The sequence below is a fragment of the Cotesia glomerata genome, unplaced genomic scaffold (genome assembly GCF_020080835.1).
Source record: "Cotesia glomerata isolate CgM1 unplaced genomic scaffold, MPM_Cglom_v2.3 scaffold_15, whole genome shotgun sequence".
Taxonomy (NCBI): domain Eukaryota; kingdom Metazoa; phylum Arthropoda; class Insecta; order Hymenoptera; family Braconidae; genus Cotesia; species Cotesia glomerata.
In genome coordinates, this window is record NW_025401886.1 from 90,243 (window position 1) to 154,205 (window position 63,963).

Genomic DNA, 63,963 nt, shown 5'->3' on the forward strand with positions numbered 1-63,963 from the left:
TCTAAGTAACACGTGGCCGGCTATGCTAACACCAAAAATTTAAAAAGTGGAAATAATTGAATTATACGGTATTTCGTTCACTACAAAATAAATTTAATTAATTTTATAGCGTCAACAACACGTGGTAATTATGCTGTTAAAATGTAGCTTATATGACACGTTCGTAGATTTACCATAGCAGCGCCATCTATTGGTTACTTACTCAACCCAGTCGAAAGGTATCGACATCTGTAGAATCATTTGGAGTTAACAGATAATTGTGACTGTCAAATAATAACAGACAAATAATTAGCAATAAATTAAAATTGCGACTATAATTTGAGATTTAAACTATCCTATCTCTCAAGTTGGATCGAACTGCACATGGTGTGCAAATTTTATTATAATCGGTTAAGTGGTTTAGGAGTCCATTGAGGACAAACATTGTGACACGAGATTTATATATATTAAGATATACTTATATATAATTATATATGGGACTATATACAATCTTGCATGGCTGTATATTGCTCCATATATAGTCATATATAATTATATATGATTATACAGGGTGTCCCAAAAGTCACGGACGCCATTGTAGCATCTGATGAAAAAAATAATTCTGAGCCGAAAAGTCCTTAGCCATTTTTCAATTAACCGCATAGATAATTAATTAATAATTATTAATTAAAAATAACGTCTCTTTATTTGTTAGAGAGAGAGCGCCGGTGCCCAGTAGAGTATGTGCCAAACAAAGACACAACTAACTGTATGACTAACTAGTTTCTATAGCTAACGTAGTCATACATCAACAGATTCGGTAGAATCTGGCGCCAAGTTCCGTTCAAATCAAATCCGTTGTAATTTACTTACGGGTCATTCCATGTCAAATCGACCAATAGTTGGAATCGACCCCTTTCGATTTGGACGAATTTTGGTCAGAAGTTTTCTCTCATCATATAACGAAGTTCTGCCAAGGGAAAAAAAATAAAAAAATTTTTTTCAAAAGTTATGCAATTTTGAAAATTTCACTAATTTTCCTGTTTCTTAAACTTATTCTTCAAAGATCTCGAAAACTATTACAATTACTCTAATGATCTGAGCTAGGTTTTAAAGAGGATACTTAAAGGTACCGAAAAAAAATTTTTTTGAAAAAATTTTTCAAAAATTTGCTTTTTGGGAAAATTTTGAAATTTCCAAAATTGCAAAAGTCGATGACCGCCATCAAATTTTTCGCTCAAATTTTTTTCTAGAGTACCTCTAATTGATTTCAAAAGATCCTGAAATTTTTGAGTAAGGGTTTTTTTTTGTTCAAAAGATATAAATTGTTGAATTTTAGGAAAAAAAAATTTTTCTTTCTTTGGCATTGACTGAATAAAATAATGATAAATTCATTTGTAATTTTTAATTTTAAGGCTCAAAAATTTATTTTAATGCAAAAGAGTCAATCAAAAGATAGTAAAATTGTCGTTTAAATTTATTTGGTAGTCAATGTACATTTATATCAGTTAAGACGTGACACACTCTGCCATCTACATGTTTGCTACCAATATTTTTCCACTAGATAATTACTATAAAATTTTCAAGAGGTCTCTATTATCTACATAGTGGCTATATTTCTAGGATTCACCAAGTTCGTTGTTTATATTGTATAAAGAAAGAAATAGTTTACTGTGTATTTTTGTGATTAAAATTCTTTATTTATTAAAACTTCTTTATTTTGGATTTATAATATCAATCATGGAAAACAATAAATGTTCGATCGGAATATTTACAAGTAACGAATGCTGTGAGGGACAATTGATTGATTGTAATGATTTTTCAGACGAAGATCGCATAACCTTAAATGCACGAAGTGGTACAGTGGTTAATTTTATTTGTCGTAAGTATGACGAACAATTTCGTAGAGATTACATTTTTAACCAAAAAGTGTGTGCTAATCCTTATAATATTCATGATTCTAATTTACGTAAATCATTGAGAATTATCACGTTTGAATGGTATAATCGATTCAAAACTGTAGTTCCTTCTATTGCACCTGGACGTAAATTATGCATTTCATGTACGAAAAAAATCCGCTCTGAGTTAATAGATCAGGGAGTAATTGAATCAGAAACAACATATCATACTGAGAGCCCTAATGTCAGTGAAGATGAAAATCCCACGGTAGATTTAGCTTGCAATCCATCTGAGCCAATAATAACAACTGATCAAGATGAAACACCGGCATCTTCTCAAATCTCGCTACTGATACAAGACAAAATATCTTCTAATTTATCTGAAAAATTAATGTTATCTAACCTTTCAGCTTCAAGTTCTGAAATCTGCACTTCAACAAGTGAAACTTTTACCCCAAATGAAATACACCTCGATCGTCTCAATACTGTTGCTAAAGTATTTAAATTATCTCCGATTAATAAAAAAGATTTGGATCGATCAAAAACCTACGCCCAGCACAAATATTGTAATATGAAATCTTAAATGCAAAAATGCTTTGAACAAATTATGGACAATACTTTTGATACGATTGAAAGTGACATTTTCATTTCTGATGATAATAACCCAGAATCGACCGGAAAAGAAATAATAGTCCAGTTAAAGAAAAAATTCGAAAATACCAGCAAGTTAAATGAAAAGTTACAAATTTTATCCGTTTTGCTATTAAGTTGGTCAACGGAAAAAATTGTAAATATTTTTGGAGCAACAACGTACATGGTCAAGAAAGTCAAACAACGAGTGAAAGAAGATGGTATTTTGTTTATTCCTGAGCGAAATCAAGGTCATTCATTGTTAAAAACAACGCAGGAAAAAATTCAAGAATTTTATAGAAATCAAGATGTCAGCAGAGAATTACCAGGTAAAAAAGAGTACAAATCCGTACATGAAAATGGTCAGCGTGTTCAAAAACAGAAACGTTTAATATTAGGCAACTTAAACGAAATTTTTCATCTGTTTAAAGAAAAATATCCATTTGAAAGAGTAGGTTTTTCAAAATTTGCGAGTTTGAGACCACCTGAATGTGTTCTTGCCGGTGCATTCGGTACTCACATGGTATGTGTTTGTCAAATTCATGAAAATTTCAAACTCTTGTTTCATGGAGCAAAGCTTGGTAAACTTAAATTCAATGATGAAAATCAGCCATTCTTGTCGCATCGGGATTATATGGACATGGTTATTTGTCAATCACCTACAAATGAGTGTTATTTCAGAGAATGCAATGACTGTCTCGGCTCGGAAAAATTGAAAACTATCTTAGAACACTTATTCATGGATAACTTTGTAGACGAGATTACATACAATCAATGGACTCAAGTGGATCGATGTTCTTTAGAAACAATTATCAAACCAGCTGACGATTTTGTTGATATTTTTGTAGAATATATTCCGAAACTACTTTATCATGACTTGGTAGCTAAAAAACAGGCTGAGTATTTTCAAACTATAAAAGGAAACCTTGAAATCGGGCAAGTACTTGTTGTTGCTGATTTTTCAGAAAATTATTCATTTTTGCTTCAAAATAGTGTTCAAGGAGTATATTGGAATAATGAGCAGGCAACAATCCATCCTTTTGCGTGTTATTATAGAACGACTGAAGAGAATAAAAGTGAAATTGTACCTCTCAATTTAGTAATAATTTCTGATAACTTAACTCACAATATAACTGCAGTTTACACTTTCCAAGAAGTACTGATAAAGTTTCTCAAAAATAAAATTCCCGATATTTGTAAAATAATTTATTTCTCTGATGGCGCTGTATCTCAATACAAGAATCGTTATAATTTAGTCGATTTGGTGTATCATGAAGAAGACTTCCAAATAAAAGCCGAATGGCACTATTTCGCCACTTCCCATGGGAAAGGCCCAAGTGACGGTTTGGGTGGGTTAATCAAACGATTAATTAGCCGAGCTAATCTTCAACATCCTCCTGATAAACAAATCAAGACACCTGAGCAATTATATGAATGGACAAAGGACAATATTCAGGGAATAAATAGTTCTTATGTCTCAGATGAGCAAATTCGTAGAACAGAAAAAAAAACTGAGTAACAGGTTCAAAAACGCTTTACCAGTTAAGGGAATACGTTAATGCCATGCCGCAGTCCCTACTTCAAATGAAGTTCTGAGAGTGAAGCGCTTGTCATCATCTACAGAAGGAGAAAATTTTGTATTGAAAAACGTAGATGTCTATGAGTTTGTCGAGGAGCCCAGCATTCAAACTTGGTAAATTCAGCCATATTTTATTATGTATATTCGATTCATATAAAATTTCCATTCAAAAATAGCTTCCTATAATAATACTATTTACTTTCAGATTGAGAAAAAGAAGTGCGAAATTAACACCACAGCAATGGGCTAAGAAAAAACGATCATTCTAACACAATTATATCCAATTTAAAATCAAAATGTAGCTGAAAAACAAAAATATCACATTAATTAGTTTTTTATTGACTCTTTTGCATTAAAATAAATTTTTGAGCCTTAAAATTAAAAATTACAAGTGAATTTATCATTGTTTTATTCAGTCAATGCCAAAGAAAGAAAAATTTTTTTTTCCTAAAATTCAACAATTTATATCTTTTGAACAAAAAAAAACCCCTACTCAAAAATTTCAGGATCTTTTGAAATCAATTAGAGGTACTCTAGAAAAAAATTTGAGCGAAAAATTTGATGGCGGTCATCGACTTTTGCAATTTTGGAAATTTCAAAATTTTCCCAAAAAGCGAATTTTTGAAAAATTTTTTCAAAAAAATTTTTTTTTGGTACCTTTAAGTATCCTCTTTAAAACATAGCTCAGATCATCAGAGTAATTGTAATAGTTTTCGAGATCTTTGAAGAATAAGTTTAAGAAACAGGAAAATTAGTGAAATTTTCAAAATTGCATAACTTTTGAAAAAAATTTTTTTATTTTTTTTCCCTTGGCAGAACTTCGTTATATGATGAAAGAAAACTTCTGACCAAAATTCGTCCAAATCGAAAGGGGTCGATTCCAACTATTGGTCGATTTGACATGGAATGACCCTTACACATTCACACGTGCAAGCGTCTTCGTTGGAACGCACTTGTCTTGACACTAGCGCTCTCTCTCTAACGCATAAAAGGACGTTATTTTAATTAATAATTAATTATCTATGCGTCTGATTAAAAAATGGCTAAGGACTTTTCGTCTCAGGATTATTTTGTTTATCAGATGCTACAATGGCGTCCGTTACTTCTGGGACACTCTGTATAATTTTTTTGCAATTCTTTATAAAAATTAAAGAAGAAAAATTTTTTTTTACTTTTAAAATCGAAATATCTCATTAACTATAACAGATACGATAAAAGTTACTGAGATATTTGAGCTCAAACAAATTGAGCTCCTAGCTGAGGCTGTAACTTTATAATCTTAGGAATTATGAATAAATGTAAAATAAGAGAAAATTTTTTTCGATTTATTAATCCTATTTTTCTAAAAGCTAAAAATAATCAAGATATAATTTCAAATTTATTTATTTTATCGAATTATAACATTTTTACATCGATAATTATACAATTTTTATATTTTTTCGTTATTACTGGATTTGTTTTTGCACTTTTCTTTTTGCACGTTGCCAGGTATAAAATCTAGGGACCAGATTCTTTGAAATCAGGAGCAGATGTTTCTAGAAAGTGACAAAGACATAATCACCATACAGAGAATATATAATAGTTAAAAAAAAAATAAAAAACAGAAAATAAATTTTAATAAACTTAAATTAATAATAGTGTGAAATATTTTAATAAATATAAATTAATAATAGTGTAAATAAGAAAAAAATTAGGAAAACGGTTGAACCTAAAGGCCATCCCTGCAACTTCCCGCCAATCCTATACCTAAACGCTTGAAATTGCACTCATGACGTTTTTGAGCTGTTTAAAAGTTATTCCTAAAAAACCTCATTTGAAAAAATTTTTTTTTGTAGTTTTTATCATCAACGAGGTGGACAAAGACCTGTGGGGTAGACCGTATAAGGTGGTCATGACTCACCTAAAAGTCAAACAAATTCTGGCACCCACATGCCCACAACTTCTGCAGAGAATCGTTACCGCGCTGTTTCCGCAGCAACGCGAGCTTCATTACCAGTTAGCTCAAGGCGAACTGGAGGACATTCCACCTTAGGGAATAATAAAGCACCAGGATTAGATGGAATCCCTAATATTGCCTTAAAAACAGCTATAAAGGCAGCACCGGCATTATTCCTGGATGTTTACACCACCTGCCTCAAAGAAGGGATTTTTCCTCGAAAGTGGAAACAGCAACGGTTAGTGCTGCTTCCTAAAGGGAAAAAGCCACCGGATGAACCGTCATCTTACCGCCCACTTTGCATGCTAGATACAGCGGGTAAGATATTTGAACGCATAATTCACCAGAGAATTGAAACAGTAGTCGACCCACTCCTGGCAGACAATCAGTATGGATTTCAGAAAGGACGATCAACCCTGGACGCAATCAAACTGGTTGTTAATACGGCCAAGGAAGCAATCGCAGGAACCAGATGGAAGGGTGGAATGAACAAGTATTGCCTGGTGGCGACTCTAGACATCAGAAACGCCTTCAACTCCGCCAATTGGGAATGCATCATGCAGGCCCTCCAAGAGAAGAATGTACCAGAATACCTTCTTAAGATCGTAGCAAGCTACTTTGAAAACAGGGTCCTGAAGTATGACACGAAGAACGGTCTGAGGGAGTATGATATTACTGGAGGTGTACCACAAGGTTCAGTTCTAGGCCCGCTCCTGTGGAATATTATGTATGACGGTCTATTAAGACTAACTCTGCCAGGAAACGTCAAACTCGTAGCATATGCAGATGACGTAGCCGTAGTGATCGTTGCCAAACACCTGGACGAGATAAACCATATGTTCAATCTCACTTTTGAGCGCGTTAACCGGTGGATGGACGCAGTGAACCTGCAACTGGCGCAACACAAGACTGAGGCAGAAAAGTGGTAGAGACCATTAAGCTGAAAGTCGGCGAACAAGAAATCACATCACAACCTTATATCCGATATTTGGGAGTGATGCTTGATGCCCGACTCAACTTCAAGCAGCAAGTGGAACATGTCAGCGCCAAAGCGTCAGTAGTGAGGGCTAGTCTCGCACGACTGATGCCGAACGTCGGAGGCCCAAAGCAGAGCAGGAGGCTATTATTGTCATCAGTAGTCACATCGGTGCTCACTTACGGAATATCCATTTGAGCCGACGCACTAAAGACGCAAGAATCATGGAGAAAGGCTGGACCAGTATATCGACTGAGTGCCCTACGAGTAGCTAGCGCCTTCCGCACAATATCAGAGGAAGCAGTGTGTGTTATTTCCGGTACTCTGCCTCTCAGAGTCCTAGCTGAGGAAAGACGGAACCAATATCAACGAAAAAGGTCAACCACACTGAACCCTGAAGAACTTAGAAGGGAAGAACGGCAACACAGCATCGCAAGATGGCAACAGAGTTTGGAGAGTTACAGAGTTGCGATCCATTGAGAGGAAAAGAGCGAAAGACAGAATCTAGAAGAAAGAAATAACATCTTAGCCACCAGAAGGAAGAGCGGCAGCTAATTCCTCCCCCCGCGAAGAAATGCCTTACGGCGGTACCATGGGGGATCAGAGGATAGAAGAGAAAGGAGTTTAGAGTTTAGTGGGTAGGGGCGTCAGCGTCGAGTTTTAGTATGACGCTGCGTCGAGTCGCCACATATCCAGGCCAAACAGCTGAATCCGTAAAAAGGATTCCCCCCCCCCCTAAGGAAAAAAAAAAAAAACACACACACACACACAGACACCATCGCGGGAATAGTCAGGGAAGCTTCCTAGGATCTCGAAACGTCAAGATTCGATGAAAACTCGATTTTCGTAAAACGGGGTGAAAACAATAACTTCCCGATTTTTGAAAATAGTTATAAATATTTCATTGACAGATATGAGAAGAAGGATTATCATTTCGATTATATCTTAAAAAGCACCCTACGCTTTTTTTAAAATAAAACATTTTTTATTATTTACACTATTATTAATTTATATTTATTAAAATTTTTTACACTATTCTTAATTTAAATTTGTTAAAATTTATTTTCTATTTCTTAGTTTGGTTTTATATAAAAAGCGTGTTTTTTAGTTTTTTAAAACTATTATTTGTTTTGTTGAATTAAAATTCTCTTTGGTATTCGAAAATTTGTTAAAATTAAATAAATCGGTTAAAGATAATGATTGGAAATTAAAATTGACATCAGTTTTTGCCTTATCGACTATAGATAAGAGTTTTATAAATTAACAAATCTTATTTTGCAAATTGAATAATGGAATAATCTTGGAATAATCTATCAAATTAGTGTATTGTCATCGGTCCTCGATAAACGACGGAGTTTGAATGAAATCTGACCGTTTAAAGAAGTTTCACTAAACTTTTGCAAACTTCTTTAGCAAATTTTACAATAGTTGAATTGGAATGTTTCTCAATTAGTGTGCACGGAGAAAAAAATAATGTTAGAATAAAGATACGTATCGTTATTCTGACTATACGCCGTATAGTCATTTTTTTTAGAAATATACGCTGTATAGCCAATTCAGCTATACAGCGTATCATCAAAATGACGATCCATATCATTATTTTAGCGTTACATTTAGTTAATTCAACTATACAGATCCTCACGTTAACGAAACAATTGCCTGTTTTGACGAAACTACATATATTTACAAGAGCTATTCTCTGCATGCTTTTAAGTCAAACAAATGAATCCTTAAATCAGAAATCCGGATTGTTATTTTAAGGAAACGTCGTTTGAGGATACGTTGGATAGTCATTTTAACAATTTTTTTTTTTCCGTGTGAGTGATGGCCGTGCACAGCGCTAGACTCTGAGTTTATGTAAATGTTAAAGGATATGGGTCTTAGTTTACCTCTGATAGCGTAGAGGGAGAGTCTGTGGCTGGGTTATATTTTCCCTCACATGTTTATACACTATGACAGACTAGACTTAATTCAAAACCACAATAACATACCAATTGTATATCATTACACAAGACGTAGCAATGACAAAAGAATTAACTATACGGCCGATTGTTTTACAAATAAAAGACATAACTTTAATTATTCTACTGACATACCATTAAGAGACCAATTAGACTTCACAAGACTGAACGACAAATACTGGTGGTTAGCTGAGGAAACACCACACAGAAAGCATCTTAGAAAAAGATCAAAAACTGGCTCGACAGCCATTTACTAATATGGCCATTTGTACATGCTGTATATTATGTAAAAATTAATTTTAGTAAGTAAGGAATAATTTAAAAAGAGAATAATAGCATAGATGAAGTTTTATATAATTTTACATCACAGCTTTAATTTAGTGAATTTTATTAATTATTATATTTTACTACATATGTTAACAGTGACTATAAGCCTAATTTAAATTTACTTAACTTTCTGTTATTAAAAGTAAAATAATTGCGAGATGCCCGCTTACAGGGACAATCAATTATAAAAATATTAAGATAATTAATGGCTTGTTTTTAAGTTAATTTTGCAGCCAAATACATAACTGTAAGACTTTTGTATTAATTTAATGCAAATAAACTTTATTCAAAAAAAAAAAAAAAAAAAGAGTCTGTGGCTGCCAACACAGATTACTGGGTTCGATTCCCAGATAGCACGAAAAAGTTGGTTTCTTTTTTCGATTACTGTACAGGTACCAATTAGTCCAACCTTCTATCTCTCTCCCTCCCTAATATTTCTTTTAAAAAAACCAACTGTGAATTTTTACAATAGTTGAATTGTAAAGTTCACAAACACATATAATTACTAAATGAGAAGTATAGTCCACCGTTACTATTTTATTTAGTAAAAATTACAATAGAAAAATAGTAAAAACTCCTTCAATTTTCTTTCCGTGTGATTAAATTAATTAAAGAATGAAAAAAAAGTACAGATTGCTTTTATAAAATACTAGCAATCCGCTCCGGCTTCCCCTGATTAAGAAATCTAATTTGAAATGATTTAAAATGATTTGAAATGATTTAAATGCATCGGATTTGAATACTATATAGATATACAATTAACATAAAGGTAATCATTTCAAATCATCTTTCTGAATCAGGGTCGCACGGGTATTTAACAAAAATTTGAAAATATAATATAGCCTATGTCACCAAGGGATGGTGTAGCTTCCCAACAGTGAAAGAGTTTTTCAAATCGGTTCAGTAGTTTCGGAGCCTATTCAATGCAAACAAACAAACAAACAATCAAATCTCAAATCTTTCCTCTTTATAATATTAGTATAGAAGTATAGATAACATAATTAATGAATCGAATTATTGATATGGAATTTTAGTTAAGTATCAATTATTTCTTTAAATTTTCTTATATTTTTATCAATTCACCAGATATTATCAAAAACAATAAAAAAAATATATATAGACATATTTTTCGAAAACGAAGCAATTATAACGTACTTAAATTTTGTTGTAAAAAATTTTTTAATCTGTATAGTGAAATTGAAAAATTATTTAAACAGTTCAAATTTTTCATTTATTTAATCAATAAATGGAATGTCAATTATTTACAATGTCACTTCGATTGATAATTATGTTTTCTTTTACTATCTCATACAGTTTTGTAGAAACGTGTTTTTCATCATACACCTCACACTACCGTACACACAAAACTTATATGGAACGTATTAAATATTTATCAATACTACCGAATTCTAGAAAATTGAATGATCTTGCGCTCATTTGCATGCAAAAATCATTATCCTACATTGCTAACATGGATTGTTTACGTACGCAAGATTTTGACATTGTCCGTCAACTTAAATATGGAATTCGTGTTTTGCACGTTGAAGTTCATCGAAAGTCAAATTGGTTTCAAGATCCAGATTACATTTTTGGATTTGTTTAAAATAATTGACAATTTTCTGAGTAACAATCCTTGGGAATTTGTGTTATTAATTTGCTAGTACCTTCTATATATTTTTATTCATAAATTTTTTAAAGAAGAAATATTCTACAGCTTTAATTGACAAAATGGTTTCACGTTATTTGTTAGAAGGTAGTAGCGATGAAGAAGCTACTCGTGAATCTCAAGAAGGTAGTATTAATGAAGAAGCTACTCGTGAATTTCCAGAAGGTTGTAGTACTGAAGAAGCTACTCTTGAATTTAATGAAGATACTAAATCTCGTGAAGAAAAATCTCATCGTTCTCAAAATGATAATAAAAGTAATGAAGAAGAAATTCAGAACTCAGGAGAAGTGACTTCTAGCGAAGGTAAGCGCGCAATTTATGATATTCTAGAAGAAAAGACTAACGATCATGTAAATATTGTTTCAGAACCTCATCCTGAACATCTATCTCAGAGTGCTAGAATTTTGAATCATCGTGAATTACGTTCTAATAGGCCTGAGAACGTTGCGGGACCCTCCAATCGCAGTGATACTGAAGATTTACCATCAGGGAGTTTTAATCTTTCTGTTGAGAGAAAATTACTTGAAAAATCAATCAAGATTATGATAAGGACCCTGATAGCCAGCGCTTTCTCAGTAAGTGTTGACTTCCAGCATTTACGGTTAATTTATACATCAAGTTGGCGGTAATTCTTCACTCAACAACAGTTGTAAGCAAATTGACGGAAATCTACGGCCGCAACTTGAATACAAGTTAACAATCAAACTTGTAGTTAAATTTCCTTTCAACTTTACTACAATTTGACGGAAATACTTGTACAGCAAGTTTTGACGTCTATTTGCAGAGTAAGTTATAGGTAACTAATAGGTAATCGCTCGCTTTGCCAACTCTTTCCGTCAAGTTTGCTTCAAATTGCGGACGTAGATTGACAGTAAGTTATAGGTAAGGTTGCTATCAGGGGAATACCGGAATCAAAAGGACAACGGATGGAGTTATCGAAAAACTTACTGAATATGTTGCTAATCAACTTAATGAAGAAATTACGGTATATATTAATTTAAAAATTATTAATATTGGCAGCTATCTGCTAAGCTGTATTAAAATGTAATTATAACGAATAAAAATATTTTATTTTTAGCTTGGAAAACTACTTATGCAACGTGGTAATCGAGATGTCTTATTATCCAAAGATCTTAGGCATGCAGAGAAACTGATAATAGATATTGTGAATGGAAGGAAAAAGACTCCTGAGCCCCTAGAGACTCCCAAATCTCCAGTAACTCCAGAGACTCCAATAAATCTTGATATAGTTTCTGATTCTTCTGATCCCATTGATCATAATAATACTAATTTTCAAGAAAGAAAAAATGATATACTCCACACCACTGAAGATGATAATTCCGTTCAAGGAAGTTGGGATGAAAGAGGTACTTCAAGAAAACGTTATAATAATGGAGATCGAGTCAGAGATTTTGTCAGCGATCTTTTTAGAAAATCTGACGACTATGATATTAGTAATCCGATAACTCCTGAGCACGCTCCGACTTCATGTATTGGACCCTCTACTAGCTCTAATTACAACGTTTCTGGTTTCTCCATTCAGAATGATAGTGATTTTATTGATTATCAACTGAGCAATAGAGAGACGATTAATGTCGCTCAAGATGATGATACCAGTCAAAAAAGTTGGGATGAAACAGTTGCTACAAGAAAACGGGATAATGATAGCCAAATCTTGAGGTTCCAGGAACTTCTGAGACTTCAATAACTCCTGAGCTCCCAGAGACTCCTAAGATTTATTCAGAAGCTTCAGTAACTTCTGAACCCTCAGAGGCTCCTGAGACTTCAGAAACTTCAGTAATTTCTAAGCCCCCAGAGACTCCCGAGTCTTTAGTAATTCCAGGGACTCCAAAAACTCCTAATACTGAAGATGATAGTTTCAGTCAAGAGCATTCGGATGAAAAGGTTACAAAAAAAGAACGTGTTGATCATAGTGATCAACTAGAAAATTCTGAGAGCTCTGAAGGTCCTTATCAAGTATTATCACCTCGTAAAACGTAAATTACGCTCTAGATCTGATAAAATTTCTGTTCCCTTTAATTACAGTGATAGTGATAATATTGATACTCAAGAAAGCAGTAATGAGATGACTAATGTCGCTCAAAAAGATGATGATGGAGATCGACCAGGACCTTCTAAGATTTCTAAAGGCTCTTATCTAAAAGATCTAAAGGTTCTTACAACTTCTGAGAGCTCTGACAGTCCTTATCCATTATCACCTCGTAAACGTAGAACACTTGATTATAATGGATTATATTTTACACCTGGCAAAGTTCCTGGTCCCTCTGATCCCAGTGATCGTGATAATATCAATTTTGAAGAAAGTAGGGATGAGATGATTGATGTCGGTCAAGAAAATATGGATAAAGAGCTATTATGACAAAACGTGATACTGATGATAGTGATCGACCAAGAACTGCTGAGGATCTTCAATCTGATGTTTCAGTTTAAAAGACGATTCAACTCATACTTGATCTTCTTCTTCTTCTTCTTAACATATTGCTCCGAAATAAAATAATTATCACGGTAAGAAATAATAGTCATTAAATTTAGTTATTTTTATTAATATTTAATTAATAATTACAAAAAATTTTACAGAAGATACCGGTAATGTGCAGTCTGAAGTCTAGAAGGAGAAACAAACAATTCATTCATCATTTCAACTAAATGGTTTGAGGCAACTAGTTGATTTTTTAAATAGACAAAGTTACTAAACTGATTAGGTATATTTTTGTTTTTCTTCCTTTCCATTTTGAAATTTTAAAGCTAAATTAATTGTTTATAATCGTGAATTACAATTTTAATCTTAAATTATAATACTTTTGAATTTATTAGTTAGATATAATAGATAACTCATGTGTGAATGAGTGAATGACTTTATTGCTGATTGTAGATCCAATTTCAAGAACGATTTTATTTTAACACTAAGTTAATTTTTTTATATTTATGATGAATGATTTTTTGAATTAATGAATTGTAATGTAATACTTTAAATTAGAATTTTTAAATATAATTGTAATTAGGAATATTAAATTGGATTAAATTGTACAAAAGCGATCATTTTTGTATGCATGTTTTGAAATTTAGTAGTTTGGTAAACTTTATGTACAATTTTTGAAATTTAAAAGAAGTTAAATTGACTGATAAATTATTAGTTAAAAATAATAGGCATATCAAGCTAGCAGTGGCAGAGCCCATCTTGGACGGTCATTATTATTGATTTCTTGGAATCTAAACAAGCAACAATATTCTGAATAGAGCAACAAAAAAGCAACAAATTTAGCACCAAAAATAAATTTTGTTGCTTGAATAATAAGTCAATGCCTGATGGACGAGTCCAAGCTAACTTGATAGACCTAAAAATAATCATGTAACAATGGACGAAATAATTAATAAAAGAATTTTTATTTATTGAATAAAAATTTGAGTATGATTTCGAATAATTTTAAAGAAAACTTAAAATTTAGACTGTAGATACTTATAAGGATTAGGATTAGCCTAACACATTTTCAGGAATTTTTATTTTACCTGAGTGTAAATGAGTTCTCGAAAATTATATTCAAGATTTATTCAAGGATAGTTAAGCTTTAATTTGTAATGTAAAATATCCTTTACTATTACTTACTCAAGTAGAATAACTAATATCTTCCTAAAACCTTGAAATTGTTTGTAGTTGATTATCTGTTAATGTTACTTTTTTTTCTTCAAGCTTCTGAAAAAATTCAATTTTCAATTATTTTAAAGCAATATTTGTGAAAAAATTTTTTAGGAGTAATTGATATACACTACCGACAGAAAGTTTCCGGACAAGATGAAAATTTATTAAAACGATCATTAAAAATAAAATAAATCAAGAAGAAAGTCAATGACATGATCGTACACACTTTGTAAAGTTAAATAGCATTTTCTTTATAGATCAAGTTAATTTGTTAATATATCATATTTAAATTAAAAAGTAAACAAGAAGGTTGTCCGGAAATTTTTCGTCGGTACTGTACATTAACTATTCAATTTTTTCTAGCTGATAATTTATTTATAAAGAAAACTTAATGCCATGCAGAAAATTCACATAATTCTATCAACTCAAAATGTTTATTTTAAATGAAATTTTTTATTTTTTTGTCATCATGTTTTTAATTAGAAAAACCTAAGAAATTATGAAATGTCGACTAATTTTACTTTTATCTTTATTTTCGTGGATTTTATTTCATCACACTACCTATTTTTATAATTTAAAATTGTTGATATTTATATTTATATGATAATAGTAATGTAATTCTTAAAATTGATCTTGATTCAACTGCTATCATAAATCACTAGTTGAGCGCAAATTTTAAAACTAAAACAATGATATTTTTTTGTTTTGTTTTTTTTCTTTTTAAACAAATATTGTTATAATATTATTTCAAACACCAAAAATCTTTAAAATCTATGGATGATAATGAATTTAAATAATGCATACATTTTTAATAATAATCAAAATAATACTGAATTCAGCAGACTGGAATGTGAAATTTTTTTCATTATATAATTTTATTATAAAAATCTAAACAATTGTTAGATGATTGTTAATTTAAGTATCATGACTTAAATATGCTAGTTATGTTCAATTTATTATGTATAGATAATAGAATAACGAATTATAATGCTCAAATTTTTAAATTTAATCAACCAAAGACTGAAACAAATTCCTGAGAAGTGAAAAAAATTTATTTTTTTTAGATTTTTATAACAGTTAAATTATTATAAAAAAATTTAGTAAAAATTCCTCGAGTATAAATTAAAAAAAAAAAATAAATGCGAATTTCCAAAAAAATTTTTTTATCACAATTAATTTGTTATAAAATTTGAAAAAATTGTCAGATATTTGCTGATTTTAGTATGATAAAATAAATAATAAAATAAATAGGTACTTATAGTCCTTAAGCTATAGAAAGCTTAGATTCAAATCCACAGAAATTGTAGTTAGAATAGTCATAAATTACAAGTACAATTCTCATATTTTGATGATAAGTCATACGAAATCATTGACTAGTTGACAGTCAAACATTGGATCTATAAGTACAAATCGAAATTGCAAGGTCTTGCCACGAGCTAATTAATTGCTAGTGTCTTCCACATATTTATAAATTTTTTAAAGAAGAAATATACTACAGTTTTAATTGACAAAATGATAACGCTTTTTTGGTTAAAAAGTGGTAGTGACGAGGAAGCTACTCGTGAATCACCAGAAGGTAGTAATAATGAAGAAGCTAGTCGTGAATCTCCAGAAGGTGCAGAAGATACTCGCGATCCTCCAGATGGTGAAGATTATACTCGTGATCCTCCAGAAGGAGAAGAAGACACTCGTGATCCCCCAGAAGGTGAAGATGATACTCGTGATTCTCCAGAAGGTATAGAAGCTACTCGTGACTCACCAGACGGTGGTGATGATGAAGCTGCTTATCAATATCAAAATAATGCATTTCGTGACGAAAATACTGATAATTCTCAAAGTGATAAAAGAAGTGATGAAGAAGCAACTGATGATGATGGTGATGGTTCACCCGAAGATACTTATAGCCAAGAAGAACAAAAAACTATCAGGATCGGTCAAAAAGACATTGTAGATGATGAAGAAGCTACTGATGATAATAAAATGTTTGATGAGTCTGATTTGATTGAACCCTGGTTAAAACGTCTTAATATCGAATCTGGTTCAGAAAATCAAAATAATCAAACGGATTTAGACTCTATAATTGAGAAAAATTTGGACTCTGGATTATAATAGAGAAGGTTATAGCGAAATTTTAGGGGTTGAAAGTCGACCGGTAACTTCTGATATTGTTCCTCAAATTAATGGTCAATTTAGATACAATTCACCAGGCCCTTCATCTTCTTCTTCTTAACATATTACTGCAAATTAGAATATTTATCAAGGTAAGAATTCATAATCATCAAGTTTAGTTGTTTTTATTAATATTTAATTGTTAATTGCAGGAAATTTTAAACAATATACTAGCCAGTATGCAGTTTAAATTCTGGGAAAGGATACAAATTATTTATTCATATTTTATTGATTTGAGGCAGCTAGAAGATGCGGATCAGTTCTACGTATACATTGTTTGGACATGATTTTTCAATTAGACGATGTTATTAAGCTGATCAGGTATATTTTTGTTTATCTTGCATTCCGGGATTTTGAAGATAAAATAATTGACTGTAATCGTAAAATATAATTATAATGTATTCATTTATTTAACGCTAATAATAATAATATTATATAAGTCTATTAATTTGCTCAATTATAATTTGGCTCAGTATATTTAAAATTTTAACACAAAAACTTATCTCTTAAAAGTCACTCAACATTATTACTACTTCTTTATTAAACGTATTATAGCTACTGTTGAAAAAATTTTAATAATTGGAATCTTACATAATACTATAAAATTCATATTAGTTGAGTACGATAGGTAACGCCTGCGTGAATAGAATGTTTTTATAACTGATTAACTGGGTTAATTTTTTTATATTTATAATGAACAGTTTTCTGAATTAATGAATTTTAATACTGTAAATTATGATTTTTAATTGTATTATTGTAATTACGAATATTTATTTGGATTAAATTGTATAGATGCGAACATTTTTATATTCATTTTTTTATCTTTAGTGGTATTGGTAATTATAAGAAGAAATAAAAATAATAACAGTGTTGTGATAATTTTATGTACAATTATTAAGATGTAAAAGACGATAAATTGACTTTTTATGTAAAAATTAGATCTAAATTGAATTATCTACCAGTAATTTGAAAACTTTTTTTGTCAAATTAGTTAAGAATAAAAATTGTTAAAAATTATTATATAATAAGAGAAGAAATAATTAATAAAAGAAATTTTTCTAATCATAAAATTTTGAGTAAGATTTTGAATATTTCTATAGAAAACTTAAAACTTATAATCCGAATACTTATAGTCAAAAATATTTCCAGGAATTTATACTTTACTTGAATGGAAATAAATTCAATGTAAAATTTTATTTCAGTACATTCAATATTTGTACTGAAATATGTGTACTAGTAAATAAAATAATAATGTTGTATTTATAGCATAATTACATACCATAAGTCATAGCCGACAAATATCTTCTCAGAGCAAGATCGCTTGGACGAGACCTAAAACAAACCCCATTGAATTTTATTTGATAAATTTTTACTAAAATAATAATAACTTGCAAGTGAATATTTTGGGTTCAGTTTATTGATAAAAAGTTTGTGAAGTAATGACATCACGACGACGAAGCAGATCTTATTACCATAAAAAGTTGGAGGATTTTCATCTACATTCTTCCTTTTGGTTTTTGTCGTCGTTGTTTGATCCTTCTTCTACACTACCATTTTTCTCTTTAAAAATAACAACTTTATCTCCAGCAGAACTTGGTTTAACATCATCATCTTCTTGTTTCATTTCTTCATGAGAATTCTTGTTACTACTTCCTAGAAGATCACAAATGAGAGCAGAATGTTCATCTGATTTGTGCTTAGCAAACTTTTCTGCAGGGGCAGTATTTTGTTTACCTGTGGAAATGCTAATCCCAGGTAACATGTACTTGAGCAAGATTTACCTGCCAGTGTCTTGAGTAAAAACGCTATAGTTGTTAATGTCTTTTTCTACATATGGGTCTTGCTCAAGTTCATGTAAAAAGAACTGGTTCAAGATTTATATATAACTAGCTCAAGACATCTTGTGCAAGAAATATGTGACAAGTCTAATGCAAGGTACATTGAAAAACTTTCTGGCGCATTTTTTGAATCAGAAACTCACAACAGACAATTAACCATGACTTGCTCAAGATCCGTCATTATCAGTAATTTTTTCATTTCTAAAGCATTTGCGAACTAAAAACTAACAGCAAAGGCTCATTTCAAAATAATTTTGTCTTGATCGATAAAACAGTAGGTCTGTACTCTAAAAGGTTAAGCTGAAAAAGATCCACTGATCCTATAGTAAATATAGGAGGGGTAGAATGATGCGAACGGTCATTCGAAAACATTTGATCTTGAACAAGTCTTGCACAAGTATATTCAGCATGTTTCTGCTGTCAGTCTTTCTCAAGAATTGATAAAATTAATTTATCGATAAGCATCTTCAGACTTTCTTAATTTTCTTACACAATTCTTGAACTATAATCTGGCCCAAAGTTCTTGTACAAGGCTTGTTCAAGACTTGTCAATTGAATTTGCTATATACAAGTATCTGGAGGAAGACCCATAGGTAGAAAAAGACACTAACAACTATCGTAATTGAGACCAGACTTGCTCAAGCCTTGAAAAAGATTGCTATATGGGTATAATCTTTAATGAAAATTATTGCTTAAAAAAAAAAAATTTTCTTTATTGCTTAAAACGCATTTGTGAATTAACAATTTTTTTTACCACTTGTTATGAAAATTAATGAATCCTTAAGGAATCATTTTTTTTTTAATCATTGTTCATCTTGTTCTTCGATGTCGGAAAAAAATTTTTTATTTTTATTCTAATTTAAATTGATTATGCAATAAACAATTTGCTATAAACACTTGAATTTTTTATTTATATTTTTTTGCTCAAAAAAATACAACAAAAACCGCCCAGTATCAGTTTTCGGAAAAAAATTGATTTTTCGATTTGTTATTTAGTTTTAAGTAATTTCGTATACTCTCAAACTTACCTTTCGCGCCTGCTTTTCTTTATTTATTATTAATATTATTTATAAACTATTGCAGATGCAGCAAATTCATCTGAACTTTTTTTTGTCTAAATTAACTATTCAACTAATTAACAAATTTATAACCAAATCAATGCTCTAACTTAATTATTTATACAGGGTGTCCCAAAAGTCACGGACGCCATTGTAGCATCTGATGAAAAAAATAATTCTGAGACGAAAAGTCCTTAGCCATTTTTCAATTAACCGCATAGATAATTAATTAATAATTATTAATTAAAAATAACGTCTCTTTATTTGTTAGAGAGAGAGCGCCAGTGCCCAGTAAAGTATGTGCCAAACAAAGACACAACTAACTGTATGACTAACTAGTTTCTATAGCTAACGTAGTCATACATATTTACTTACATATTCACACGTGCAAGCGTCTTCGTTGGAACGCACTTGACTTGACACTAGCGCTCTCTCTCTAACGCATAAAAGGACGTTATTTTAATTAATAATTAATTATCTATGCGTCTGATTAAAAAATGGCTAAGGACTTTTCGTCTCAGGATTATTTTGTTTATCAGATGCTACAATGGCGTCCGTTACTTCTGGGACACTCTGTATATGACCTCATATACAATTCCATATATAATCATGTATGATTATATATAATTCTATATACTTATATATAATTGTATATGGAACTATATATAATCCTGCATGGCTGTATATTGCTCCATATATAGTCATATATAATTATATATGATTATATATAACCTCATATACAATTCCATATATAATCATGTATAATTATATATAATTCTATATACTTATATATGATTGTATATAGAACTATATATAATCGTGCATGGTTGTATATTGCTCCATATATAGTCATATATAATTATATATGATTATATATAATCTCATATACAATTCCATATATAATCATGTATGATTATATATAATTATGTATGATTATATATAATTGTATATAATTATATATGTGATTCCATATATAATCATATATGATTATATACAATTATATATAATTATATAGAAACATTTTTTCTCGGGAAGCTCTCTCTCTAGCAGGTGAAAATTTTTAAACAAACTCATAAACATATCAGTTAGTGTAACATCCACTTTGTGATCTATACAAAAAAATATCGGGCTCATCGCAACATCGGCGATCAAAGTACGATGCAAGGCTTGAGCATTGTAAATGTGGATAACCTGAAAATCGTATCAATTAAGAAAAAGAAGAGATAATCAATTTTAAATTGTTGTTATTGATTGCAAATTTGTATTTTCTATAGTTATAATTATGACTTTATATGTAATATATCGAATTCACTTATATTCTACCCGATATTCATAAAAGTTTAGAATGAACAGCTCAGAATACTCCTTTAACATCATCAAGTAGTTCACATTATTTTTCTCGACGGTAAACATAAAATAATTCGTGTTTTCGGATGTTCTGAAGCCAATTATATTTGAAATTACTCCAGCAAATCTTGTTCAGGTTTAAAAAAAAATTATGTTTAGTTTTGACAGACAAATATTGATGTTAAGTAACAAATGATATATTTAAAAGTGAGCTGATTTGTTTTTTAAATAAATTATATATTTTGTTTACAAATGAAGATTAGTTATATCTCTTATTTTCTTATTTAAAATAAGTTGTAAAATAACTCACTGAATTTGATGAGAAAACATTTTATTGCCTTCATTGACGCATATAAAATTGTAAATCAGTTGATCGGACATTAGTGCTTAGGGCCACGGAATTAAATGCCTACAGATCCGTATTTAAATGCTTAGAGCCACGGACATGAGATGCTTGCAGACCCAGACTAATGCTTGGAGCCACGGACGATAGATGTTTACAAACCCGGATATTAGTGCTTAGGGCCACGGAATTAAATGCCTACAGATCCAAATTTGAATACTTAGAGCTACGGATATGAGATGCTTGCAGACCCGGACTAATTTTTAGAGTCACGACCATGAGATGCTTTCAGACCCGGACTAATGCTTGGAGCCACGGACGATAGATGTTTACAGACCCGGACTTTAGTGCTTAGGGCCACGGAACTTAAAGCTTGGAATTAAAATACCCGACATGAATTGAAAATTCATTAACTTAATCTATTCCCGGACCCAGTGTTAGAGTCACGGAATTTCCGTCGATGGTATCAATAGACACTTCGATTTTAATAACTTAGAAATTGTTACAACTTCTAAGCTATTGATGACACGGTCTTTGACATTTAGGACGATATTTTAGACAATTTATTAATTTATATAATAAATTTTTTATATCCTCGATATCTATTATGGTTCAATTTTTATACATATTTGTTTATAAAAAAATGCATTACTTAAAACATTAAATGATTATATCTTTTAAACTATTGAAATTACGACTTTTATGATTCATGACAATTTTATAGCGTAATTATTGGACTACTCAAAAACAATTTTTTTATATTTTTAATTTGATTTGCTTATCAGTTTATTTTATTTATTTATTTCAATTATTATACGGTCAAGAATACATTTTTCTGGATTTTACATATAATAATCTGTTGTGCGTGTGAACATAAATTTGACAATAGAATCCAGAAAATGTACCCTTAACCATGTAATTATTTGGATAAATAAAAAAAACTGATGGACAAATGGAATTAAAAAAATAAAAAAATTATTTTTGAGTAGTCCAATAATTACTCTATAAAATTGTCTTGAATCACAAAAGCCGTAACTTCAATAGTTTATAAGATATAGTCATTTAAAGATTCAAGTGATGCATTTTCTTATAAACAAATGTTTATAAAATAAAAATAAAAAAATAATAATAATAATAAAAATAATAATAATCATAGTTCTTCGGATATTTTTTACGGTCAAAACAGAACCAAGTACGTATGTTTTAGCGGTATTTTTCACCTGCGCCGTCTTCTACCATCAAAACAGACACATTCTCAGGCGGCAAATCAGCCTTCAAAGGGCTTGGACGCTTCTACCGCTAAAACAGAACTCGAATTTCTACTTGGGACACTTCTACCGCTAAAACAGAACTTGAATTTCGACTCAGGAGACTCCTCTTTAGAAAATAAAACTTTAACTCCATCTGTTTTGTCGAAAACTATCCACTTAGGATAGTTTCCGTAATTATTTTAAAAATTATGATTAATTTGGGATTAGGATATTAAATAAAATATACGTCGATTTGTTGGGGAATAAAATGAAGATTTATTTATCCCCAGAGGAGGAAAACTCAGTTGGGCTGAGAAAAAACCTCCTCGAATGAAAAAATGTACAAGTAAGAACGCAAAGTGTGTAGTGCGAATGATAAAATATGTGTAAATTGCCGTCGCAAACAACACAAACGAGGTGAGCTCAACCGCTTTAGAAAAGCAAATGGTATTAATTCAGAATTAATGAATTTACGCTAGCTTTTAAGCTAACTAGATTCAATTAATAGTGAAATACTAATTAATTGACGTAAAATGTCAGTGCAGAGACTGATTGATTGATTAGAATTATTAGTGTAGGAACTAATTAGATAATTCGATATCAGAATCGAATAGTTGATAAAATTTGATTTGATATAATGATGATTAAATATTTAGCAATGAATTTAACATAATTTATTACAAATATTGCGTGTTAACTATGGATTGACTAAAGCCGCGTGGCTGATGCAATCCTTTGTTGAAATGGCGCGTAATGACCGCGTGGCGTCACTTATTAATTTTAATTAATTTAATTCACTGAACAGTTACTAATGATTTTTAATGATTTGAGAATTTAATTTGTAATTGAAGTTAATGAAATTAATAGTATTTAACCCTTCGTTGGTCGCGCTATGAGCGATTCCCCGCTTTTTTTTTTCAATTCGTTATAAAAAAAAAACTAATTTTTTCCAGCCTTAAAAAATTTAGCTATTCCTTCTTCAATTCATTTAACATGCACCTAAACAGTTTTTAAAGTTGTAGGTATTTTTATTAATTAGATATTAAATAATAAATGTCGTAAGAACATGGAATCGCGGCGATTCCCCGTAAGCGCGACCAAACCCGACCATGAAATTTTATTCGCAGCATTGCCAATTATATGAAACTTGAATAAATAAAAACAATATGGCCGTCATCAGCTGTTATAGTTGTTATGCGCATGTCCCATAAAGTTATTTATTTAATTTATTTGTGCAATGTTATTGTAAGTAATTTTAATATAAAAATAAAAATATAAATAAATAAATATAAATATAAATATAAATAAATAAATATCATTACGTGGATTGGATCACAAGAATAATAATATTACTACTGTGACTACAAAAGTATTTAATACTTTACTCATCAAAGTATTAAACCGGTACGTATTTTTTCTCTGATAAAATATTTGAATATAACGTTTATGATTAAAATTAAAGTCACGATACTACATTACAATTAAATATTAAATAATTTAATTAAAATTGATTTAGCAGATATTTGATAATTTTAAGAATTCTTTTAATAAATAAATTGAGTCAAAAAATTGACATGTAGAAATTTTTAATAAATAAAAAAAGCAATTTTTTGAAAATAATTTTTCGGAACAAATTTGTTTATTAAATGAAATTAAAAAATTACCAAGTGACCGCTACCCCTAATATCATAATAATTTATAACAAATTTTTCATTAAAAATATTTCAAGTCATTATTCTTAAATAATAATTCTTAATATATATAATTTCTGTTCTTATTATGTGTTCTTATGTATAATTCTTAATTATATGTGAATGTTATAAAATGTAATTTTTCAATAAAAAAAATATTAATTTATGAGGAACTTTCATCATCCATTTGATTTCATTGTTCTATTGCGCTAATTATTAATTTTTATTTCATACCAACTCAAATTTTACCGCGCTTACTTAAAAGTATACTTGGCAACACTGTAAGAAAATTAACAGCCGAGACCAGTGATTGCAGTTTCAATCGGCTTAGCGAAACGAATGGAAATTTTGAAAAAACGTTTTTAGAGATAATAGATAATTTAATAAACTATTTCACCACAAAGCGTTTTTTTCAAAAATTTCATTCGTTTCGTGAAACCAATCGAAACTGCAATTGCTCTGCTGTTGGGAGTGCGACAGAGATAGTTCCGTTGAACTCCGTGAGAGCAAAGCGAGAAAAAGATGGTCTCGCCTGTTAACATTGCGACGATTCCCTAACCACGCGACCAATGATGGCGGGCAGTGAAGCGCGACCAACGAAGGGTTAATGAATATTTTAAGTGTTCAAGTAAATGCGTAGTATAAGTGATAAATCAGAAATCGATTGACACAGAGTAGTCGTACTAGTACAAGCGTCCAAGCACAACTGCTTGCCGCCGACCACGTGAGCCGGCTTCTCTCCCGCTAACCAAGGCGCGCATGAGCGACAGCCATGGTGTGACACGATTTTTCACGAGTTGGAGCGATCAAGCCCGAAGGCGCAACTCCTCTTATAAATTTTTATTAAAATGTCTTTTCTATCGGTTAAACATCATCTAACAGCTTCTGATGCTTCCTCAATTTTTCCGCGAAAAATTGCTGTTCATCAATCAGCTCTTCGTTTAGACGTTTGCTCATAATAAATATTTAAATTTAGACTCAAAAACGAATTAAATAAATTATTTAAACAAAATTAATTAAATACAAAAAAAGTTTGTTTATTCGTGACGTGTCGTTTCTAAGCGCACCAAAAACGTAATGAACAGGTGAGTGTCGACGAAGAGAAGGCTAGATTTATTACTTTGTTTTTTATATAATCTGAAGTTGTTGAAAATTATTGCGTACTGGAACGTTAATAAAATATGAGTTATAATTGCAATAAATCATGAAAAATCGAAATTATTGAGATAAAATAAATTTTTTGGATTCAGATTGAGTATGATTTTTATGTAGAGGAAGGGGGGGGGGATGGGCCCCTAAAATTTTAAAAATCCAAAAATATTTGGGGGCAAAATGGGCCCCCAACATTTTCAACTCTCGAAGTGTTTGGGAGGTACAATGGATTGATTAGACTTTAAAAACCAAAGAATATTTTTCAGTTAAACGCATTCTAGAATTTTTGAATTATAGAAAAAATTATATAGGTAAAGGACGAACTAGGTCGCGAGTTAAATAACAGCATTATTTACTATATTTTTTGTTAAAAAAAATATTTTACGGAAGCTTCCCTGATTATTTTTGCGATGGTGTGTGTGTGTGTGTGTGTGTGTGTGTGTGTGTGTGTGTGTGTGTGTGTGTGTGTGTGTGTGTGTGTGTATGAACGTAAACCTCTCATAACTTTTAAACGGCTTGACCGATTCAAACGGGACACACAGCAATCGAAAGAGTTTCTTTGCCCCTAGATATTTTATAATATTTAAGGTGATTCGGGCCAATAGATTTTGAGTAATCTCGAAAATAAAATTTTCAAAAAATGTTTTTTTTTAAATAAATTTTAATCTGCTGAATCAATGGTTTTCAAAAACTAATCAGCTCTCAAGCTTAAAAAACTGCTAAAATAGGCATTTTTTTAATTTCATTTGTAAAAAGTTCGAAAAAAAGCAATTAAAAAAAAATATTATTTAGTTCTAATTTAACACATTAAGCAAAATAAAAAAATAAAAAATGTCGACTAACTTTATTATTATAAATTAACAGACATCTGTAAATTTTTTCGACTTTTATAACAATAAAATTATTATGAAAAAATTTTAATTAAAAAATTTCACATGTTAAAATTAATAAAAATTATAAGTGAAAATTTTTAGAAGCATTTTTTTATTGTAATTGATTTGTTAATAAAATTTTTAAAATTGACAGCTGACGGCTAACTTCAGTATCATAGTAATCATAGTATTTTTATTAGTATTATGTATAAGTAATAGTAGTATATTTTTTTACAAAAATAAACTAATATTGTTATAAAATATACAAATTTTATATTCAATAACACATTTGAAAATTTTCTGTAAAAAAATTATGGGAGCCAGAAACGTCCTCTTGTGGAATATGGAACGAAAAACGACATAAATAAAATTGAGAAAGAAAGGCGAGGAAATTTACCGTAAAATAGCTATTAGAGTGAATGAAATTAAGAACTTAATATCTTTCGAGACAATCATCCATTAATGACATTAAATATTCGAAAATTACATCACGATTGAAATTTCGATTAAATGACATATTGTTCGAAAAAAATTTTTAAAATTATGTATTACTGATCGAAAATTTAATGACAAAATTGATTGCTGACGACTGTTGATAATGTAAATTTTACGTCAGCTGAATTGGTAAAACAGAAATCTCCAAATGAAACAGAGAGAGTGCGTAGCTTCTGGCTCTAATAATTCAAGTGTTGGAAAATTAATTTATAGAAAACATTACAATAATAACTTATTTTTGCAAATAAAATAATGTTATAAAAATTATATTATATTTATGATCACTAATTAAAAATTATTATTCAATAAAATGATTTATTATTAAAAATAAAATAAAGTTCAGTAGTTATTGTTTTTCTTTATTTAATATTACAAACCGTTAATTATGAGATTATAATAATTATCATTCAATAAAATATAATAAATAAAATAATATAATAAAATATAAATAAATATAGTAAATATTATTTTTCTTTTTATTTAATAATACAAACCGTTTATTAATCATACAAGTGATCGGTTGTTTATTAATCATGTATAAAAATAATATGTTCTGGAACATTGTTTTCAATTTCATCGATGCCAATATATAAATTTTCATTTATTGCAACTGGAAAAATACAAGCTTAATTAGTTTTAGAATTATTAAAATTTTGCATGGATAATTACTTTTCTTAGAGGAATTTTTAAATGTAATTGTGATATATACTCACTGTACATTTGAATTTTAAAATTGATAAAAGTATCAACTTCATCGACAGATAATAAGCCCCGATCATTGTCAAATATTCTTATAAATTTGTTTGTACACTCTAAGAAATGTTTGAAATCTAAAACATTAGTATTGTATAAGTCCCAAGCTCTTATCAAAACTGCTTCTTCAATTAAATAATTCAATCGAGATTGTCTCCTGACAGGGAGACCCATCATCATCGATTCCAGTTCGATTTTACTTCTTTCATACAGCTCCATCAATTTTTCTATAATTTTTAATAGTTAAATTTTAATATTTTTTAAATGTTCCGTAAAATGAAAAATTTCTTTATTGACATTAAAATCTTGTAATAAATAATCTAGACTTTCATAAATAAAAACACAATTCTAAAATAAACCAATGTTAATATAACTTTTTTAGCGCATTATTTAAAAATTAACAAAATTTTTATTTAAAAAATAATTAACAATCAAAATTAACAAATAAAAACATATTACCTGTAAAATTCCAAATACGGGGATGAATACCAAACTCTACATTCAATCGACGATTGTTTGATTCAACGTAATTGTTTGTTTTTTCTAAACACCCAAATACAGAAAAGTTTTCTGGTTTAATAGTCTCTAACCAATATGATTGAAAATACTGAAGAAATTGATAGAATGCTGGTTGAAATGCACTGTACACAGTAAGTAACCAGTTGAAGGCAAGTATAATTTGATGGCTAGGTAATAATGCTAATGTAATTATTTCTCGGAAAAAATCTTTTCCATCATCCCAATCATTTAATACATCCAGTAACCCTTTCTTTTTAGCTTTTTTCATCAACGCCTGAAAAATGATAAAAGTAAATATTAATTTCCAGTTCTTACACTTTGCATGAAAGTCAATTATTAATATAATTATAATTATTTATCTAATGTATTTATTAATCAGATTTGTTTTACTTTGTGGTTATTATGTTTCACTTTCAGTGGCTATTCAATGAGTGGTATTTTAAAATAATTTTTATGGCAATAAAAGCCTTTCAGAAAATTTTAATTGTTTGCAATACATGAAAAAAAACTTTTAATTTACTTTATTACAAAAAAAAAATTAATTGATTTTCTGTCAACTAGGATAGTTCACATTTTATAAAGCAATATTTAAAATAGTTATTTAAGCTTCATTTTTATTGTTTTAAGAATGTAAATATTTGTTAAATAATATATAGAACTATTAGATTGAATAAAATTATAAATATTGATAGTAAGTTTAATACATAATATTATATATCCCTATTTAGTATTTTTTAGTAGCTACTGAAAAAATACAGGCTAGTCTGTTATACAATATACTATTAATTGCAAAATTATTACAATATCAACTAATTTTAGTATTTTGTAAAGTAAATTAAATTAAATTAATGCATTAATATGTTTTTTTGTACAAAATGATTAGAAGACATTACTATTGATTGGTCATTCTACCTAACGTGCTCACCTGGACAAAGTGAAAATAGCAACCCTTCAAAACGGCGTTTGGATACAATGTACGAAATACACTCCTTAAACCGACTTCAAAATCTGTTGTGACAGATAAAACTTGTAGGTGTGGTGCTACTTGCTTAAAATGATTCACTACTGAATAGTAACAGGGTTTACTTTTACGTGACATGAAACTCCAAGCCACTGGAAGAACCTAAAAATTGTCAGTATTAAAGGAAATCAACAAAATTTACTAATTACTATATGTAAGTGATTATACAAAAGAAATTTATATAAATAAATATGTACTCGTTCTATGCACAGGTGCTATACGCACCTCTATAGAATTTTTTGTAACGAGAATGATAAATAAAAATAAAAATAAATTTAGGAAAAAAATACTTACTGTATCATCAAAAGACGCCATTATGGTAAAAAATTGCTAAATTTTTTTGTACGGCTTTCTTGGGCACACTTTATATGTTGCATCGACGTAAAGATTTACTCTAATAAAATTTTGCAGCAAAGTCGCATCTATAAATATTGTAGCTACTGATCCATCGGTTCCATTTATATTAACAGCACTTATATTACTTGAATTAGAAATAAAACAAAATCTCCATCGCGGTGAGTTTAACAGCTGAACGTATTCTTCCATTGTCCTCGGTACTGGAGGACAATTGCTTCTGCGCCATCCTTGCATTGTTCTCGTGATGCTAATATATGGGACTAATGCAGATGCTCGTGAATGTCTGCAAAAATATAATTATTAGTATTAGATATCTGACAATTTTTTTAGATTTTAATAACGATTGAATTTAATGAAATATTCTTTTTCATCATAGTTTATTTATTATACAAATAGTGTAAGCTGTCAGGTGTCTGCTGACTTCAGTATTATTAGTAAAACTGAAATTGACAAGCATAACAATTTCTTACACTTTTATGTCAATTAAATTATTATGAAAAACAATTCAGTACAAAAATTCTACATTTGTAAATTAAAGAAAAAAAAAAGTAAAAGTACAAATTTTTAAAAATATTCTTTTTTCGTAATTAATTTGCTCCGAAAATTTAAACAACTAACAGATGTTAGCTAATTTCAGTATCATTATTATTAATGCTTTTGAAACCTGAAAATTATCTGAACAATTAAAAATTTATTATCTGTGACAAAAAAAATTATACCTAATACTAATTTCGTTGTAAATAATGCGTAAATCATGTGTAGAAGAGGTTACTGAATGATAAAGTTGTAAATTAATTCAGTATCATAATTTTGTCCATGATTATGATCTTTTGTCAGAGAAACAACTGGGGATTCACTATTCTTCACTCCTCGAGCTGAACATCTCTGTCTACTCTTTTCATGGCATTCAAGGTATCTATTAAAACAATTAAATTATTAAAATATTTAATTTAAAAAACTACAATCGATATGTAATTATTACAAAATATAAGAAAATTAATTTTACTTACATATTATTATCTGAAACACCTACTTGTGAATAACAATAACCATTATAAAAAATTGGCGTCGTTTTATTTTTATTTCTACCAAATTGAAACATATTTTTTTTTTTTTTTTCGATAATTAACTGTAACAACACTGTAATAAATATTGTAACACTGAATTGTATAATGTAACACTGTAATAAACACTATATAAATTTAATTAATTGAATTTATTTAAAATTATTTACGAAACCCTTAAGTTCAATATCGTCTATCTTTAATTTTTTCTAGATGTATAAATATGTAAATCAATCCTAAACTTTATTCATGAAAATGACATCTAAATTGTTGGTTCAGAAAATTATATATATATAATATAATAATAAAGTGCGTATTTTTACAACGAACTCACTCTTAATCCACGAGCATCGCTAGGCGGCTAAGTGAAGCTTAACAGAGAAACAAAAACCTACCGGCATTTGTTTCGTTCGCTACATTCTTGCTAACTGCGTTGACTAAGCGTCATGATAATAATTGATTATAATAAAGACTAATTTTATTTTATTTGTGCATAAAATTAAAAAAAAGTTTGAGAAGAAAAAGAAATAATAAAAGTTAAATTCAAAAACATATTGTTTTAATTTTCACCTAAAAAAAATGACCCACGTAATCGAAGAGAATGGTCATTCTTATTTTGTTGAAAGAAATTTGCATGGACGAAGGTAAAAATTAAAAATTTATTTAAATTCTTAAATTTTCTTTCAATTAATATTTCTCAGATTATTACGATATGTTTTACAATTAAAAAAAAAAAGTTTTTTTTCGGTTGTGATTAAATTTATAAAATAATTTTAAAAATTGTTCCACGTCTGCTAATTTCAGTACTTTTAGATGCATTTTTATGATAAAAAATTAAAAATTTGTTACGTAAATAGTAAATTTTTAAATAAAAATTATGAAAGTAAAAATTTTGAAAGTCTGGTTCCAGGATTATGATGTGACAATTGTCATTTTACATATAATTTTTTTCCCTGAACATAATAATACTCAATAAACATCGATAATTAATTATTTTTTTCAATTTTTTATAGATATTTGCATTGCCGCTTACGCTTGAAGGCTCGATGTCCAGCTCGAGGAATAAAACAAGGGAATGACCCTATTATTCTTTCTAAAAACCACTCTCACAGAGTCATGCAGCAAAATCGACTTAGTCAGAGATTTAAAGTCGAGCTAACGGCTTCAGCCCGTCAGTCTTTTTTACCTTTGCTCACAATTTACAATGAGGTGGCTGCTAAGTAAGCTGAATTTTTATTTATATTTTGTTCAATTTTATATCTCGTTAAAGGTGTATAAATATCAGACGCCGTAGAGACCCAGAGCCATGACAGTATTTGAAATAAATTTTTTTTTTAATTTGAATATTTTTATGCTTAGAAAAATATTTTTTTTTATACCTTTATGGCTTCCTGACAATATAGGTCCTTATAGCACCTATAACATGATATTGATAAATTGATTGATTATTCTATTAATTATGTTTTAGTTTTCCGGACCTAGTTGTGGCTAGTGAACCGTTTCAAAGCGTACACAGGCTGATGGCCAATTCTCGTCACAGATTTATTCCAGATGATGTGGAGAGTTACGTTGATTTAATTAATACTCTCAATAATCCACATTATCATCAGTTACGCGAGTACTACCGTGGTTATTCGCTCAACTTTTCAGCCCTGCAGGATGACGCTCTAATTATCGGAGATCCGGAGTTGATTGCAGAGTTTGCGTTTGATACTTTCTTCATTACGACAACTACAAATGTCCTCCCACAAGTGAATAATACGCGTTTAATAAGCAGTATTGTTGCCAAATACAATAATAATGTTAGTAATTTATATTTTCATTTCTTATTGGGTTTAAAGCTTTTAAATGCTATCGATTTCAAATGATCTTCATTAAAATCTTTCTTTCTTATCTCTTCTTCTATTACAGAAATCTATCAACTTTCTTTTTCTTTTCATTTCCTACAATAGCACGACGGTAATTATATACTTTATATAATATATTACTGTTTTTTATTTGATGTGATACATTTCTTAATAATTAATAAATTTGTTTATTGTAAAATTGATATTTTACAGGCTTTTCCGGTGATTACCATTTTTTGGAAAGACATGAATGCAGACGTGGTTTTTGAAGTATTCAATCAACTCCGTCAATCATTTTTAGTAGATGGAAATGTTAGACGTATTTATACGGATTTATGCTTCAAAAATTGTTTGCGAAGCGCTTTTCCACAAGCTGAAGTTATTAGTACATATGACAGTTTTGGCCGTGTAAGTAGATTTTAATTATTTGTTAATACTACTGTTTTAATACAATTAAGTAAACTGTATGAATCAAATAATATATTTAACTATTATTTTTCATAGTATTGACTAGTAGATAATAAAGCTTTAATAATATAATTAATATAATTTTAAATACAAAAAAAAATACTGTTCTCTTATGTTCACTCTATCTTAAATTTTTATTTGTGAATTGTTAATAGCTTTTTGAAATTATCGACGAAGAGTTTAAAATTTTTTATGGACAATTATCACATACTTAAATTTGTCAACATTCTAAAATATCATTTTTTCACGCATGAACATCCTTAAATTAAATAAAAAAAGTTTTACGTTAATATCGATTTTTTTTATAGATGATTTATCAGCAAGCAATTAATCATGGTGTTGATTTTCACGATATTGATCAAAAAGAATTTTTTATGAGAATCATGGCGCTTACGCTACTTCCTGAAGACATGGTAGCCGATGCGTTTAATCAGTCGGTCGCCGCTTTAAGTCCTCCAAATCGTCTGGCGCTGCAAGCTTTTATTAATTACATCGAAAATGGGTGTATTAATCGAACAGAGTTGGTAAATTTTTTTAATTCTCCTGATGCATTTACTAATGCCGGGATTTTGGCAAAACAAGATCTACAAAACCGTGTAGGAGTTAATCCTACCATTTGGGATTTCATGAGTAAGTTAAAAAAAAAAAAAAAAAAAAAAAGAAAAATAAACTTGAGAAAAATAATTGATTTAGTTAGTAGGCTATCTCTGCAATTTTCGAGCGCAAAGAATTCGAAAGTTATTTTGAATTTTTTATTGTTCCAGAGAAATATATTTTGTACATGAATACCATGAAAGTGGATTTGAATAAGCTCCAGCAGAATCCAACAGCAACAATTAATCGATTCCCTCGAGCTAACAATTCATGTATCAAAAAAACATTATTACGCCGATTGTGGACACTGCTGAATCGAAGTAAACTTTCTGCGGATAACTTTTTAGTTAGAATCATGCATCTGCAAGAGGAATACTGCAACGGATTAATTTTCAATGATGAATTAATGCTTGCACAGCAATTAATCATCATCGAAGATGGTAATAATAAACTATTATTCATAAGAGTTAAATTTATTGAGGAGAATCTGTGCGAAGTTGATAATAAATCAACATACTTTTTTTTCTACACTATATATGCTATATTATCGTTGCCACTAGACTCTCCTTAATTAGTGTTAGTTGATCAACAATGACTTTATCTTCATTAATTGCTGATGTTTTATTTACGTTTCTTTTCATTTTTTTTTATAGATCTGAATTTGAACGAAGAGGTTCCCGGAATGCGGTGCGCTGTTTGTGGCTTGAATCCGGTTAAGATTGTTTGTCTTCCCTGTCTACACACTCAAATGTGTGGAGAATGTTCCGTGAACATAAAAAATGCAGCAGGAAATAGGAATATTCAATGTCCTTTTTGTAATCTGCCTGTCCGATTTGGACAAGGTCAATTTCGGCAAAATTTTGACGGCAGCGTTTTAATGATCTGCGAGCAGTGTAATGTAAGGGAGATATCAATTGTGTGTGTACCATGCTTACACATCCGTTTTTGTCAACATTGTTGCGATGAAATCACTGCAAGCGGTGCTTCAAGATGTCCTGCCTGCGACCACGAAGTGAGATTTGAAAAAGGCTACTTTCCATAAGAAAATATAATCAAAATTAACCCTTTTTATCATTAACCGTTTTTTAAAATTAATACAAAAAAAAATATAAAGTAAATTTTATTAAATCTAATAATAAATAAATAAAAATTAATATCTATTATCTATCTATTGAAAAAAAAAGTTGAGTACAAAATAAAAAAAAAAACTTGATAAAATGTTTTCATTAAAAGTAACTTGTAATACTAAAAAAAAAAAAAGACAAAAACAATTATCTGTACTTTATTTAATTTTTTATAATAAATAATATTATTCAATGATAATTATTATAATCTTATAATTAACGGTTTGTAATATTAAATAAAGAAAAACAATAACTACTGAACTTTATTTTATTTTTAATAATAAATCATTTTATTGAATAATAATTTTTAATTAGTGATCATAAATATAATATAATTTTTATAACATTATTTTATTTGCAAAAATAAGTTATTATTGTAATGTTTTCTATAAATTAATTTTCCAACACTTGAATTATTAGAGCCAGAAGCTACGCACTCTCTCTGTTTCATTTGGAGATTTCTGTTTTACCAATTCAGCTGACGTAAAATTTACATTATCAACAGTCGTCAGCAATCAATTTTGTCATTAAATTTTCGATCAGTAATACATATTTTAAAAATTTTTTTCGAACAATATGTCATTTAATCGAAATTTCAATCGTGATGTAATTTTCGAATATTTAATGTCATTAATGGATGATTGTCTCGAAAGATATTAAGTTCTTAATTTCATTCACTCTAATAGCTATTTTACGGTAAATTTCCTCGCCTTTCTTTCTCAATTTTATTTATATCGTTTTTCGTTCCATATTCCACAAGAGGACGTTTCTGGCTCCCAAAATTATTACTAAACAACACGGATTTTAGGTTAAGAAATTTTTTTTTCGTTCCAATAACTGCATGAAAATAAAAAAAAATTTTAATGAAAAAAAAAAAAATAGTAAGTCACAACCGGAAAAAATAAAATTTTTTCAAGATCAATAGGTAAATTAATATTATAATAAAATAAATATAAAAGAAATAGTGGTTGGTCACAAAAAAAGTCAAATATAAACAATACTCTAGCTTACATTCAAAAATAGCGACACCAAGCGTAATTTACTTGAAGCGAGATTTGTTAATAGTTAACAAATCTTTATTTGAATGAAATAAATGAGTCGATTCAATTAAATAAACCGAAACGAAGTAGTATTTGATTCAAAGTAATATATATTTAAATAAAAGAAATTTGTTAACATTAAATTAATATTTTTGATTCATTTCAAATAAATCTGTGCATTTGAGTCAAACAAACCGTTTTCTCAGTGAAGAATTTCATTCTGTTATTTGAATTTATTGAGACAAACCAGTTAGTGAGTTACAAATTTGGGTTTACAAATATTAATGGTAAATAAAATAGTCATAAAATGAACATAAATATTAGATATAAAAGATAAGTTTAAAAATAATGTTTGTACGCTTACCCTGGAAGTCTGCTCTTTAAAGACTGGCCCAAGTTTTATGGGCCTTTCACCTTCTATGGGTATTATTTACTACCGAATCACCATATCTCGGGTATCCTGGAGAAGTTAAGTAATTGAGATAATTAATTTTAAAAATATAATCGACGCTTCTGCGAAAATAATTAAATAAATGAAATTTTGCGATTTTACGTGGTAAAATATTTATAACTAATCGACGCTCTTCGGTGGAAAATAATAACCTTCGCGATTCACGCGGAAAAATCAACGCTCTCTTGGCGGAAAATAGTACAATTCGCGATTCACGCGGGAAAAGTCAACGCTCAACGGCGGAAAAATTAATAAAATTGAAACAAAAGAAAAAAAATGGGAATATAATTATGGCAAATATCAAATCGTCGAATGAATTTACCTCGTTAGTGGTATTAAGTGTAACTTAATCACGAGCAAGGCACTGACTCGTATATTTACGGAGTCTGATGTGCTTCCGAAAGAATTATTTGCCCGGAGCCGATCGACGCGGAGCTAACCAGTGGTATCTTGGTATCTTGGTCAAAATCGAACTGCCTAAAAATTATTTTCGGGTGGTTTATATAGGGTTAACAACATCAACGATTGTATGGGACTCATAGTTAAATTAAATAAAAAAAAATGCAAGGTAGCCCAAGAGTACGTTGTCGAAAACCAGCGTCATCGCGTTTTCTAGATTTTTCGAAACCCGGATAAATCTACGCGTAGTTTCAACTATTGCCTTATAGGTCTTGTTTTTACGACTTCCCGTGCAGGAAACCCCCAGAGTTGACAAAGGGCCCAGGCTTGGGCCAGTACTGGGAAACCTAGCTTCGGCGTACCTGTATTGGCCCATGCGTGGGCCAAGCTGTTTAACCCAGCTTCGGCCATGCCAATGATTACCCAAGTTTGGGCCAAGACTGGGCAACCAAGCCTTAGTCGGCCCAATTATTACCCGAGCCTGGGCCAGAACTAGGTCCCCCAGTCATGGCCACAATGATTACCCAAGGGTTAGCCAAGATTGGGAAACCTACACTGAAAAAAGAATTAACTTGATTCAAGAGAAAAATTCTTGAACCAAGAAAATAACTTTGAAGAGTTTAATTGTTTTCAATCAAAACGAAAAATTCTTTAATTAAATAAAATTTACTTAAACCAAGAAAAATTTGTTCGTTTAAGAATTTTTTTACTCAAATCAAGAAGATGAAATTCTTAAAAATTATTTACTTGATTTAAGTAAATTTTTTTTCTGTGTAGCCACGGCCGTTCCCATACAAAGTTTTGAAATCGGCGCTAGACTGGGCCATTGCTGGGCCAAGAATGTCGATTAATGGCACTGTAATGGCAATTTTCAATGGCCAATAAACGGCTTACAGTTGGCATGATAACCACGGCCCATTAATGGCATTAAACTATTGGGCCATTGATGGCAACCAGCAATGGGCCAGACATAATTTGAATTATCGGCCCATTGATGGCAACCAGCAATGAGCCAGACATCATTTGAACTATCGGCCCATTAACGGCAAACAGTAATGCGCCAACCCATGCAGGAAACCCCCAGAGTTGACAAAGGGGCCAGGCTTGGGCCAGTACTGGGAAACCTAGCTTCGGCGTACCTGTATTGGCCCATGAGTGGGCCAGGCTGTTTAACCCAGCCTCGGCCATGCCAATGATTACCCAACCTTGGGCCAAGACTGGCTAACTCAGCCTTGGCCATTCATTGGCGACCCAAGCGTGGGCCAACACTGGTTAACCCAGCCTCGGCCATGCCAATAATTATCCAAGCTTGTGCCAAGACTGGCTAACCTAGCCTTGGCGATTCATCGGTGACTCAAGCTCGGGCCAAGACTGGGCAACCACGCCTTGGTCGGCCCAATTATTACCCGAGCCTGGGCCAGAACTGGGTCACCCAGTCACGGCCACAATGATTACCCAAGGGTTAGCCAAGATTGGGAAACCTACACTGAAAAAAAAAAATTAACTTAATTCAAGAGAAAAATTCTTGAACCAAGAAAATAACTTTGAAGAGTTTAATTGTCTTCAATCAAAACGAAAAATTCTTTAATTAAATAAAATTTACTTAAATCGAGAAAAATTTCTTAGTTTAAGAATTTTTCTACTCAAATCAAGAAGATGAAATTCTTAAAAATTATTTACTTGATTTAAGTAAATTTTTTTTTCTTTGTAGCCATGGGCGTTCAATGGCAACCAAGACTTGAGCCAGAATTGGGTAATCTAGCCTTAGCCATTCAATGGGAAATTCAAACTTAATAAATCATTAAGTAATAGAATTTTAAACAGTAAACATTTATTGTTAAACGAATATTTGCTAACAAATTCTAAAATTTAAAATTTATTATTTAACCAAGACAATTGCATATCGTCAAAATTGATGTAGTCTTAAAAAAATTAAAATATAATAATTTACAGTTGAATTTTTAATATTGATAATTTTAAACATGAAAATTTATCATAAGATATTAAAAATATACCGAACGATGTACAAAGTTTAAAGTAATATAACAACTTGACTCTTTGATTTTTTTTAACTATAATAAACATTTGTAAAAAATAGTTAATTTTCATCGAAACACAATATTAAATAACATAAATTATATAAATAATAAACCGTCACACTTCGTCACTATATAGATTTAGCTTATCAGAATAATAAGATGTGCATCAACTTATCGGTCGTACGGTGTAGGGGTTAGTTATCGGTTTGGCAAGCGCGCGGCTCGGGTTCGAATCTCGATTAGAAGAACGGATACGATTTTCACACTTTATTTCTTATAATTAGCAACAGTTAGGTTTGAATTTACTTTACTTACAAAATAAAATAAAAAAATAACATTCCAATAATTCTTTTTTATCATTTTTTATCAAATGGCATGGGCCAGACTTGAAAATTAACTATGGCTCAGCCCTGGTAACCAGGCGTGAGCCAGTCCTGGTAACCAGGTCCTGGCCAGTCCTGGTAACCAGCTTGGCCCATCGTTATCATCCCAGACTTCAACCAGGACTGGGCCAAGCCTGGCTTACAAGCTTGGCCCAGAGTTTTACATAGTTGAGCCAAGGCTGGGCCAAGCTAGGCCCCGTGGTACTTTCCTCTATGGGAAATATTTTTTCTACTATCGGTCTACTAATTTCAAGCTGTTCGGCGCCAATTATGATTTTAATCGTTTGTCCGTCAATCGCTGATTGCTGTAATAACAGTTATTATTATAATTAATCACTTACACTTTATATTTCACTTTGAAATTATTATTATTATTATTATTATTATTGCTTCATTATTTTTATAAGGATTATTATGTATTAATAATTTTAATGTTAATTTTAATATTAATTTTATATTAATTATAATTATATTAATATAATTATATTAATATTAATTATTTTAATAATAATGTTATTGTAATATTATTATATTAAATAGATTATAAAGATAAGGATTATTATATTAAATAGATTATAAAGATAAGGATCTTTGTTTTCGACCCTGTTCTCGATCTCCTTGCCCTGACAACCACCGGCCAACTTTTCCGGCAAAATTTTTGCAATCTTCACAGTCACCAAGTTTCTCTTTTACTACATCTGCAATAAAAAAATAAATAAATAATTCGATACATTAAAAAACACAATTATATAAAAATCATTTTCATACCTTCCATGCACTTAAATGTTTCTGTTGCGCTAAAATTAAGTTTTCCCACGCCTTTTATTTTTTTCTCAGTACCAGAGTAATTTTTTTCAACATTTTTGGTCATCAGTGCAGATGCCATTTTACAAATGCATCCTTTCGCTGTTTTTTCGCCAAAAATTTTGATCCGGAAAAATGCAAGCTGGAAATATTTATAATAGTTTATAATAATTTTCTCCCATTATTTAAATCATTTTCACTAGAACAAAAGCTTGAATCAATTTTATAAACCTTTTGTCTTTGTACATTTTTTAAATGATTGTATGTTTTATTTTGTAAAATATTTGCAATTGTTAGGTACCTAGAAGAAAATGTTTTTTTTTAACATAACGTCTACATTTCTTTTGGATTGTTTTTGATGAAATAAAATAATTTTCGGAGTCTACAAAACCACGTCGATCGTTGCCAAGAACGTGAAAATGGGTTGACTGGTTGATTGATCGGTTCAAAAGTTCAAGAAATAGTGTTCTTTGAAACTTTTATCAGACTTTCGATTTGAAGAGCTCAAAAACTTCATAAATGCAATATTAAGCGCTTAGATATAGAATTAGCGGAAGTTGCTGGGATGGCCTTAGGTTCAACCGTTTTCCAGATTTTTTTGTGATAAATGAGCGTTATGAGACGTGCATTTTTGGATTTTCCAAACTTTTCTTTTCTCTCCAGGTAGAGTAATAAATTGATAATTTCATGAAACTTTTTAAAGATTAAATTTATTCAACTCGGATCATGATTTTCTTACCGTAAATGAAATGAAGAAGAAAAAAATTTGATACATGAGTAATTTTTCTTTTAGCATTATGAAAATGTTAGCGCATCAGAACCAATTTTACATATAAAAATAATTTTTAAGACAGTGATAAATTAATTTGTATCAGTTTAATACTTGTTAAAATTTTATATATTTATATATTTATTAAAATAGTTAAAATTTTATACATTTAGAAGTTTACGTTTTAATATCTTTAGAATGGCTATCTCTATGATAAAAGTGTAAGAGACCTTTTTTGTAAAGCGTTGAATTCTCCACAAGAATATGCTATGGACTTATTTATATGAGGTGCGTATGCCGATCTCAAAAAATAAACAAAAAAAAGAATTTTTTTCCCATGTTATTTAAATGGGAACTGGAAAATTAAGGACAGACAACCTCTAAATATTAATATTAAGAGCTCTGCTTTGAACAGGCTTCTGTTCTCACCTTCATGCAAGTTTTCAACCTGTTTTTTCGTTGAAAAAAAAAAAGTCGCCCCGAATTGACACACCCTAGTAGATACACATAAGTTCGCACTTGGTGATCTTTGAAATATGACACATGAAAATATTACCAAATATCCGGTTAGAAATTTAGATGAATTTAACAAAAACTTTTATTTTCATTAAGATAAATATAATTTTTCAAATTACTCACAAAAAAATTTTTTTAAATATGCTTCAGTTTCCAATTGATCGGTGATACAAGTATTGCTTCTATATTCAGAAATAAAATTTTATTGAAATATTTTTTTTTTGTATTTAACTACGACCTCATAAGAAGCCACGTACTTACGAGAAATTTAATTTTTAATTTATGATGTGATTCATATTTTAAATAATTATGATTCCGCATGCGCTCGACTTGTCTTGATGATGATGATAATAATAATTATTATTATTATTACAAAACTTATGAGTCGGTAACTTACAGTCAACGCTCTTTGTATTTGACTCGCCCGTACAGGACCATTCTCTGTATTTGACTCGTCCTTGTCCATAAGAGCTGTGTAAAATCGTCAAATACAGAGGAAGAATGTGGTCAAATACAGAGAGCGGTCAAATACAGAGAGGTCCAATACAGAGAGCGTCGACTGTACTATCTTCCAAATAGAGATGCTAATTTACCCTGATAGCCAGCGCTTTCTCAGTAAGTGTTGACTTCCAGCAGTTACGGTTAATTTATACATCAAGTTAGCGGTAATTCTTCACTCAACAACAGTTGTAAGCAAATTGACGGAAATCTACGACCGCAACTTGAATACAAGTTAAAAATCAAACTTGTAGTTAAATTTCCTTTCAACTTTACTACAATTTGACGGAAATATTTGTACAGCAAGTTTTGACGTCTATTTGCAGAGTAAATTATAGGTAACAAATAGGTAATCGCTCGCTTTGCCAACTCTTTCCGTCAAGTTTGCTTCAAATTGCGGACGTAGATTGACGATTGACAGTAAGTTATAGGTAAGGTGGCTATCAGGGTAGTACTTCAATCATCCACTAGATAGAGTAAGGATATTTTTTTATTTGGAGAATGAATGTTATCAATTGCGCTAAACGAAAACATCACAATTACAGCATAACCACTAAATAAATAATTTATCGCGCAATCCAACTCAGACCGGCAGTAGTGTTTTTTGAAATAAATAAATATAAATAAACAATGAAGAAATTTAAACGTGCGCAAGCTGAAAACCAGGCATCAATCCAGCGGTACTTGAATAAAAATACTATTGAATCATCAAGCGACGACGATGATGATGACGATGAAGAAAAAATTAATAATAACAGCGAGCGACTGCAGCAAGCTGTTAATAAAACTCTGTCGTCTTATCAGTGCGAGGGTGGCGATGGTGGAAAAACTTTGTCCTACTTGACTGAAATCTTTCAATCTGGAGGAGCTGTCTGCTTGATTTGCATTTCGACTGTCAAAAAATCTGATCCCGTAAGTTAAATGTTTTAGGGTTTTTTTTTTTTTTTTTAATATTGTAAGTTAGATTAATTATGAAAATTGTTTTTTAGATATGGAGCTGTGGAACATGCTATTCATTCATGCATCTTATGTGTATTCAACATTGGATACGGGATAGCTTGATGTACAAGCAAGAAAAAAAGATCGATAAATTATGGGCATGGTAATAAATTTATTTTCTTATGATACTGTAATTGAGAGACAGGTCATAATTTTTTGAGAATTTTTTTTTATCAAATAAATTAGAGTAAGAAAAATTTATTTGACAAGTATCATATTTAGAAGCTCAGAAAAATTATGAATGCAATTTTTTAAAAATGATTTTTTACACCTAGTTTATTTTTCAAGAAAAATCAAAAAATTTTCAAGTGTCTACTAATTTTAGTCTCATTATTTTTTTATGGTTACTATTAATTTAATTTTTATATAGTTTTACGTCATCGATAATTATTGATTTATTCAAAGAAAAATTAATTTCGAAATTGTATTTTATTGCTTCTCACGAAATTTATTTATTTAATATAATTCAAAATTTTGATTTAATATTAATTGTTCAGTTTCTACTTAACTTCAATTTATAAGAATGACACGAAGAATTTTTTTTCAGTAATCACATTTTTAACTTCCCGCTAAGAAAATCGAAGATTTTAAAAAATCGGGAAGTTATTGTTTTCACCCCGTTTTGCAAAAATCGAGCTTTCATCAGATCTCGACGTTTTAAGGCCACAGGAAGCCTCCCTGATTACCCCCGCGATGTTGTCACTATGTATGTGTGTGTGTGTGACTATGTGACTCGCTTATAACTTCTGAACAACTAAACCGTTCAGAACCTACCAAACGGCATTCTAAAGAGTTCCCTCAAAAAAACTAAGAAAAAAAATTTTTTAAGTGGTTTTAACCTTAAAAAACCACGTCGATTGCTGCTAATCCGGTCAAAATCGGTTGATTCGTTCAAGAGATATCGTGAACGAAAGAAAACCAAAAAAAGTGTTTTTTTCACATAACTTCGACATTTCTTTTCGGATCGTTTTTGATGAAATAAAATAATTTTTAGAACTTAAAAAACCGCGTCGATCACTGACAAGGACGTAAAAATCGGTTGATTGGTTCGAGAGATATCCTCGACGAAATATTTGGAAACAAGTGTTTTTTTAACATACCTCCGACATTTTCGGAATAACTTTTAAACAGCTTTACCGATCAGTTTCAAAAACTAATCAGCTATTAACATCAAAAAATTACGTCGATCGCCGTCAAACCGATCAAAACCGGTCAATTCGTTCAAAAAATATCGTGAACGAAAGAAAACCGAAAAAAGGATTTTTTCAGAATTACTCCGAATTTCCTAGTTTTATCAATTCAAACTTGAAGATTCTTTATGAGGCTGAAAAAACAGCGTCAAATGCCGCCAACCGCGTGGAAAATCGGTTAATCCGTTCAAAAGTCATTGCGGTTTGAAAATTTAAAAAATATTATTCTATGAGACTTCTATCAGACTTTTGAGCTCGAAGAGCTCCCTTTATCTCTTATTTTAAGCTCGGAGAGCTCAAAATAACACATAAATTGTATTTTTTAGCTCGGAGAGCTCGAAAATATCCTTGGTGCAATTTTAAGCACCTAGGTATGGAATTAGCGGGAAGTTGCAGGGATGGCCCTCAGGGTCTACCGTTTTTCTAATTTTTTTTATTAAAACTCGTCAAAAATAGAAAAATATTTTTAAAATATCAATTTTCCATTATAAATATTTAGAAATAAATTTTTGTTTATTGTTTTTTAAGGGAATTTTTTATAAAATATCAACAAAAAATTGTCATTTTTACTATAAACAAAAATAAAATTGAATATTTTACGTTTAAAAGGGTAACAAGGCCTATGAGTTCAGCATACTTACATAAATAATTGAATAATACTTGATATGTTTTTATATTTAGGATCAATAATGAATGAGAAATAATTCTCTTACTATTGATCTAAAATATTAAAGATATTTAATTTTATTTTTGTTCATGATAAAGTTAACATTTTTCGTTAATATTTTCAAGAAAATAGGCTTGAATGATAATCAACGTCAAAATTTATTGATTAAATTGGATATTTTCTATTTTATTACAAATAATCTCTTAATTAGGTCTTAAATCATTTTATTGAAGAATTTCAAGTGATTCTCATGAAAAAAAAAATTAGGAAAACGGTTGACCCTAAAGGCCATCCCTGCAACTTCCCGCTACCTCCATACCTAAGTGCTCAACAATTCACTTATTTTTTAAGCTCTAAAAAATATAATTTTAGTGTAATTTTGAGCTCTCCGAGCTCAAATAAATTGCTGTTCTGTGCTTTTGAGCTCTTCGAGCTAATGGAAGTTTTATAGAACACTATTTTTTGAATTATCAAACCGCAATAACTTTTTAATGAATTAACCGATTTTCTCGTGGTTCACGGCATTCAACGTAGTTTTTTGAAAAATCTTTGAGCGTAAACTGGTCAGTCTAAAAATTTCATAGAAATTCTGAAAAAAACATTTTTTTTTCAATTTTTTTCGACAACGATATCTCACGAACAAATCAACCGATTTTGACCGGGCTGGTAGCAATCGACGTGGTTTTTTGAGGTTAAGAGCTGACTAGTGTTTGGAATTGATTGGTTCAGCCGTTTAAAAGATATTATAAAAAAAACGAATTTTCAGAAATTTTATTTTTAAGATTTCTCAAAATTGATCGATTCAAATTCTGTAAATTAGTATCAGAATTCTAGGGACAAAGGAACTCTTTAAAACGCTGCTTATTTCGATCGAATCGGATGATCCGTTCAAAAGTTATGATAGATTTACACACACACACACACACACACACACACACACACACACACACACACACACACACACACACACATACATACATACATACATACATACATACATACATACATACAATCGCGTGCATTAATTCGGGTAGGTTTCTATGATTACAGTTTTTTTGCCACTTCTAAATTTGGCCGTTTCTATATTCTAAACTTTGAAATCTGTAAATTTAACCGTTTGTAAATTTAGCGAAACGTAAAAAACAATATCACTAAAATAAGAAAAATATAAATAATTTCAAAGATAATTTATGCATATAATAAAATTTGACAAAAGAAAAAACGTCCATGTAAAAAAAATAAAATTCTAAATAAAGCTGTTTGTAAAGTCAGCGAGTTAAAAACTTGAATTATTAAAATAGCGCTAGCTTTAAAATAGCCGAATTAAATTAAAAAAAAAGAATTATTAAAATTCTTTCAAATTAAAATGTAAACAGTTGAAAAAAAGGAATTAAAAAATTTGAATATAATAAATTTAGCCGATTGAAAACCTCACTACGTTAATTTAGCCGATTCTATAGACTTGAAAATTAATAAAATTAGCCGATTCTAAACTTGGAAATTAATAAAATTAGCTGATTCTAAACTTGGAAATTAATAAAATTAGCCGTTTGTAAACCTCAGGATTCTAAAAACTAGCCGTTTCTAAACCTTCCCTGTTGAAATAATCCCATAGATTCCAATAAAAAATAACTTTATTGGGGTCTAATGTGCTTTTGTCGCTGCAAATCCATATACATATCTATACAAATTTTCAAAGGAAAAAAACGGAAAGTTTAATGGAATTTATATGTCTCGAGAATTTCTATCTGGATTTTAATGGAATTTGTATGCCTAGAGAATTTCTATCTGGATTTACCAAGATGTACTAAAGCAAGTGGGTTCTATTAGAAAATCCAATAACATAGCGTAATGGTAAAAAGTGTTTTCTGGTGGAGTGTCCAGTTTTATGATAACTTTAGTTAAATAGGTTTTTATCGGTAAATTAACTTTAAGAGTATCTTACGTCTACTTATATCAATCGGATGTTTTCAACAGGAATTGCGATCATAAAAATTATATCATTTATAAACCTCATAATTTATTAAACAATCCTATTATTATTATTATTATTATTATTATTATTATAATTATAATTATATGAGAGGTTTCCACCTATATACTGACTCATCAAGACATCTTTGGAATCATCAACCCTTGAGACTTGAAATTTGGGAGGAATATTCCTTTTCAAAGGAATATTTTGTTTAGTTCAAAAAAATTATAACTTTTATTCTATAGCTGCTATAGGATTAAAATTTGGCGAAATTATTACTTAAATGTTTTAAAATTAGTTTCTTAGCTGACCTGTACTCGGCAAAAGGAATATTCCTCTCAAATTTCAAGTCTCAAGGGTTAATGGTTCCAAAGATGTCATGATGAGTTAGTATATAGGTCGAAACCTCTCATATAATAATAATAGGATTATTTAATAAATTATGAAAGTTATAAATGATAATTTTTATGATCGCAAGGTTTAGAAACGGCGAATTTTTAGAATCCTGAGGTTTACAAACGGCTAATTTTATTAATTTCCAAGTTTAGAATCAGCTAATTTTATTTAATAAATTATGAAAGTTATGAATGATAATTTTTATGATCGCAAGGTTTAGAAACGGCTAATTTTTAGAATCCTGAGGTTTACAAACGGCTAATTTTATTAATTTCCAAATTTAGAATTGGCTAATTTTATTAATTTCCAAGTTTAGAATTGGCTAATTTTATTAATTTCCAAGTTTAGAATCGGCTAAATTCACGTGGCGAGGTTTTCAATCGGCTAAATTTATTATTTTCTAATTTTTTAATTTCATTTTTTTAAATATTTCTTTTTTTCAACTGTTTACATTTTAATTTGAAAGAATTTTAATAATTCTTTTTTTTTAATTCGGCTATTTTAAAGCTAGCGTTATTTTAATAATTCCAAGTTTTTAACTCGCTGATTTTACAAACGGCTTTATTTAGGAATTTTATTTTTTTTACATGGACGTTTTTTCTTTTGTCGAATTTTATCATAGGCATAAATTATTTTTGAAATTATTTATATTTTTCTCATTTTAGTGATATCATTTTTTACGTTTCGCTAAATTTACAAACGGCTAAATTTACAGATTTCAAAGTTTAGAGTTTAGAAACGGCCAAATTTAGAAGTGGCAAAAAAACTGTAAACATAGAAACCTACCCGAATTAATGCACGCGATTGTAAATACATACAGACACGGTGACATCACCGCGGAAATAGTCAGGAAAGCTTCTTAGGACTTCAAAACGTCGAGATCTGATGAAAACTCGATTTTCGAAAAACGGGGTGAAAACAATAACTTCCCGATTTTTGAAAATTTTCAATTTTCTAAGCGGGAAGTTAAAAATTATTTCCACCTCCAAAATTCATTATTTCATATTTAAAATCCATAAGAAATTTCATTAAATTTTTATGTATTTCAAATCTGAAAATGATAAAAAACTTTCACTTGAAACTTTTCAAAACTAATTAAATAAATTTATATTTCTCTAATTTACCACAATATTTATTTCCCCAGTCCAAAATGTCGTCAAGAGTATCCCGAATCCGAGGCGCCAACAAACTACTTCTGCTTTTGCGGTAAAACGATGAACCCGCCTTACCAACCCTGGATGATTCCCCACTCTTGTGAAGAAACTTGCGGTAAATTATTACAGCCTGAATGCGGACACGTATGCGTTCTGCTCTGTCACCCAGGACCATGTCCACCATGTCCAAAAATGGTTTCAACCAGCTGTTACTGCGGAAAAAAAGGTGCGCAACCTCGACGGTGCAACGCCAAATTCTGGAGCTGCGGAAGCCCGTGTGCCAAAAATCTTCCTTGCAATCATAAGTGTCCCGAAATTTGTCATTCCGGAGCATGTCCACCTTGTATCAGCTCGGTGACAGTTCCCTGTCACTGCGCGGACCAAATCGCCACGCGAATGTGTCGAGAATCTATATGGAACTGCGAAAAACCATGCGGTAGATTACTACCATGCCGAATTCACAAGTGTTCTGGATTTTGCCATCTTCTCACAGACTGTGGTGAGTGTCCATTAGCTAAAAACCGCACTTGTCCATGTGGAAAGAAGCGATACCAAGTTTCGTGTACGCAACCTACTGTACCGACCTGTGGCGACACTTGTAACAAACTACTAGACTGCAAATCCCACTTCTGCAACATGCGCTGCCATCCGGATGCCTGTGGTCAGTGTCTAGAAGTAGTAACCAAACAATGTCGCTGCGGTAGCTTCACCAAAGAGATAGCATGTACGAAAGACTTTCATTGCAACAAAAAATGCACCCAAATTCGACAATGTGGCCGACATCCGTGCAACAAAAAATGTTGCGACTGCATTGCGACCAACAATTACAACGTTTGTGAAAAAACATGCGACAATCTGTTGAACTGCAGAAAGCATAAATGTCCGGCTCGGTGTCACAGTGGACCTTGTTATCCTTGTCCAAGAACAGTAGTCATTCAATGTCGCTGCGGTGGATCTAAAATTACCGTTCCTTGCGGAACAACAAAGCGAATCAAACCGCCAAAATGTACAAAGTTATGCAAAATTCCACCTGACTGCCATCACACTAAACGCGAATCCCACAAGTGTCACCAAGGCCCCTGCCCACCTTGTCGGAAAATATGCGGCTTGGTGTACAAACAATGCGGACATGATTGTAAAGTAATTTGCCACCAAAATGTCTGGGTCAAAGTCCTTGTAAATGGGTCCCATCAACCAGCTGGTCCTTGGGAGACTCCTCAAGAAGCTATGCAGCTCAAAACTTTTCCCTGTCCACCTTGTGAAGTTTCTGTGATGGTGACTTGTCTTGGCGGCCATGAAACAAAGCCCTGGCCGTGCTACAAAGCAGTACCGACATCTTGCTTACGCGAGTGCGGACAATTGCTGAAATGCAGCAACCATACATGTGAATTGCTTTGCCATAAATTGAATGATAGTCCTGGAAGCAATGAACTTTGCAAACAATGTGAACTTCCTTGTTTGTTACCCAGACCACAAGGTTGCTCACACGCATGTCCGAAACCTTGCCATCCAGCGCCTTGTCCAGCTTGTAAACAGATTGTCAAAATTCCGTGTCATTGTGGAATCAATAGTCTCTACAAACGCTGCTCGGAGCTGACTAGCGCCACCCTTGATCAGAAAAATGAACTACTGAAGTGCGGGAATCAGTGCCCGAAAAATTATGCTTGTGGGCATCGATGTATTGACAATTGTCATCCTGGAGCGTGTCGCAGTAAAGAAAATTGCAACAAACGCGTTAAGGTTACGTGTTCTTGCGCGAGAATCAAGAAGAACTTTATGTGCGTTGATGTTCAGAGAGGCAATGCCGTTGTTGCGTGTGACGACCGCTGCGAGGCGCTAAAGATTGAGAAGGAGAGACTTAGGGAGGCTGAATTGGAAAAGAAGAAACGGGAAGAAGAAATTAAAAATAGAAAAGAAATTGAAAAGTTTGAACGCAAGTTCAAGCCCAGGCATAAAAGTGTTAAAACGGACGAAAATTTGGACCAAGGTCAGAAGAATGATTACATTTTTTTACAGTTTATGGTACTGGGAGTTTGTTTGACTCTTTTGGCGTGGATTACTACCGTATATTTCGATCAATAATTTATAAATATCTTAGATTTTATTTGTAATTTTATACAACTTACCAAAGTTATGTGTTATGCTCATGATGATTAGTTAATAAATTATAATGATCATAATTTAACTCATTTTATTTCTTCGAAGAATAAGTTTTCCATAATAATGTCAACAATATAGCAATGTTTGTAAAAAATAAGATTGAATGAATGTATTTAAATTGAGTACATTTCTTCTTCTGAAGACAATCTTTCTGCGGTCTGAAACAAAAATTATTGAATTCGTAAAAAGTTTTCATAAGAAAAATAAATAAAGAATAAACTTACATGTATTTCAAAATTTCCGACACCTCTAATGCTTGTGGCCGCGCATAATACAATAACAAACAGGCAACATGTTCACCAGCTGCAATTGCGCCCTCTGCAGTGCCTGGATAAGATTTCGAGTACTCACTAGCTGCGAAATAAATTCTGAAAATTTTACTTTTTACCAATAGGATAAAAAAATGTGATTGTAAAGAAAAAATGTGAATACTTTTGCGTTGGATTTGTCAAGGGATTGTGATGATTAGCCACTGAGCAAGGTTTCAGAATGTTTGTTGTACAGTTCATTTCACAATAGTGTAAGTAGTTATCTGCTTCGTCAGTACAAAAGGATTGATTCAACGCTTGAAATAAGTTCATTTTGCCAAAAAATGACGCTTCAGGGTGGTTTATAAAACCGGCTAGTAAATTTGAATCTTCCTGGGACGCATCATAGCAAAACTTAAGATTTAATTTTTTACTTAGAATTGTCATTACACTTCCAGAGTAATTTGATGCCCAGAATGGAGATTTGTAGGTTATTTCAAAATATACTGAAGGTTCAGAGACGAACAAAGATTGAATCTTAATGAATTTCAATAAATTTTTATCGTAATTCATTGATTCTATTATAATGTTTGAACTTTCTGGTGGTGGTACCGCAATAACAACGTAATTACACCTAAAAAAAAAGAAGTAAACTGTCAAAAAATCTTAGAAGAAAATATTTTTATTAAAATTGTTCACTTTTTGTTCATCTGATAAAATAATTTGAAATAAATTCATTAACATGAACAATCTAAAAAAAGCGTCAAAAACTTCAAGTGAGCGTTTTTAGTTTCACGCGCCGCCATGTTGGATCATGGCAGCCATGTTAAAGAACGTAAGTAACAAAAATTTACGACTCAAAGCCTCTAGCTAATATTTTACAAATAGTACGAGAATTATGAATTCAAAAATTAATTACTTATATGTTTTTAATGAAGTAGTAATTTGAATACCAATATCACCTTGTTTAATTTTAACAACATGCTCTGAACAATTAATCAATCCGTTTCCTTCAATAATTTGATCTTCTAACCTACTTATCACTTGAGCAATGCCTCCCTAAAAATTACATTCAACATAAATTAAAAATAGAAAGTTTTGATTCAATAAGTTATACTTACTTCAATAAAAAATCTTGTGTTGTTGTTGAATAAATACTTCAGCCGTCGAAAAAATCCGCCAGAATTATTCAACATAACAAACAGCCATAAACAAGATACTTTTTTCAGATTATTAACACCGCAAATTGCTGAAATGTAACTACGACAAATGGATCTAGCACTTGAAGAAAAAACCAAATTGTCGATGTAATCACTAACGCTTAAGCTAGCTAAATATTTGGCATCATCATCTTTTGTATAGTCTTCAAAATCTGGTTTCTTACAACATATTTCAATCTTTTCATGAAATAATAAATAAAAATAGTTTTTAATTTATAACTCAAATAAAAATTATTAAAGTAGAAAGTAGTGTACCGATTTAAAAAAATAACAGACTTGTGAAGAAATAATTGAAGAATCTTCATGAATATTAACTAATTTTCTTTTTTTCATTCGCAGAATCATTTTCTCAAAATCACTTTTTCGTCCATTAATTACTGCTATGTTCAGATTGTCAAGTAAATTTGTAAAATTTTTTTGGAATTCATGGCCGTAGAATCCATTAATATTTTTACAGCGGCCTCCAACTTTATCTATTTGAGGTAAAAAATAATTATTATCTTTTTTTTTAATTTTGATATCATAAACCTTTGAATAAAATATGAACATAACCTTGACTTTCGATAATCAACACAGAAAGATTGACATTTTTGTTCAATAAATAGTATCCAGCTGTCAATCCCGTCAATCCACCACCAATGATAATTATGTCATAATTATTCTCACCATCAAAAATAACGTCATTGGATTCTTCCATTAAGTATAAGAACAATAAAACTATATTTGCTTCTAACAAGATCTGGGAAAATTAGGTTATAAATTTATAAAATATTGAACTTGCTTGCACATGCGCCATAAATTATTTGTATCTTCATATTCAAACACCACAATATTTATTTATTTTTTTTTTTTACGAGCAATAAGAAATTACAATTTATAGTAATTAAATTATCTATTCAAATCACTTTGTTAAATAAAAACACACGCATAATCACAGAAATATATTATAATGATTATTTAACGAAGTATGTATAGAATATATCATTAGCAAAAATGATTTCAAATATCAGTAATTAAATCCAATATTTGAAATGTTGTATTAAAAATAGATTTCTTTTAGCTCGGAAAAATGTGACAGCAGAATTAAATATTAAAAAATCAACTCATTCGGAATTCAATCAGGATTACTGTATACTTCACAACCGTATCCAACAACTGTGAACAAATTATGAATATCAAAAGTTTGAAAAATAAGTTTTTCACTATTTTAATTATATCATGCTAAAAGATATTAGAAATTAATTTTAATTTAAACTTATCGTGAGTAACAGAGTAACATCTGTGTTTATGAAATTACAAACGCAGCATTCCAATTGTCGGTGTAACAAAGTCCATGAAAAATCACACAGCTGAAATTATTAATTTTTATCAGTAAACGTACACAATCTACTCGGAAAAAAATCTTTATATATATATATATATATATATATATATAAAATTGGAGGTGTGTGTCCCTATATTTCACTTTGCAGCCAAAACTATGCATCGCAGACGAATAGTGTTTATCTGTGGCAATAAGTACAAGGTTCCCATCGTGCACTATGGTGGTTGCAAGTCGATAATTATAAGGGTGTAAAAGATACAGGGGTTGAAAGATGTCAACTTTAAGAATGTGAGACTATCATTAGTCTGAAATAGTCTGGATTGTTCTGGAATGATCTAGAAAGCTTTAATATGTATATCAATGTTCTGATTGATCGAAATTGTTCTAGAAAATTCTAGAATGATCCAGAAATTTCTAGAATGATCTGGGAAGTTTTAAATTCTACGTTTAGATACTGATCAATTGAGAATGTTCTAGAAAATTTTTAAATGATCGGGGAAGTTATAAAATTGACATTTAGATTCTAAACGAATGAGGATGTTCTAGAGAATTCAAGAATGATCCAGAAATGTCTAAAATGATCTGGGAAATTCTAGAATTAAATGGGGAGTTCTAAAATCTACATTTAGATTCTAATCAAATGAGAATGTCCTAGAATATTCTAAAATGATCTAGGAAGTTCTAAAATCTAAGTTTAGATTCTGATCGCATGAGAAAGTTCTAGAAATTTCTAGAATGATCTGGGAAATTCTAGAATGATATAGGAAGTTTTAAAATCTACGTTTAGATTCTGATCAAATGAGAATGTTCTAGAAGTTTCTAAAATGATTTAGGAAGTTATAAAATCTAAGTTTAGATTCTAATTGCATGAGAAAGTTCTATAAAATTCTAGAATGATCTAAGAAGTTCTAAAATCATTGGGGAAGTTCTAAAATCTACGTTTAGATTCTGATCAAATGAGAATGTACTAGAAAATTCTAGAATAATCTAGAAATTTCTAGAATGATCTGAGAAGTTTTAAAATGATATGGGAAGTTCTAAAATCTACATTTAGATTCTGATCGAATGAGAATATTCTAGAATGATCTGGGAAGTTTTAAAATGATGTGGGAAGTTGTAAAATCTACGTTTAGATTGTGATCAAATGAGAATGTTCTGGAAGATTTTAAAATGATCTGAGAAATTCTAAAATCTACGTTTAGATTCTGATCGAATGAGAATGTTCTAAAAAATTCTAGAATGATCTAGAAATTTCTAGAATGATCTGGGAAATTCTAGAATGATATAGGAAGTTTTAAAATCTACGTTTAGATTCTGATCAAATGAGAATGTTCTAGAAAATTCTAAAGTGATCTAGGAAGTTCTAAATTTACGTTTACACAGTAAAAAATTTTTCGTCATTGTGTAGTGTAAAAATTTTTGTGTAGAATATTACACTCCAGTGTGTAGAATTTCACATTCTCATGTGTTGATTTAACACACTAAAATGTTGAATTAATATTGGTTTGTGTAAAAACAGTCAGTAACACAAATATTTGTGTTAAATTTGACGAAAATTTTTTTACTGTGTAGATTCTGATTGAATGAGAGTGATTTAGAAAATTCTAGAATGATCTAGAATAACTCCGAGTAAAGTAGAAAGCTTCAAAGTGTATTCTTATTGGTCGAAAATATGCTGGATTGTTTTCGTAACTTTTAAAACATCTCAAAAAATTTTCTAATATCAACAAATAACTGCACTATTAAAAATGACCCGGCGAAGCGGGTGTTCACGGCTAGTTTTTATATAAACCGAAGTTCTTATATAGAAGCGAGCTCGGAACCTATCGCTCGCCAGACTTACGCGCTACCCGCATCGCTACACCGCCGACTGAGAAAAGTTGAATCTCAGTAGTCACATAAACTTTTTAAATGACGCGTCTTCAAATGACTAAGTTCTAAGTGGAATCTGATAAGAAATTTTACGAAGAAATTAAATGAATAATAATAATTATATCTACAGACATTCAAAATTGAAATTTAGTTTCCCATTCTCAATTATTTATCTTATACTTCTATTCTCAATTGTAAGATTCGGTAATTGCTTACCCGAGTCAAAATTAAAAAAATGATTTGAGCCTATTGAGCCTCCTTTCTTTTGTTGTTGGGTTTGCATGGAAATTTAAAACTGTATTTTCACCCTTATCGGCCTAAAAATAGGCTGTTGAGATCGAAATCACAGTTTAAAACTGTATTTTGAGCCTAAAGAGCCTACCTCGAGGGTCTGTAGGTTGTTTACATCTTTTTATTTTTTAGAACATAATATTTTTATAATAGCAAAAATTTTATAATTAAAAAACTGGACTTAAAAAAATTTTTAACTTTTATCGTTGCAAAAAATTTTTTAAGTGTAGAGTTGAAATAAAAATTATGACTATTGTAATTAATGTTGCAACAATTGATCAATAATCCATAAAATATACGGACAGTAATAAGCAATAACATCTCAACTTAAACTTTTTCTAATGTTTATCGTTAACATATTCGGGTTTATATATGGGGCATTTCATGCCAAATCGACCACTCTTGACCTCGAGGATTTTCGATTTCCTGAAATTTTTGTATCTTTCTCTACCCTACTGAAAACAATTTTAAAAATTTTTTAAAAATTTTTACCCAACCAAAAAAAAGTTACGAGTTATTTAAAGAAAAATATGTTTTTTTTTTTTGTTAAATAACCATAACTTTTTTGAAAATTGACTTATTTGGATTTTTTCTTTTTTTAATTTTTGTTTTAAAATGTACTTTTTAGAAAAAAAAAAAACCAAAATAATAATTTGGATTCATATTCTACGTTTTTTTTTTTAACTTTTGGAAAAAACGAAAATTTGGGGATGATGCTCAGTTTTGATTTCCAATTCATTTTTTTTATAAAAAACCAGTATTTTTTGCGAATTTCCTAAAATTTTCAGAGTGGCATTTTTTTTCTTTCTATTGTCTTTTTTAGAAATGAAAAAAAAAATTTTTTTTCAATGTTTGTTTTTTGTTATACCACTGAAAATTTTTCAGCAGACTTAGAAAACTTCAAAATCCGAGAAAAAAAAATTTTAAATGACAATCATCGATAAGATGGATTATTTTTTTTTTTTTCAAAACTATAGTCTGATAGTGAGAAAATACTCAAATTCTCCTGAATTTAGGATATGTAAATTATTTAAACGTGTAAAAAAATGAAATCACATTCCATTCAAGTCTACTGTTTATAAATCATTCAACAAAAATATTTTTTGCTGTGTACATGAAAATAATTTCAAACAAATTTTGTTTGAAATTAATTGCCTCAAAATTTTTGAAAGTTCATGCGTTACTCCAAAATGGATCAAACAACAATTTCATTTTTTTGTTGTTGCATGTAGTTTTGGAAAAAAAATACAAAAAAAAATTGAATGCTTTTTTTAATTTTTGATCTAACTTCATTGAAAAATAATAATCAAATCTTTTCGATGATTGTTATTTTTAATTTTTGTTTTTATTTTTTTTTCTCGGATTTTGAAGTTTTCTAAATCTGCTGAAAAATTTTTAGTGCCATAACGAAAAACAAACATTTAAAAAAAAATTTTTTTTTTCATTTTTAAAAAAAATAGTAAGAAAAAAAATGCCACTCTTAAAATTTCAGGAAATTCGCAGAAAATGCTGAAATATTTTGTAAAAAAAAATCGAAAATCAAAAATGGCATTTATCCCGAAATTTTCGTTTTTTTTCCGAAAGTTTCAAAAAAAACGTTGAATATTGATCCAAATTATTATTTTTATTTTTTTTTTTAAAAGTACAATTAAAAACAAAAATTTTCAAAAAAAAACATCCCAATAAGTCAATTTTCAAAAAAGTTATGGTTATTTAACAAAAAAAAAAAAACATATTTTTCTTTAAATAACTTGTAACTTTTTTTTGGTTGGGTAAGAAAATTTGAAAAAATTTTGAAAATTATTTTCAATAGGGTAGAGAAAGATACAAAAATTTCAGAAAAATCGTCACCATATAAATTTAGTTTATGAGAATGATGAGATGTATATCAACTCATCGGTCGTACGGTGTAGGGGTTAGTTATCGGTCTGGCAAGCGCGCGGCTCGGGTTCGAATCTCGGTTAAAACGGATTTTCATGTTATTTCTATAATTAGCGAATGTTAGGTTTAAATTAAGAGTCACACAGTCTGAATTTGCGATAGCTCTACAATATAAATAAAATATAGATATGACATTGGCAAAATCCTTTTTTTATCAAATGGCATGCGCCGGACATAGCATGCCGCTAACAGCAGCCATTTTTATCTGAATCCATTCCCCTTTCCTTTCTTTCCCCTCGCTTACATCGTATTAACCAATAAGGATCTTTTTTACGGTAGAGATGTAGACTCAGTAGGCTCAATTTATGGTTCTAAAACGGTGATTTCAGCCTAACTTTGGTAAAAGCGGACAAATATACCACTTGTAGGCTGAAATTACAGTTCTGATATACGTGTCATAATAGTCGAAAAAATCTAAAACCATAATTTCAGCCTATAACTCCTCGAGTAGGTTGTGGAGGCTTAAAATATGTTTTTAATTTTGACTCGGGTATTTTCACGGGGTGTGAAATCAACATGTTTAGATTATTTTCTACTTAATAGATATTTTTTTTTTTTTTAGAATAAATCTAAAATAGAAAAATTTTTTTTTCAAAAATGTTAATTTTTGGGATAAGAAAAATTATGAAACATGTCAATTTTTTAACTAAAAACAAATTATGAAAAATGTCAAATTTTGGGTTAAAAAAAAGTTTTAGCAAAATATCTAAAAATTAATATTTTTGAAGAATTTTTTTTTCTACTTGTAAAATATTTTTTTTTATTAGAGTAAATCTAAAATAGAAAAATTTTTTTACATTTTTTGAAAAATTTTCATTTTTGGATTAAAAACAATTGTGTTAAATTTCAATTTTAGAATAAAAAAAAATATGAAAAACGTCAATTGTTGGATTAAAAAAAAAAAAACTGAAAAAATATCAAAAAATTAATATTTTCGAAAAATGTTTTTTTTTTATTTGTTTATTTTTATCCATAAAATACGAAACAAATCACCAAAAATTGATTGACCAAGTGGATGAATTTTATTGACGATTTTCTATCAGATTCTTATATATCGATTCTTATATATCTATCAGATTCTATCAGATTCTTATATATCGATTCTTATATATTTTAAAACTTTTTGCAGTGAAAATGTGTAAACTAAGTTGAATTTAGAAAAGAATAATTTTTTTTTTCAAAATTCAAATTTGTGAAAAAAAAAACTCTTTTTCTGAGGTAGTTATTATTATTTATTTATTTACTTATTTATTTTTAATTTTTAAATGTCAACTTTTCATGAAAATTTATTTGAAGTGATTGTCCCGAGTGATTCCGAAATCTTATCAGCTAGAAATCTTAAAGAATTCGGCAAAAAATAAAAAACCTTTGACCAAGAGTATTAATCGATTCCAAAAACCAATTATCTTTTTATCTTAAAAAACAATGCCATTTTTGCAATTGCTGAATATACAGATATTTTCTAATTTCACTACTTTTGTTTTAGGCACACTCACCCACTTGGTTTCATGGTATTATTTATTTAATAAGAAAAGTTGAAAATTTGTTATCTGACAGTATATGTAGAATTCATCTGCCAACTCTACAAATTCAAGGGGGTCTTCTGGTTTAACGCCCTGATTTTTGAGCATATTTTTAGGATTTTTTTATAAAGACCAATGAGGAGATAGAACTTCAAACTGTTTACTATTTATTTATACATATTTCAAGAGTGTATAGTTGAATTTTTAGCCACGAGTGGAACCACAGTAGAATCACCACCAAATCACGATGGATCCACGATGAATCCACAACAAAACCACAAATTAACTTACGGTTGAATCACAGTAAAACCACTGTGGAACCACGGCAGAGTCACGACAATTCCACTATAAAACCGTAGATGGAACCATGATGGAACCACGATCGAACTACAATAGATTCACAGTTAATCCACTGTAAGACCGCTGTTGAACCACGGTGAAATCGCAATGGCAAAATGACACGAAATCCACAATGGATCCACCGTGGTTCCATCGTGGCTCCACAGTAAGTCCACTACTACCGTGGTTCTATGGTGGATCCACCGTGGTTGCTAAACTGCGAGGGCAGATTTATCATCAGCGTAAATTGCATCATCGACCAACTCATTACTATAATTAATATAAACTTAATGATAAGCGCATATATTGACCAATTTTCTTTTCTTAATTGAATCAATAAAAAAAGAAAAAAAAACAAAATTTATAAAAAATATAAGATAAGTACGGCAATTTTTTTTACAATCATTGAGTATGAAATCGTATTTTTGTAATTTTTTGTCCAATTTTATCAAGCGTTCAACCACATCAATTATTTTTTTTCGTCGTACAATGTAATTGAACCAAATTACCAACGTTATTATTATTTCCAGATTTAACAAAACTTTATAGACGTGGAGTGCCAATATCGAATCTAGATGCATCGGAAATCCTACTAAATGATTCAAATAAAATAAAACATAAATATAAAATGAACCGAAAGCAATAATTAACAACAAATTATACACGACACCAATGATTGAATATTTTAAAAAGTCACTTTTGTAATTAATCATACGCCTGTTATTGAACAGCTCAGTAACATCAATTGTCCAAAATGACAATCCAATTAATTTGAATATAATGTACTGCAACACCATAAAAATTCGCTTGAAAACAGAACTCAAATTACGCATCGTCATATTACGCGCGCACTTGATTGTTTAATTAATTTCTTCTTTTTTAGATTGACGAAGAAGGAAATTCGGATTAACATACTGTTTCGCGTTGTTATAATGACTGTGACAGTTGTTGGGGAATGTCGGTTGCTATGATGAGTGCTCGGTGCAATGTTTACACTGCAAATTGCGTGTTAATCATCTTAATAATCTTGAAACCTATCGATTGAACACACAATGAAGAAATAATAATACTTAAAATGTAACTATCTTTGTGTACAATATATATTTAGGTTTTCTTCAGTATTTTTACTACAAATTTTCAGACTTGAAATTATTCAAATTTTACTATGTAGTATTTAATAATTATTTATTTATATCACATTCCGTGTTTTACAAAGTTGAGTGAAAATTAAGAATTACTAAATTAATATAAAATTGCATAGCTTACAAATCTAAATAATTAGGTAACATTGGGTTGGGTTTTCCGTTTTCCGATTGCACTTTTCCATATGCGCGCTCTCCGCTAAATAGGATTTCCAGGCTTATTAATAAAAGTGTTTCAGACGTTGATTTTTTTGCAGCGTCTTTAGAAAAATGTAAAAAGAAAGCTAAAAAATCGATTTTAAATTGATTATTCTGGGAATTGTTATTGTTTTTTTTGGTATCATGTTGTTTATTTATTATTATCTTGTCAAGAGGCGTGCAATAGCCTAGTCGGCTCGGTGCCCTCTTTTCGAAAGAGTGGGACCCGGGTTCGATCCCGGCACGCACCACTACTTTTCAGTGATAATAAATAAAAATATGTGCGCTACGTTGCCAGCCTCTGAAAGTGGCAGAGATAGCCGGGCGGCACACGTCTGACTTGGGCGATCATCCATTTAAGCCACAACTTGAATGGGTGACCACTCTAGTCGGCGTTGGTTAGCGCGAGGGATCTCTGCACACTAGGAGAGGGGCCTAATGAAAATGTTCATCACAGGTAATTTTACGGCAACATTTTCATTTTTAATTTTAACGAAACTCATTTCTAATTTTTACTTTGAAATTCTTTTATTACTTTCGCATTTCGCTATAAACAAAACTTCAGCTACGCCTAACCTTAATGCACAAAGTAACGCTGCTCACAGAATTTGACAATTAAAAGACAGAGATGAAAAGTATACGTAGCTTAATGACCGTTCCGGGATAAGGTAGAAATCTGCATTTATCCTGCACACGGACACACCCTGATAGCCACAGTTTCAGACCAACCAAGTTGGTGTCAGATAGTTGCCACCAACTTAGCGACAACTTGCGGTCAACTTCCGAATTTGTAACTGTTGGGGCCAAGTTGGCTACAAGTTTCTGAGAAAAAAGAGACCAATCTACTGCCGCAATATGTCGCCAAATTTCTTGAGAAACTTATCGTCAACTTGGTGTGAAAAAGTTTCAGAGCAACTTTTGCCGACAACTTGGTGAACAAGTTGACACCAACCGAGTTACTTTCCAAGAGTTGCCGCCAAGTTGGTGACAAGTTGCGGCAGTAGATTGACAGAAAGTTGCCGCCAACTTGGCTATCAGGGCATGTTGGAAGTGCCCGTGTGTGGTGCCACTAGTCTACCAGTCACCAATGAGCCAACCCGGCTTCCGTAGCCTAATGCTCCAGTGGTCGATAAAGAAGAGTTTCTTATCAATCACTGTAGACTTAGCCCAGCTCCGACTGTAAAGTCGTCCCGTCCAGTAAGTCGCCGCCGGGTACTTTCGGGTTTTTTCCCCCACTTCCTCAATTTTGCCCCTTCTTAGTAAACCAAGCGGGATTTTGTAAGCGATGTCTGTAGTCACGGCTGATCTGTTGATAAAGAGCAAGGACAGCTATTCTTTACGGTAGCAGTCGGTAATTTGTGAATCTTAAAAAAGTAATAGTTATTCCCACGTATAGATGTCAGCACCAGGGACTTATTCCGATAATTATTCAAATAAGAGGCTGGAGATCATTTTATTAAATTTATATATTAGTTTATTCAATATTTGTATTTACTAGCTCCTGATAAATATTATTGTGATAAATAAATAATTTTATTGAATTATTTTGGCCACTTGTGACTCCGACGTCCCCTTTCGAATTTGCTGGAAGTTTTTTTATTCTTTTTTACCTTATATAAGACTTTATTTTAATTTTTTTTCTTAAATCAAAGAAAAATTTTAATTTTTTAATAACTATAGCTTTTTTAATACTCGACTCAATGGGAGTTTAAAAAAAATTATAATCATCAGATATTTACTAATTTCATCATAAAATTTTAAATTTCATAATTAGAAAATTAATATAAAAAGAATCAAGAGCTGAAATTTTCAATTTGAATAAATAAAAATTTAAAAATAAAGTAGACATTAAAAAAACCATAAAATGTTTTTTAATATTTATTTACAATATTTCCACAGTTTTTAGACAGTGAGACCTGCGTTTATCGATCTTTTAAACATTACCTGTAATTTATATTAATTACAGTTAAAATTACAAATTAATAATTACTAATCGGTAATTAATCTAACATACAATTAAACATTTTTGGTCTCAAGCTACAAGTCAATATAAATTTATTTATAAATTTTGTTTATTTATCAATACATGTTTTTATTTGTAGAAGAAAAGACATCCACCTTGATCTATACAAAGAAAAAATAAAACAATGTTAATGATCAAACTTTCGCAAAATAAACATGTCCCGAGTGTGACGTTCTAAAACAAAAAGTAACCAACTGATTAACGACCACAAATTAATTAATTTATTAATCAATAAGTATGAAACCAACGTTTGTTATTTCATATTCAATTCATAGTTTATAAATAAGTCACACTCTTTTATTGTCTATTTTATAATCGTGTCAAAACAATTAAACTAAATTTTTGATTTCAATGTCCTAAGCACAAAACTTTTTACATTAAAAAAAATATGTACATACTCTCCGTAGTATAAATAATATATTTTGTCTGTAATCAACAACCAGTTAAATAAAATGCAATGTGAAAATGTGAAACGCCAAGAGTTGTGTGACTCATTTTTATTTACTGCCAGAGATTTTTTTATTTCAAACAATAAAAATTTACCAGATGTAATCTAAAAATCTAAAATCTATCATATAGACAAAAAGCAAAAGAACAATTATTATAAGTGAGAAGTATTAATTATATTTAATAACATAAATTATCATTATCGTTGACATTATTGAAATATTAGCGGATAGTTCATCGAAACTTGCCCGTTGACAAGTAATCTCTCGATGGCGGGACATTAATGTCTCCAAAAGTCGCTATCAAAGCTTGGATACTGGCTTCTTCGTTGACGAATGCCATCGCCGTAAGTTGTTCTAGTTGCGCAAGGTAGCGTTCCCTAGGTGGTGAGGCCTTGCCTGTCAACGTTCTCCTGGTGGAGCGTCATCGAAGAGACGTGTGCTAGCAGATTTGAAAAGGCGTGCTGAGGGCTTGCGAAAGGTTCCTGAGTTCCTGGGTATTGATCCGGTTCCTGTTCAACTTTCTGGAGCAGACATCCCTGTTCCAGTTGTGCCAGTCTGACCCGTTGTAGCTCCAGTGGTAGTTCCTGCAAGGTAAATATTTTTTTCAATTATTTATTGTGACAAATGAGGTAAAAGCTACAATTTTTTTAAATATTGTGTTGATTTTTATTACGAATTAATGATGAAAAAAAAATATTTTTATAAAAATTTGCACTTGTAATTTTTTTCTAATTTTTACAAGGGAATGAAAATTTTTTTAATTAAAAATTCTAAAAAAATTTTTTATTTCAGCTAATTTTTTTATAACGACATTAGCTGACAATTATTTTATTATTATTACAAATTATTTATAAAAAAAAATACTTTTTGAAATTGTATTTGTAATTATAACTTACTGAAGTTGACGGACATTAAAATTACTTTAGAATTTTATATTAATTAAATTATTATAAAAAATTTAATTAAAAATTCCACTAATGAAAACTTATAAAAATTACAAGTGAAAATTTTTAAAAGCATTTTTTATAGTAATTTTAGAATTAACAGCTGACTGCTAACTTCAATATTATCTTCTAATTTTGACAAGAACATTTTTAAAAAAATATTTTCATAATTTAGTTATAGAAATTTGAAAAATTGACAATTTCTTTTAATTTCAGTTTTTCAAATTTTTTTATCAATTTAAGCAAAATATTTTATTAAAATTTCACCAACAATTACTTGTAATTTTTGTGTATTTTTTTTTATAAAAATTTGGTGGCAAAAAAAAAAATTTTTAAAAACTTTCAGGTGTTTTATCTTTACTATGATTTTTGAGTCTTACGTGTCTTTATCAACGCCGTTGAAAATTTATTTTTACCAATTGCCATGCTGTCGGCGA

General features: G+C 30.2%; 7 protein-coding genes across 8 annotated transcripts in view; 4 read left to right on the plus strand and 3 right to left on the minus strand.

The window, feature by feature from the left end:
• The first annotated feature begins 10,935 nt into the window (after positions 1-10,935).
• LOC123273873 lies at positions 10,936-11,845 on the plus strand. The gene is made up of 2 exons (XM_044741352.1): positions 10,936-11,255; positions 11,319-11,845. Exons 1-2 carry the CDS (start codon positions 11,015-11,017, stop codon positions 11,579-11,581), a joined length of 504 nt encoding a protein of 167 aa, XP_044597287.1. The 5' UTR covers positions 10,936-11,014; the 3' UTR covers positions 11,582-11,845.
• A 4,262-nt stretch (positions 11,846-16,107) lies between these two features.
• Positions 16,108-16,866, plus strand: LOC123273876 (pheromone-processing carboxypeptidase KEX1-like). Its single transcript, XM_044741355.1, has 2 exons — positions 16,108-16,261; positions 16,421-16,866. Exons 1-2 carry the CDS (start codon positions 16,123-16,125, stop codon positions 16,717-16,719), a joined length of 438 nt encoding a protein of 145 aa, XP_044597290.1. The 5' UTR covers positions 16,108-16,122; the 3' UTR covers positions 16,720-16,866.
• Positions 16,867-27,298: 10,432 nt separating this feature from the next.
• Positions 27,299-41,047, minus strand: LOC123273877. Its single transcript, XM_044741357.1, has 5 exons — positions 40,887-41,047; positions 29,023-29,105; positions 28,038-28,371; positions 27,539-27,805; positions 27,299-27,435 (listed from the first exon to the last, which is right to left on the minus strand). Exons 3-5 carry the CDS (start codon positions 28,363-28,365, stop codon positions 27,353-27,355), a joined length of 678 nt encoding a protein of 225 aa, XP_044597292.1. The 5' UTR covers positions 28,366-28,371; positions 29,023-29,105; positions 40,887-41,047; the 3' UTR covers positions 27,299-27,352.
• LOC123273874 lies at positions 31,548-32,434 on the plus strand. The gene is made up of 2 exons (XM_044741353.1): positions 31,548-31,759; positions 32,008-32,434. Exons 1-2 carry the CDS (start codon positions 31,656-31,658, stop codon positions 32,405-32,407), a joined length of 504 nt encoding a protein of 167 aa, XP_044597288.1. The 5' UTR covers positions 31,548-31,655; the 3' UTR covers positions 32,408-32,434.
• A 950-nt stretch (positions 41,048-41,997) lies between the features above and the next one.
• LOC123273867 (NF-X1-type zinc finger protein NFXL1) lies at positions 41,998-50,030 on the plus strand. Its single transcript, XM_044741343.1, has 3 exons — positions 41,998-42,383; positions 42,461-42,573; positions 47,843-50,030. Exons 1-3 carry the CDS (start codon positions 42,102-42,104, stop codon positions 49,932-49,934), a joined length of 2,487 nt encoding a protein of 828 aa, XP_044597278.1. The 5' UTR covers positions 41,998-42,101; the 3' UTR covers positions 49,935-50,030.
• LOC123273869 (amine oxidase [flavin-containing] B-like) lies at positions 50,029-52,292 on the minus strand. 2 transcript variants are annotated; one of them, XM_044741345.1, is made up of 7 exons: positions 52,033-52,292; positions 51,736-51,953; positions 51,382-51,657; positions 51,180-51,319; positions 50,445-50,894; positions 50,237-50,380; positions 50,029-50,170 (listed from the first exon to the last, which is right to left on the minus strand). In XM_044741345.1, the coding sequence occupies exons 1-7, from the start codon at positions 52,175-52,177 to the stop codon at positions 50,044-50,046; spliced, it is 1,500 nt and encodes a 499-aa protein (XP_044597280.1). In that variant the 5' UTR covers positions 52,178-52,292; the 3' UTR covers positions 50,029-50,043. The 2 variants fall into 2 exon arrangements, with proteins under 2 accessions (XP_044597280.1, XP_044597281.1); XM_044741346.1 differs by lacking the exon at positions 50,029-50,170 and having other exon boundaries at positions 50,276-50,366.
• Positions 52,293-62,959: 10,667 nt separating this feature from the next.
• Positions 62,960-63,963, minus strand: part of LOC123273860 — a 2,754-nt gene continuing 1,750 nt past the window's right edge. The window contains exon 4 of the mRNA XM_044741331.1: positions 62,960-63,166. Coding sequence (XP_044597266.1) covers positions 62,960-63,166 — 207 coding nt within the window. The remainder of the gene's footprint in view (positions 63,167-63,963) is intronic.

Coding starts and splice junctions, on each gene's coding strand:
- LOC123273873 (XM_044741352.1), top strand. CDS start 11,015: ATGGTTTCACGTTATTTGTTAGAAGGTAGTAGCGATGAAGAAGCTACT. Junction 11,256..11,318: donor AGAAGTGACTTCTAGCGAAG/GTAAGCGCGCAA, acceptor ATATTGTTTCAG/AACCTCATCCTGAACATCTA.
- LOC123273876 (XM_044741355.1), top strand. CDS start 16,123: ATGATAACGCTTTTTTGGTTAAAAAGTGGTAGTGACGAGGAAGCTACT. Junction 16,262..16,420: donor CGATCCTCCAGATGGTGAAG/ATTATACTCGTG, acceptor ATAATGCATTTC/GTGACGAAAATACTGATAAT.
- LOC123273877 (XM_044741357.1), bottom strand. CDS start 28,365: ATGAAAAAAGCTAAAAAGAAAGGGTTACTGGATGTATTAAATGATTGG. Junction 27,806..28,037: donor CCGTATTTGGAATTTTACAG/GTAATATGTTTT, acceptor TAAAAATTATAG/AAAAATTGATGGAGCTGTAT. Junction 27,436..27,538: donor TTTTAAAATTCAAATGTACA/GTGAGTATATAT, acceptor GTATTTTTCCAG/TTGCAATAAATGAAAATTTA.
- LOC123273874 (XM_044741353.1), top strand. CDS start 31,656: ATGCAGCAAAATCGACTTAGTCAGAGATTTAAAGTCGAGCTAACGGCT. Junction 31,760..32,007: donor TACAATGAGGTGGCTGCTAA/GTAAGCTGAATT, acceptor ATTATGTTTTAG/TTTTCCGGACCTAGTTGTGG.
- LOC123273867 (XM_044741343.1), top strand. CDS start 42,102: ATGAAGAAATTTAAACGTGCGCAAGCTGAAAACCAGGCATCAATCCAG. Junction 42,384..42,460: donor CTGTCAAAAAATCTGATCCC/GTAAGTTAAATG, acceptor ATTGTTTTTTAG/ATATGGAGCTGTGGAACATG. Junction 42,574..47,842: donor ATCGATAAATTATGGGCATG/GTAATAAATTTA, acceptor TTATTTCCCCAG/TCCAAAATGTCGTCAAGAGT.
- LOC123273869 (XM_044741345.1), bottom strand. CDS start 52,177: ATGGAAGAATCCAATGACGTTATTTTTGATGGTGAGAATAATTATGAC. Junction 51,658..51,735: donor TCTGTTATTTTTTTAAATCG/GTACACTACTTT, acceptor TTTCATGAAAAG/ATTGAAATATGTTGTAAGAA. Junction 50,381..50,444: donor TTGACAAATCCAACGCAAAA/GTATTCACATTT, acceptor TAAAATTTTCAG/AATTTATTTCGCAGCTAGTG.